This window comes from Cornus florida, unplaced genomic scaffold (genome assembly GCF_030987335.1).
Source record: "Cornus florida cultivar Cherokee Brave unplaced genomic scaffold, ASM3098733v1 CherokeeBrave_3.0.0_Hap2_Chr09, whole genome shotgun sequence".
Classification (NCBI taxonomy): Eukaryota; Viridiplantae; Streptophyta; class Magnoliopsida; order Cornales; family Cornaceae; genus Cornus; species Cornus florida.
In genome coordinates this window covers 70640727-70702169 of record NW_026775579.1, presented here as the reverse complement: position 1 = coordinate 70702169, position 61443 = coordinate 70640727, and the positions used below count along the sequence as shown (strand labels likewise).

The window sequence follows — 61443 nt, the reverse complement described above, 5'->3', positions numbered from 1 at the left end:
CCCGCTTCACTTTCATTTTTCAGTATCGACTTTTCATATGACGAAACTGCCCTTTGTTTCTATCAAGAAATATATTTTAGTACGAGCGTCGTGCAAGTTAAAAAGTATCAAATGCTCAAATCGAACCCGCCGCCGCCGCCATTACCCTCACATATTTGTGTGTGTCTGTGTGTGTAGGTATGATAAGGTGTACGAGTACTTTTCTCCTTCATTGCATGTAGTCATCATGAACTATTCTTCATTGAAAAATAGCCTTCAAATGTGCTGAATTGGAAAGTGTGTAGCTCAAGCCCACCAATGGTATTAAATTCCCTAAATTGGAATTGAAAAGTCTCTCTAGCCAGACATGGGCAAAGTCTTGCATGTGCCCACACTCATAAATGGAAATAACGTAGTCCCAGGCTTATCTAAAGGAAAATTCTAAGCAAACTCAAATTTTGTTAAGTTTTTTTTTTTTTTTTTTTTTTTTTTTTTTTTTTTTTTTTTTTTTTTGTAGATTATCAAGTTTGGATAATCCTACCGATTATTCAACTTCATCTATTGAATGAGAAGAAACCCACTTCAGCTAATAGATTTTTTTTTTTTTTTGGATAATCCTACAAATTAGTCAAACGTAGATTATCAAGTTTGGATAATCCTACCGATTATTTAACTTCATTTATTGAATGAGATATAACCCACTTCAATTAACGGATCAACAATTACAACAACTGTCCAAGCACTCCAAAGTTGAATACAACAACGTATCAAAGCCCTTCACCCGTTCAAGACCATATATTGTCTGATTCTAAATCCAAGACCATATGTATTCATTTAATTCAAAATCTAAAACGCTGATTTGATGCTCCTAATGATAACATTATCAAACATATCTCCATTCAAGATAAGGTGACCTCAACAATTCATGAAGTGACAAACATCTTGTCATTTCATCATCACTAGTGCAACTGCATAGCAAGATTCAAGATGCCAATGTACCAAAAGTTTTCTCAAGGGGCACACATTTACAGTATGGAAGAATAGTAAAAAATTCAAATCCCAAGGAGGTATTTGTTTACACAGAATCATCACTACAAATTCAATCCACATCAACAAGCAAGATCAAGAGAGTGAAAAAGAAAAATAGAAATAAAAACACTAATCCCTATTCTTCTCAAACAATTACACACATTCCTATTGACTGCTTTCTAAAAGAAGACGAGCTAGCATTCCAGAGAAGGAAAAGAGGAAGTAAAAAAAAAAAAAAAAAAAAAAAAAGGAATTACAGAAATTTTTTCCCCTTAAAAGGGAGTTAATTTGACTCCCTGCAGCATAAAGTAGCGTTCTAATCGACAGCAACATCGCCCAGAGCAGAAATGGAGCATTCGCCACAATAATATCAACCACGCAGACACCTCATGCGCATTTAAATCAGATGTAATTGCTACACTCTCAATGGTGTACTTCATTTGGAGCAGCATAGTTTCTGCTCTCAGTGACCACGGAGTTGCTAGGAAGGACCTCCGGTGCAATTTCCCAGCTCCCACTTCTCCTTCCCAAACTTGAGTGCCGTGTTTCTGATTGGATGGTGGGAGCTCGCCGATCTGATCCCAAAACAGAATAAGCCTCTGAGGAATTATGGTGAGTCACATCGCTCCCCCTGCTGCGTATGTCTGATTCAATATCTTCAATATTATGACGCTGTGAAATCTTTAGTAGATCTCCACCAATCTCTAGATCATCCTCTACCTTCATGCGTCGATTCTCGGCCAAACCCTCAATTACGTTTTCCCGGGTGGTGGACGGCATAGGAGACCTTTGTACCTCCTCTTGTACATAGGCTCGAAAGTTGTTCCTCGAAGGCTTTATCTTCGTGCAAAATACTTCTAGGAAATTATTCAAACAACCTCTGTCGTACACATTGATCCTGTTGTCAGCTCTGTACCGGAAATTCTCGTACGTAGTCTGAGAAAATATGTTTAAATATTAAACTAGCTGATAAAGAGGAATAAATCATAGGTCCAACAAAGCCCACAAACACATGAAAGACAAAAGCAAGTATTTCCCATACAGTAGATTTAGTGTCCGGAAAATTAACATTGTCTACAAGCTCCAAGGATGTGGGAGTCAAAAGCAAGTATTTCCCATACAGTAAATGGTACCAAGGACTTGCTAATCAGAATAATTAAAATGGAGCATAAATCAGCTAGTCCTTTTCCTAATAACCACTGGAATTGCCAAATTATCATCAACCATAGAATAACTCACTAACAAAAGGACTAAAGGAGGCAATAGTGTCAATTCAATTAACATAGAAACAAATAATCATTAAACAGCCTTACTCGTCAGTAAATTGAAAACCATTTCACTCCATTTAATAATTGCATTGGTTTGAGTAGGTTGCCGTTCACCAAGGGTTCAACCACAATTTGAGGGGAGAGTATGCATGTTTTAAGAATGTAATACCAATTATAAAAAAAGATGAAGTTCTTGTCTTCGCCATCGAGTAAGGTATAGTACCAAACCAAGTAAATTCTATTGTGCTTACATATAATGAAAAACTAATCATATTTATAAAATAAAAAAATTAAATTAAATTTCTTTTTTTATCCCCTGCACGTCCAATTTGCCAAACCACGCAAACAATGGTTTTGCTCAATAGCGTTAGTGCACTTTGTTGCGTCCTTTTATTGCTTGAGTAGTTAGCCAATTTATTGCCACAACCATCACCGACTTTAGAAGCCTAAAACTAAGACAAAGGAACCCAAAAAATTCAAGAAGACTTCAACGACCCCCCTCCCATTGACTTACCGTCAGAACTGTAAATGATTTTTTCAAAAAGTTCTCTTGTTTAACAAGAAAATAATTGGCTTAAACTTTAGTGTGAGATGACCAAAAATACCAATTATAATGAATTTCTTGAAAACAAGAAACAAATGCATCTATTTGTTTTCGGGACTTGAAATTTTATTTTGAAAAACAAAAATAGCTAAAAAATAGAGTTGCACCTCAAGCGAGGAAAACAAAAAAGAAGAAGCAGAGAGAAACCGATCACTACATCCTATTCTTTCAACGTGGTAGTGGTCGGCACCGGAATCATTGGGCTGACGATCGACTGCCAGAGACTCTTGAAGCATTCATGAAATAGATAATTTACACGAGTACAAATCATGTGTCCATGTCTTCCTCTGTACACAGGTTCAAATCATGTTGAAGCGTACAAAATTAGCAATATTCCATTATGGGTCCATGTCTTCCTCCATAAGCATATGACTTGTATATCTCAAAACTACATCCTAGAAATCACAATCCTCACGAGGATCTTCATCCATCCTCAAAGTTGAACTTGGGACTGAACTACTCGATGAGGGAATCATTTGGAAGAAACTAAAACCCTCCAAAGGTATGATCTAGAAAGGTGTTCACAAATCTAGGTCCACCAACTAGGTTCCGAAATGATAAAGTTTGGCTTTGGTAATATCGAATTTAAACAGAATTTGTTGTGTACTTGCTACGAATGGAATCCAATTGGAAGCACAAGAACGGTCTGGGAAGAGATGACCCGACACCATTTACCTTAGGGTTATGGTTTTGAGAAACAGAGAGATAAATCAAAGCCATAAAATTTTCCTCTTTTTCTTTTTTCTTTTTGGGTATCTATCCTATTTTATTGTAATATATTAAGCTATATAAATCAACAAGGGCTTCGATATATTGCTCCACAGACCAATAGCAATTACTCGGCTTATTCTTCATGGTTTCACTTTAAAGAACTAATTCTTTTTCTCCTTCACAACCACCTCCTCCGTCAATCAATGGATAGGTGGGTGCCTTTGTTCACTAGCGTACTGATATGAATCTACTTTTGTTTGTGATTTATATATCTTAGCTATCCGACACACACACACATACACACACATATATATATATAGAGAGAGAGAGAGAGGAAAGAGAGAGCTTCTGATTCTAACACACAATATGGAGAGGCGGAGAGAGCTTTTTGACGAGGAGAGAGGTCCCAACAGGTGGTTTCTGCAAATCCCCGTCACCACCATTGAACGCAGAAAGAGGAAGGAGAGAGGGCAGAGAAGAGGGGAATCGTAAGTAGGGTAATACAGTCTTTCCACATGACAGTATATTTATTAAAATATTATTAACTCTATAAGGGTATAAATGATATTTTACCATATTATTTTAGCATCCATAAGTTGGCCAACAGCAATTAGGGAGGTCAGTAGAATAAACATGGCTGCCGAGTGTAATTAGGCCAAACCTTAGGGGAGGTCAATGTAATTTACCCTAATAAATATTTGCTATAATGTCCTGTGTAGTGATCCATTAGGTTTATGCTCCGTTCGGTAAGAAAGAAAAAAATTGGATGGAAGAGACATCCCTAAGAAAGAGATGGTGTCATTCTTTCTTTTTGTTCGGTTGGATGGAGGAGAAGAAAATAAACTCACAATTTAATTTGTTCGTCATGAGAGAAGGAAAAGATAAAGTTTTAAATTGTTTTTACTATTATGTTCAGTAATATCTATAATATTGCAAGTATTGTAATTTAAAATTTGTGTAATTTAGGATAATATTTAATTTAAATCTTCTATAATAGTCCACTTTTCTTCTCCCATCTCTTCCACCCATTTTTTGACGGATGAAAATTTGTAAAGAATGGATGACACATCCCTCTTATTATCCTTTCTTTCCTTGTATCATCATCTACCGAACAAAGGAAGTTTGTTCTTTCCTTCCTATTTTCTTTCCACAGGTCTTCCTTCCTTCCTACCGAATAAAACATTAAAGTTGTTTTACTCAGCATTCTTATGTGGCCTTTGATATGCCTAGAATAATTTAAAGGCCAAAGTTTCAATTTTTTTTTGTTTTAGGACTCAAAATCCAATTACAGTTAGGAAAAACAACAGCATATAAATGTCTATGCAATCTTTCCAATCAATAGACTTCTATGTAATTATTCTAAGAGGAAGATGAAGAACTAAGGAACCTGACTTGGAATTCTTCAATTTTCTTTTAAACCATATAAATCCTAATTTGACAAGCCCAGCTGAACCCGAGCAATCCAAAACCACAAGAAAATGTTCTTGGTTACTGTTCACAGCCTATTCATTGCAACAGAACTCTACCCATACCAACCCAAATCAAACCTCCCCTTCAACCCACCCCATCTTTGACTTGTATTCATAACCCAAACACCATTAGTTGGTTTCTGGCATTTCTAGCAATATCAGTTATTAAAATCCAGCAACCTATCACTTATAAAACCAACCAGATTCTGACCCTTCCAGTCGTAAATCCCACAACCTCTATTCCTCTTTTTACAGGAAGCATATTTTAGGTTTTATAATGCTATCCTATATCATGATATTTTGACCTTGCACCTTCCACATCAGGATGTGCCGACCCCAAGTAGTTGGGAAAAAGGCTTGATTGTTATTGTGGTTCTACCTTCCACATCATGATGTAGTGCAGAGCCCATTAATTGGATGAGGATGACCATTGACTAACGCAATATATTGTAATAGTAAAAACTGCTATACCCGGCCTTGAGGTAGCAGCATATGATCCAAAACCTGGACATTTGATGAAAAATCAACTGACCAACAGGAAATCAACGGTTCATATAAAATTTAGATCTGATTCTTTTTTGGTACACATTAAGATCTCATTAAACCAAACATTTTTCTTTCACCAGACTCTATATAACAACAAGAATCATCACCACTACATTTTTTAGCCAGAGATATACAAACAATAGAAATTAACTGACCTGGTTTGTGCTTACAAGGTACAAATGGAAGCCAGTGAGTCCGCCAACAAACCACAAAGAAATGAATGAATATGCCATTAATATCACTGAGGCAGGAGATTCTTTCATTGCCTTCCAAACTGTGCTTTGATGATCATCCATCAGGAACTTTATGTACAAAGCTGACATGGCAAACACATAAATGCAAAGAAGCGTTGAAGATGAAACAAAGAGAAAGAAGTAACGGTAGTTGCGCTGCACACAAATACAGGCAGTTAGATTCATGTAATGGCAATACCAGCAGTGTATGTAAGACCACAAAAACAAGATAAGTTGCAACTGGCATGTTAAACACAATACCATTCCAATGCATTGGCCCACCCAAGGACAATGGTGATCAAATCGCTCCACACAGTTGTTGCAAATAGAGCAGTGCGAGCAACGTGGAGGCCGATATAGCATGCAGGTGTCACAATATTTAACCCTGACAGGAAGACCATTGACCATAACTTCTTTTGTTCGAGGAAACTGTAGGCTTGGTGTTTGTCTTCCCCCAACCTCCACTGAATTCGAAGTGTCATAACGTAATTCTTCCTCTGGCGGATGTGAATTAGGGGGAACAATTCCCGGATCCCGGGCTGAAGTAAGAAAAAGAATCACCAACACCTACCAAAAAATAACCAAGGGATGACAATAAGCCACATATAGATAAATAATAAAAATAAAAATACGTGAAAGGAAGTGTCCAAATAATATATTATATAATTTTATCATTTAGCACTCGCCATACCATTTTATAATGTGATATTTTTCATTTTATTTTGTGGGGGTGGGGAGGAATAGATGTGAGAGTGCCCAAATAATTATAGGTAAACAACATAATGAACATATATAATAACATAATAATAAAAAAATAAAAGATGTGAAACAAATCAATTTTGCAGAAAAAGGTTATGATAGAGATCACAAATATGCTTGCTTAGACTTCCATTATTGCCATGTTTCAGGAACATGCATTCTTTTAATACAATGGAAGCTAGTAAAAGATGCCCCCAGAAAATGAATATGTAGATTCAAGAATTAAGATAATATGCTACATAATATTTTGATCCATTAGCACTCCCTATGCCATTTTATAAGATATTTTTTATATATTTAATTTTTTTAGGGGCTTGGGGGGTGGAGTCTCGGAAATACTCCAATTCAGATCATTCAAAATGGCTTAATCAGATGATTTCACCATTACATACATCATCCTAAGACTAAAGACATCCACTAATGGTGCTTGAAAACCTGTACGGCCAAGTAAAGACCATATGATTTCACCATTACACCATCCTGATTCCTAAGTGGCCACGGAACAACTAAACACATGCCCACTAATTGTGCTTGAAAACCTGTAATTGGACAACTAAACCATATAATTTCACCATTACAACTAAGAATTCCTATGATAATTGTTAAAGGATTTAAATATTAAAGTTACACCCTCTCTAATAGCTTAAACTTTAGGGTAGATGGTTGCTGACATGGTATCAGAGCCAAGGGTCTCTAGTTCAAACCTCACCCGATAATTAAAGTTGAACACATGTTGGACCAAAAGAAGGCCACACGTGAGGGGGTGTGTTAGAAGATTTAAATACTAAAGTTACACCCTCTCTAATAGCTTAAGCTTTTAGGGTAGATGGTAGTTGACAAAAATTATAAGAATTCAAGTGAAGGTAAGGATTAAGAGGACTAACATAGATAGTAAAGGCAATTGCCAGCACCAGAATTGCATATCCTGCATTATGTGGAGAAAATTCATGGCGGAGATGCCTTGCAACAAATACACAAAAGATAACAACAGGAACGATGACCAACAATAAGGTGACAAGCAATGATCTGGCATCTGGCCCAAATATCACCCTCCCACCAAGGAAGAACTTCTGCAAAAATAAACTAGAAGTTAAAGAAGAACAAATCTCATGGCAACATAAAATTTGGTAGGTCAAACATAAACAACGAACAAAATACATGATAATTTAAGTATTAACTTAGCAACATTTGTTTGTGACTTCATGTAAATTCAAGGTATAAGGTAACAACAAATTGTTTGCGACTTGTGTCATGTCAAAAATTGTGCACCTAAAATCTATAAACTCTCTCTCTCTCTCTCTGTTTATATATATAGCTCTCTCTCTCTCTCTCTCACACACACACACACACACACTCAGAGCAGAGATCACCTAAATGTTCTTCTGATCTCCAGTATTGTGTGTGACTGTGACCTTCATGCTTCCTATACCAAATCCATACAGCATTAAGGACTTGTGTCATGTCCAAAATTGTGCACCTAGAATCTATAAACTCTCTCTCTCTTACACACACAGCAGAGATCACCTAAACGTTTTTCTGATCTTCAGCATTGTGTGTGACTGTAACCTCCATGCTTCCTATACCAAATCCATACAGCATTAAGGACTTGTACAACCTCAATTTCTGAAATCCTTGTAGCGGTGTTCCTTTTATGACTTGTGTCATGTCCAAAATTGTGCACCTAAAAACTATAATCCCCCCCCCCCCCCCCCCTTTCTCTCTCTCTCTCTCTCTCTCACTCACACACACACAGAGAGCAGAGATCACCTAAACATTCTTCTGATCTTCAGCATTGCGTGTGACTTTGACCTCCATGCTTCCGATACCAAATCCATACAGCGTTAAGGACTTGTACAAACTCAATTTCGGATATCCTTGTAGCAGTGTTCCTTAACCAAGAGCCTCTTGCCATCATAACGTACCCGCAGAACCCAAGTGTTAAATTTTCCATGCTCCCATTGTCATTTAAACGTCTTCCCACCTTCTCTTGTATCTGAACTTATTAAGGAACAACAATCTATAATATAAACAAACTTATTGAGCATCCACATACAAAGAAACACATGTATATATTTTATAGGCAAATAAATCCATTAAAAACACCAATGAGGTTCAACCCATGCATACTGAGACGTGTACATAAAGAACAAGAAGAAAAACAAACTGAAAACTGAAATGCCCATACACATCTCCCATTTAATCAAAATAAGAATCAAAGAGAAGGAATCTCACAGGAGACCAAAAACAGATAAAAAAAATTAAATACATATATAAAGGACTTATTCAGCTCCATAACTGGCTATTCCTTTCTTTCAAATAAATTGTCCATCGAACTCCTTCCAAAAACACTACCACAAGGAAAATGGTGCCACCGTGCCACTACCCACACCTATCACTCACCTACTAGCACATGCACAACCAGTCTCCCAAAATAGCACCGCAGCAACAATGGCGTCACTTACCCACACTTCTCACTCTCCTATTAGCACAACCAGTCTCCTATTTCCCAATTCCAAAACCTCAACCACAAAGCTAAGAATGATTCTTGAATATATATATATATATATATGTATGTATGTATTAATGCTCCAGTACATATACAGCACAGTATGAGAAAATTTTACTTCTTAGCACGAAATTGCCAACAGTTACAATCTCCCCCAGAATTGTTGTCAACCTAAAAAATGCCACCTTGGGGGCACCTTTGATCTTAGTGATAAATTAGCCTCCAATGCAGTGACTCCCAGTCCCCCACTCCTCACCACTCTCTAGGAAGAGCTAATTTCATATCCCCCCAAACCCTGGTGCTCTTCGGCTTCCAAGCATCCTCTCATTTTGCAAACACGCACTTAAGCAACAGGTCCCAGAAAAAGAATCCACCAACTCCAACTACCAATCTTGCAGTGCCCTACAAAAGAAAAGGTGCCACACAAAACCAGTCTCCATCAACCTATTGTAGTCAAATTCCTCACTGTACATGAAAATTTTGTGCAGGTCTGGAAACCTAAACTTCCAAGGGCTTCCTTTCGGAAAACCTAAGATTGCGGCCATTATTTCTACCTGCTCCCTTTCACATTTACAATCAACTCGCTTATTGAACATATTAATTTGTGTTGTGTGTAAGATGTGTATATGTACTTATCAAAAAAATAAAAGTGTATATGAGAAAGCCACCAAAGAAATGTAACACATTTACAGGTGAGATATGCAGAAGCAACAAACTAAGGTCCTTCCAGAAAAAAAGTCAAATTAAAGAAGAAATTGAAGCAGTTAACTTCCCAGAGACCCAAAACTGGAACAAGCAAAGCATGGTCTATTCCAATCTGTACATCGGAATCGCTACATCCTCAAAAAAAAACCCATCAGACTCCCTTCAAATACACATTACAAGACAAAAGAATCTGTCATCCAAGCCCCACTCATCCTGCATATAGAACAGCCTCTTTGCCAAGAAGTCATCACCTAAGTTTCAAAGTGGAAGAAATTTCAGATTTTGGGAAGACATATGGTGTGGGGATTTGGCTTTGGCCAGTAGGTTCCCGCTTATTTACCAAATTGCTCTGAATAGAGATGCTTTAGTTGCTGATTATTATCGTCTTGATAATGGAAGGGTGACGTGGGATTTATGGTTCCGAGACAGTTACATGATTGGGAACTATTGGAGGTTACAGATCTTTTTGGCTTTCATTTATAGCCAGATGGTGGTCGGCGTGGGCATGGATGAGATGGTGTGAGTGGGGTCCTCGAGAGGGGTGTTCGAGGTCAAGTCTTTCTATTTTAGTATGGTGGAGTTTCTTGGCCCTGTTTTTCCTAGGAAAGCTATTTGGAGGACAAAAGCACCACTGAAGGTAGCTTTTTTCTCATGAACAGCTGCTTTGGGAAGCATCCTCACTATTGATAATCTTAGAAGAAGAAGTCAAGCTGTGGTAAACAGGTGCTACATGTGTAAGAAGACGGGGGAATCCATCAACCATCTTCTTATTCATTGCCAGGTGGCAAGGGATGTTTGGACCATGTTTTTGGTTGCTTTTGGTATTCCATGGTGTTCTCAGATACTACGGTCAACTTGCTTGAGACTTGGAGAGGGTGTACAGTGGAGAGCCGAGTTACAGATGCTTGGAGGGCTACTCACTTGTGTATATGGTGGGATTTGTGGCAAGAGAGAAATAGGAGATACTTTGAGGGAGTGGAGTCTCCTATATGGGCTATTAAGTATAATATACTTTATTCTTTATTCTTTGGGGTAAATGGGCGGGATTGTATGCTAGTAGATTGTCTTTTGGATTTTGTTGATAGCTTGAAGCTTTAGTGTTGTCTTGGATGGCAGTTGTTTGTTTTGGGAGCGCTGCCCTTTTGAGCGTGTTTATAATATATTTTCTTTACCTATCAAAAAAAAATAAAAAAGAAGTCATCACCTACGTAACCAACATAGGAGTCAGCCACAGAACCCAAAAACAGAAAAGACCATACTCCATATATTTGGAGCAAAATAAATTAAAAGATGGTTTACTGTCTCCTCTGCTTTATGCACATATAACACAAGCGGAAAATCATTCAACCCTGTCCTGGAATATGTAAGTTGAAATATACAGTGCAGTCGACCACAAAGAAAGATGCGTTATTTCAAGGGAAACCTTCACATCTTTTATCACAAAAGCACTATGAAAGAAAGCCTCATGCAACATTTGCCATTATTCATGGCCTTTGAGATCCACCTCAAGGAGTCATCATCATCCCCTATACAAAGATGCACTATACAACAGCTCGGAAAGTCATCCACTGCTTCCGGCTCCTAATTTCACAAATCCATGATTCAAAGATCTTAGTGCATCCATGACAGGATTCCTTGTTGAAAGCAAAAGATTTCAAAACTACAAATGCCTATCACATGGGGACTTTCCCACACCAGATATCAGACAACTAATTCACAGTATTGCTTGAAAGAACCTCCTGCAGTAGGGGCTTTCCCTCACTATAATTAATTTCTCCCATTGCTCTTATTTATACGCTGTAAGAATGCCCCACAGCCTTTGAGATCCACATCAAGGAGTCATCATCATCCCCCCTATACAAAGATTCACCATGCATCAGCTCGGAAAGTCATCCACTGCTTCCAGCTCCTAATTTTGCAAATCCCTGATTCAAATATCTTAGTGTGTCCATGGCCAGGGTTCCTTGTTGAAAGCAATAGAGTTCAAATCTACAAATGCTTATCAAGTGTGATTCTTTCCCACACCAGGTATCCAGACAAAAATAATTCATAATATTGCTCAATAGAACCTCCTGCATGAGGGGCTTTTCCACACCAGATATAAAGCCATAATTAATTCCTCCAGTGGCTTTTCATTTACCATTTGACAATATTCATTCATAACACCAACACACACCACCACCACCAACGCCAAAAAAAAAAGAGAGAGAGAGAGAGGAAGAAGAATGGGATTTACGCAGTTGAAATGGGGCTTTATTAAGTTAAGTGTGCATATAGGGATTCCTTTAGTTGGAATTCGGCTTTTAATAAAGTTAAGTTCTTCATATACTTCTAATCAATTTGAAGTCTTGCAGCAGAACTCATTTATGTGCTTGAGCGTAGTTAGACATTAACCTTTGAACAACGAAATATTAATCTCATTTTTTTTTTTTTTTTGATAAGTAAAAAGTATATTAGAAAAGCGTTCAAAAGGGGAACGCATCCCTAATACAAAAACGAAAAAAGGACCTAAGAACCAATAGCCTCCAAAAGATCAAAAAAGTCATCAATCGAGGAGCGGGCGCTGCCTCTTACATAATAGAAAAGAGAACGAAGAATATGAATTTTTAAATTTGCTAAAGACGATTCATTTCCTTCAAAATTTTTGTTATTCCTCTCTCGCCATAGGCACCACCAAACGCAATGTGGAACAATCCTCCAATAACATTTTTTTAGTTTAATTAGAAATATTATCACAAGAAACATTCAATAACAAAGTGAAGATACATATTATTTTTTTAATAACAAAGTGAAGATACATATATTTTGAAACCAGATTAAATTTAATGCATCTTAGGTTTTAAAGTTAAAAGTTTCAGGTGGTATTACGAAATCTATGATCCCCCCAACTGTAACGTTTATTTCAAAATTGGATTCCACAATGACAAAATTTTGATGTCTAACACTTTAGTTACCAAATCCAATTGCAAAAAGGTTCACCATAGGTGAAATAATATATTTAAGAATTTTTTTTTTTTTTGATAAGTAATAATAAATTAAAAAAGGCGTTCAATAGGGGAACGCGTCCCATAAACAATAGAGAGATTGGGGTCTAAGGCCCCAAAGAATCCTAAAAAGAAATTAAATCATCAGAAGAGGAACAAGAACTTCTGTTCACATAACTAAAAAAAGAACGAATAATAAAAAGTTTCAGTGTCGCTGTAGACGACTCCTTCCCTTCAAACATTCTACTATTTCTCTCCTTCCAGATGCACCACCAGATACAATGTGGAACAAATCTCCAATAATCACGAACACTCCTACTCACACAACAACCTCTCCAAGCATGAATCAACTCCTTAGTAAAACGTGGCATTACCCAGCACATGCCAAATAGGCCAAGAATAAGATTCCAGCAATTGTGCGCTACGGAGCAATGCATTAGGAGATGATCGATCGACTCCCCATCCTGCTTACATATGCAACACCGATTAACAAGAATATTTCCCCTTTTCCTCAAATTATTGATCGTCAGAATCTTACCCCAAACGGCGGTCCATACAAAGAATGCCACCCGAGTAGGAGCCATAGAGCGCCATATAGTCTTCCATGGGAAATCATAGGAAGCAAAATTAGACAAACATAAGAACAAAGACCTTACTTCAAAATGACCGTGAGAAGAGGGAATCCAAATCAAATTGTCATAACCCCTGCCAATTCCTTCCTGCCAATACAATTGATCCAAGAAAATGCTCACCTCTTCCAACTCCCAATCCTGAAATGAACGCCAAAAATGAACATTCCACGTAATCCCACTATTATCAAGCTAATAACAGTTAACTACGAGAGCATGTTTATCAACTGCAATACTATATAATCTGGGAAATGTACGACATAAAGGCTGGTTCCTACACCAAAGATCTTCCCAAAAACGAACGCAACTACCATCACGAACTCTGAATCTAGTATGAGAGGAAAAGGCATCCCATCCTTTCCGAATTGATTTCCAAGCCCCAACTCCTCCCACAATAGAAACCGGACGTGTAGTCCATCTGCCAACGTCTTCCCCATACCTGCAAGATACTAATCTACGCCAAGGGCGGTGTCTTTCCTTCCCGTATCTCCACAACCATTTGCCCAGAAGAGCTTGATTAAAAGGAATCAATCGTCCAATACCGAGACCCCCTACTTTTATAGGCTTGCTTACTTTCTCCCATCTAACAAGGTGATACTTGAACTCCTCTCCCCTTCCTCCCCACAGGAAATTCCTTTAAATTTGTTCAATTCTATCAGCAATGGAGTATGGAATTTGGAACATAGAAAAAAAATAAGTGGGAAGGCTTGAAAAAGTGCTCTTGATAAGAGTTACTTTACCCCCCTTGGACAAGTATTGCTTCTTCCAACCTGCCAACCTCTGTGCATAACTATAAAGCACAAAATACCAACTCCCCACTAACCTGGAAGAAGCCCTTAGAGGCAATCCTAAATAAGGGATAGGAAAGGAGCTCACCCTACACCCAAGAACTGCAGCTAAAGAAGAGATGTCTTGTACATTTTCGACCAGGACAAGCACAATCTTGGCCACATTTACCTTTAGCCCAGAAATTACCTAAAAGCAAGCCAGAATGCACCTCAAATTTCTAAGTTGAGACACATCTGTATCACAGAAAACTAGAGTGTCATTTGCAAATAGCAGATGTGAAATCTCCACCTGATTGTCAATATCTCTTCCCACCCAGAATCCCTTAATGAGACCAAGATTCTCTGCCCGGCGCATAAGTCTGCTTAAGCCCTCCATAACTATAAAAAAAAAGAAAAGATGACAATAGATCACCTTGTCTTGTACCCTAAGAGCACCCGAAGAAACCAGCTGGAGAACCATTCACAAGAATTGAGAACTTGGCAGACGAAAGACATGTCTCAATCCATGTCCTCCATCTACTTCCAAACCCCCATTCTTTGAAGCAAGTAGAGAAGGAAATTCCAATTTACATGATCATAAGCTTTCAAATAATATATTTAAGAAATTGAATACTACAATCCAACTCCAAGGCTTGATTTTAGCACCTGTGTTGACCATTCCTATCCAAACTACCACCCTCCGGATATCATCACAGTCAGCACAATTACTATTAACATCACCACCATTACCACACAAAAACCACAACTGCCACCACCAACACATCACAGTGAACAGCATGCCTGACTTCTTTTTTTTTTTTGATAAGTTACAGCATGCCTGACTTCTTAACCATGTGACACACTGTTTTGTCGATTTTTCCTAATATAATTTGTTTCTAATTATTTCATGTTTCCTATCTGCTCGTGTCAATTTCTTCACTTAAGCCATACTAAAATATATTGTAACTGACCTGCCTAACATTATATCGTGGAAAGGAGGAATAATCTTATATCTGTTATATAATTTGTCTTATAACTATTTTATACATTGACTTATAAGTTTATAACTATTTTACACGACTTCTCATTCTAATTCAACAAGTCTATCAGTCTATGCAATTGCATAAAATTCCATAAGCACTTGATCATTTATTCTCCCCAACACACTTCAATCTATACCTCTATATAAATGATCAAGCCTAGAAGACAAAAATGATCACCCTACTACCCTAGATTTATTTCCAGAAAACTTTGCCACAAATTTAACATCTGCTGACTCATACTTTCTCATCATACCCAAGCCTAGGGACAAATCCACAAAGTTTGCCCATGATTATGGAGGGAAATCGTAGTTTAATGTTGATTATTGATGTACACCTATTGAAATTAGATCATGCTCGTAAAGATTTAATCAAGGTACACAAATCTCCTACCATCTAACCAAATTTTTTTCTTTTTTTTTAAATACTATAATCTCCAAGGCCCTAAGAAAAACCATTCATTGAGTAACCAAAAGAAAAGAAAACACATTGAATTTCTAAGTCCACCACTCTTTCCCCTTCAACTTTACCTACTATGGTACCTGAGTGAATATGGTCTACTAAAGCAAAAGAAAGGAAGTAATCATCCTTAGTACTGGAAACAACCGACTGGTCTTAAGCTCTATTGGGTAGGTGTTGGAACAATAAATTTCAACTCCTTCACGTGTGACTTCTCATGAATGGACCATCCACGCGAACAAGATACATATTAGCAAGAAAGTGAGAACGACCTTCCTGTTCTAAAACCAAATCTGTTTTATGGTTTATTATGAAGTAAAGAAGCACAAAAGGAGTAGAGCGGAAAAGAAAGAGAATAAGAGAGCCAGTAATCTCTCTGGAGAACCTATTATTAACAAAATTTTGTGCATAATAACTGAAATAATCCTCATAACTTACTAATCCACCTAACTAGTAGCACTTGCATAAATAAGAAAATCGTCTTATTGTGATCTAGACTACCTTAACATATGAAAACAAATGGGAAGTACACGGTCATGCAAAAACGTCCATTTATTTATCATACTCGACCAAGACAGAGAATATTTTTTTTCCCCCTTTTATCATATTAACACCATGCAAAATTGGCATTAGAAATACAGCTTAAGCAGCAAGCAATAAAAGTATCATTCTCAAACAAGGACATAGTGTCATGAGAAGGAATGTCAACTATTTAATGAAGTGTCTTCTAAGATATGCCCAAAACAATGATGTCTGAATCCTTTGATAATAACAGCAATTGACACATTACTGTGCATCCTTCAGAAAAATTCAACCTCCCAATAAGGCAATAACTTGAGGCATTTAACGAATCAATTAATCAATAACCCCAGAAATCAAACTCCACTCTCTCTCTGCTACTTCACCCCCCATTAATCACTACTCCGCTAACTTGTACCTCATTTCATCTAACTCAACCAAAATTCTACTACGGAGATTATCATTTCATGTACAAGCACTACAAATCTGAACTAAACATAAAAGAAATTACTCTATTTCACGAATACAACATCAAGTTTTTAACGCCAAAAATTACACAACCAATTTCGCCATTGATAATTTTTTTTAAAAAAAAAAAGTGCAAAGACAACATAAATCACCATATTAACTGATTTTTGTTGTAAAACGTTGCCAACCCTATTCATTAAATTGGCCATAAACCCTAATCAAAGCCGAATTCGAAGTGTGAATCCACCAAAACCAGTTAAATTAAGGGAAACCCAGCAAATCTAAAGCATACCCAGATGAAAAAAAAGTGAAGGAAACAGCATCTACAAGAGATTCAAAATTGATACGAGCGAATCTTACATTGCTTCCTTTCCAGAGTTCGTACACGCGCTTCGCCATGTGAAAAGGGTTCGGCGCTATTTACTACGCCGGAAGAGAGTCGAAGATTTGGAACTTGTGGCTGTTCATCTCCTCCCCTCCTTCAGACCACCCCACAGAACACAGTGGCTTTTTGGGGATTTCGCGAATGGAATGCGTTGAAGATGTGATGTAGAGAGAGAGTAGAGGAGGGCTAAGTTTTGGTCATCGGTGTGGTTTGTGATCTGATGCTGATGGCGGTTTTAGAAGAGTATTTCTTTTTATGGAATGTTTTGGGAAAAGCTCACACGGATACACAGCAATACTTCGATTAATTAATTACTCCCCTATATCAATCAAATCTCTCTCTCTCTCTATAAATTTACTACTGCTAATCAAGTGTTCAAATGACTAACTTACCCCCAATCCAATATCCCAAAATGGACTTTCATTTTGAATAACAAAATTTATTAATATCTTATAAGACTGATACAGATTGTGATAGAAATTTAGAAGTATTAGAATAATCAATCTCCTTTGCATTTTGAGTCGTACCAATACGTTAAAAGACCATTAACAAAATTTGAAACTATCCTCGTAACAATTTTTTGGTTGTTGGGTCATAATTGACTTATGAAAATTTGTTGAACTAGTTAATCTTAACACGAGTTGTTTAATAATTATGTTAGAAAACGGTAAATAATCGTAACTTAAATGGGTTATGTAACCCATTTATTAAGTTAAAGTAAAAAATGAAAAATGATGATCATAAAAATGAGAATAATTGAGATAATACCATTCCCAAAAAATAATAATAATAAATAAAATATTCATATTGTATTTATATTGAAATAATAAAAATATTAATAATAATTGGTTTAAAATATTGATTGAGTTGACTAATTAAATGAATTTATCAAGGCCCTGTGGTCCAATAGTATCTCCTTTACTTTTTAAAGTAGATAATGAGAGTTCGAGTCTTCAAAGGAGCAAATGTATGTGACTTTCTTGTCAATGACCAAAATAAATAAATAAATAATAAAAAATAAAAAATAAATGAAGAAAAAGAAGACCGAATTTAATAAGGTAAAACGGGTTAAACTCCAAATCACAAAGGTAAGAAGACAAATTAAATGAATTGATACGATTATAAAACAAATATGATTAATTAAAAGTAAGTTAAATCCGCAAACTTTGTGTCGCGATGGAATTATAATAACAGGCTAGATTTCAAACTTTTCAAAAGAATGAGTCTTGGTACTTTTTTTTATTGCATGGTTGTAAGTGAAGTGGATCCAAGAACAATCAAAAATAAAAAGAGGGACATTAAATGCAATTCTTTGAAAAAATTACTGCATAGGTTTGGAAGAGACCACCAAATATTTGAAAATTTTCAATTGAATTGCATGTATGTATGTCAAGTCATCATTATTTCACTTGAATTAACTTTAATTTGAGTGCCCATTTATAGAAAAAAAATATTTTGTGCCACCATAGATGCACAGAATAAACTTCAGCTCACATAAATGTATCATTACTAGTCTTTCAAAGAGGGTGTTTGTACATCTACTAGGACCATATTATTTCTATCATTTAACTATATAAATACTACAACTCTGTTCCACAGTTATAATTTTAAGTTCAAATATTCATCTATTACCATGCATAATGTTCTATGAAGTTTGGTTTCTCTCACGCTCAGTATCTCATTATTGTAACATACCATCAACAATATTCATGCCCTGTTTGGTAGGAAGAGGGTGGAGGGAAGATAAGAAAGAAGTAAACTTTCTTGGTTTAGTAGAGAGGAGATAATAAGATAACAAAAAAAATGATTAACGAGTCATCATTCCTCCTTCACAAATTTTCATCCCTCCAAATATGGACGAAAGTTACCAAGAAAAAAAGACAAGACTATTATAAATAAAAAAAAAATTACAAAATTTTCCTTATAATTAATATCATCTTCTTTTTTTTTTTGTTAACAAACAAAAGTAAGGTATTATCTCATTCTCTTCTCTTTTCTTTTATCCAACCAAATAAAAAGAGGGAATGATATAATTTCTTCCCTAGGGATGTATCATTCATCTCTTCTATCTTCCCTTCCATCCAATTTTCTTCCTTTCTACCAAACCAAAATTGAAAACAAAATAAATAAATAAAAAATTGTAAAATTCTTTAAATATTCCAAAAAGTCAGAATCTCTAGATACCTAAATAAAATAAAACCAACAAATACTAAAATATTTAAAAATTAGTTATGATTATCATTTTAGAAAGAAAATAAAAAATACATGTACAACTTAAGTCACCAATTCTGAAGTATAAAATGTAGGACCCAAACTAGGATCCACATAGTAAATGCAATTGTATATGTAGAAAGATCATTCACCTTTAATAAGAGGCAAGCCCCTTTTTGGGTAGATCCTCCTTTTGCTCCTCAGATTAATTAGATGGAAATCTCATCATCAACACACGAACGTGCATTGTCTAGATTAATTATTTAACATGCTTGCAGTTAAAACTTTTGAAACATGAGTGATATCAGTACTCATGAAGCATACTTAGTAAAATCACTCATAGTTATAATTGAAGTTTCGGAGAAAAACTTACTGTACCATGCAATGGATCGTAAAAAAAAATTTCTCGTCGTTCTGATAACCATTGTGTATTTTCACTTTCACGTTTCACGCATGCTCTCGCTCTCACCCCACTTTGTATAACTTAGATTTTGTCGTTTTCGTACTCCCATTCTTGCACTTGCTGTGACTGCAATTCCTACTCTCACTTTATTTGACTTTGGTCATGATTCTTAACCTAATTGTATATGTTCAAATTCATACTAATACTCCCTTTAACAAGTGAATATTGAGTACCACCTTCAAACATTTGCTTAGGGACAATGGTATTGGCTCGTCTGATTTATAAATTACTCCGTAATATAACAACAATCACTATCCAAAGTTTGGTTTATTCAGACAAAGTATAATCACGTTGAACACACACACACACACACACACACATATATATATATATATACTGCGCTATACTTGTCGAGAGTCAACAATCGACTTAGAGACATGAGTGTGGAGTCCATCACAACAGTCCACACCCCACGTCTATAAGTCAGTTGTCGACTCTCCACAAGTTTAGAGTTTTTCAGTCCTTTATGAATGATACTGTTAAAGATTAGATTTGTTATCTAGCTTCCCCTCCAACCTCCTCATACATGAGAGCTATGAATATTATGGGTGGGATTTGATTCTGATACACATTTTTACCATGAATTGGTCTAAACAACTTCAACAGAGAATGATTCTAACTTATTGCATTCCTTTTGGGAGCAAGTGGACTTTAATACAGGTGAATGGAACAAAGGTTTGCTTTTCTGTAGCCCAATATATGGGATATAAAAACAAAACTATTATAGAATATACCATGAACATTGTTTGGATGTGTGTGTTTTTAAATTTTCGTATTGTTCTGTTGTGTGGGAGTGTTTCTTACATTAAGTTGTCTGTTGCAAGTATCTGTTGCTAGTTGGGATATAGTTATACTATTTTAATTTCTTTGTTCGGTAAGTAACACACTCACAAACTAGGCTGTTTTGTTAGAGGTTCAAGCTACTCACCTCTTCTTTAAGAAAGAAAGATTGTATCATTTGAGCTAATACATGGTTCCGACATGGTTATTGACTTCTACTTCTACTATTACCATTTGCAGTTTTGCACTTGAACTGGAGCCAATGTGTTTATGAACTGGAGTGAATGTGTTTAGGGTATAAATGTCATTTTAGACTACCTTAAATATGATATTGGACTCTGTAGAGATCTTGACTTTAAATTGGATGTATTCCCAAACGTTGAATATGTGTGTGTACACTGACCTAAATAATCCATACCCCAAATCCTGCTTTCACAAGTTACCTCTATCAATTGGCTTCATAAGTCATTTGATAACCAATTAAATAAATAAATTGTTTATTCAATTAAGTAAGTTTGATTATACGGTAGGAATATTAAATATAGCAAAATTTTATGCTCTCTGGTGAGGAAGAGCAATATATTCACTTTTACTAATAGTTTTAGGATCTAATCCAACCGCTACGGGAGAAAATAATTATTTTAGAAAATTAACATTTTTTTAATTAGTCATTAATTATGAAATGACTATATTAAATACATTTTTAAAGAAAAAAAATATTTAACCATGAATTGTCATCACCCTACCACCACTGTCACCTCTACCCCGCCACTACCTCCACCACTATCACATCGCCACCACCACTGCTACAAAACCACCACACCTACACCACACCACCTCCACCCAAACAGATTTGATTGCTACTTTTGACAAAGAATTACCAAATTTACAACTTTAAGGGCTTGCATCTAGATCCCATCATTAATCATAATTATCATGAGAAAGTCACAAGAACCTTATAAAAAAAACTTATCATGATCAAGAATACATCTTTAAATTCACATCCTTATAATTATTGGTGTATGTGGTGGTGGTAGGTGGCAGCATGGTGGTGATGGAGGTGGCAGTGTTGTGGTGTGGTTGGGGGGGTAGTTGGGTGGTGGTGACGGACCGACAGTGGTGGAAAGAGACATAATTAAAGTTTAATCAAATTAAAAAAATTATTATTATTTTTTTTAAAAAAATATCCAATATAGTCATTTCATAATTAATGGCTAATTAAAAGAAAGACAATTACCTAAAATAATTATTGTTTCAATTAGCCGTTGGATTAGATTCTTAGACTATGGGTAAAAGTGAATATATTGTTCCCTACTCACCAGAGAGTAATTGAACACTACTTATATACATATATATATCAAATAAATTTTCATTTATAAGTAAAATTTTGCCTTTCATGATCTCAATTGATTAAGATCATTATAAACGCGAACACTTAAAAAAAATATTTTCTTCTTTAGCAAAAATTAAACCTCGAATCTAAATGGAGTTTCATTTCCAAAATCAAAATCAAGTAAACCACCTCTCCGGTGGCCGGTATATCCTTGCACATCTCACTATTGCACAAAATAGCAATTAGGAACTTTCTCAAAAGAACAATGATATTACAGGCAAACTTGTCTGCTAGAAATCGTCTTGACCTAAGTCATACAACCCTTTTTGACGGGTGTCACTCTTACGCTCCAAACTCGCTCCCGTTTTGTGCACGCTCTTGTTCTTGTATTTACTATTTGTAACTTAATTTAGTTCTTTTGCGTTCCCACTCTCGCTTTATATGACTCAAGTCTGGACATTTCGATGGAATAAATTTGCCATACCATCACTTTCTTTATAAAAAAATTCACAACTCTGCCTTCTCTTGGTCTAAAGACAAATAAATCTCAAAACGATGAAATTGGTGTCTTGGAATTAAAATTAAGAAAAAAAAATAATTTAAACTTTAAACTAATCTTTAAAATTTTCAACTTTAAATTCAAGACACTAATTTTATGCTACCATGAAAAAAAAAAAAATACTTAGACACAAAAGTTTTGGATTGATTTATAATTGAGGCAAAAGTTTTGTGTCTGAGTATTTCAACAAACAGAAATTGACTTAGTAAACACACGCTCTTCAGAAATTGAATTAAGTTGATTTTCACCTAATTATTTTGGCACTTACCATTATTTCATTACTTTAATCTCTCTCCAGTCTTACCAACCCAATACCATTCAAGTGAACTATATTCATTATATTCAAATATATATATATTCTTGGCAGAACATTATATTCACTTAAACACTTTGTCTCTCCCTTTTACTACCCTTTAGCAAACTACATTCATTAGATTCACCTAATGCTTAACAGTTCTTGTTGAAATATTTCTTTTTCACCATAATTAATACTATTTTTTAAAAAAAAAATTATACAGACGAGTAGTCCTTTATTAAGTTTTAAAAGTCAATCTGACTATTTCAATGCTAATAAAAAAAAAAAATTAAAAAATTATAGAAAAATTCCATTCAAAGATTCTGCAGAATAAGTACATTTTGTCAAAGTCTCACACAATTAACTACATGCTTTGTTTAATTATTAAATTTGACTAATTCATAGCTTTCACATTTTAGTAACAAGGGTGAATTGTGTTATATATATTTATGGGCCCACAATATTGTATGTCATCAATGATTGACATCATTTGGCGTGAATAGGAAGCTCACTTCTTGGTGTACACAGAAAGCCTTACCATGACTTATAATGGAAGCCAAAATACTAAACCTATATAAGGAATGTACATATATTGCTTTTGGGAGATACACAAGACTTGAATATAGTTTCTCTCTCTTTCGTTCTCTCTCTGGGTGTGAAAAATTCTCTTTATAAATATTACTTTATATATATATATATATATATATATATATATATATATATATATTCACAACACGTTATCAGCACGAGACTTGTCAACTGAGAAGAAAATTTTATTTTTCTTTCTCACTTCAAAGGGTAAGAAAAATAATTATTTATATTCAACTGTTGTTCAAATTTTACATATAATTAAAATTGTTGAGCCTGCAGTCTTGCAACTATTTATTTATTTATATTAAAGTATTTTTGTCTATTCCTTATAGAAAATTAAATTACTGAGCCCGAAGTCTCGCAAATACTAAATTATTTAATTTGCAATCTCGAAATTTTGCATATATTAATCTACTGTTTGTGAGCATGAAGTTTCACAAATACTCTTTGCGAACCCGAAGTTCCGCAAAATTCGTTGGCCTGAAGTTTCACAAATATTTGATACTCTTTGCAAACCCGAAGTTTTGCAAAAGTTGTTGGCCTGAAGTCCAAATGATACTGAAATTCTTTGACCTGAAGTCATTTACACGGAGTACCCTTACAAACCTGAAATTTTGTAAAACGTAGAAATATAAATTATATGTGCCTTTTAGTGTAAACATATTTTGTCTTTTTGTTATTGTTTTGTTTACTGAAAGTACATGACTAACTTTTGACATTATATATTTACTGACAAATCACATTATAGTGACTGCAGTATTTTTATAATCTCAAATTGATTATTATTTTTGTGAAATAATTCTAACTATGTTATTTTATCATTTATAGTTCATAATGTCAAATCTTACCAAACTTGAATTTGTGGCACTTGATATCTCGGGCAAAAACTACTTGTCATGGATCCTTGACGCCGAGATCCACTTGGATGCCATGAATCTCGGTGAAAGAATTGAGGAAAAAAATAATGCGTCCCTGCAGGATCGCGCAAAAACTATGATCTTTCTTCGCCATCACCTCCATGAGGAATTAAAAATAGAGTACCTCACGGTTAAGGATCCACTTACACTGTGGAAAAATCTGAAAGAACGATATGAGCATCAAAAAACTGTGATCCTTCCAAAAGCTCGCTATGACTGGATCCACCTGCAATTGCAAGATTTTAAAAATAATAATGAGCTTTTGATGCAAAACCACCAGTCCCGTTCCACTGGATCTGTACCATTCCCAGAAGCGAATGTGTCATCATTTCACGGCCATGGACGTAGACGTGGACGCAGACGTCGTGGTGGTCGCAATAGAAATAATTATAATAATCGTGGTGGTCATAATTCCTCATTGGTTCCTAAAAGGAACTCCACACCGTCCCACCTGAAGTGGAATTCAAATGCAACCAAGCAGGCAAAAGAAAAAGCTTTGCAGAACAAAGCTCCTGAGATATATGATGACAAGCCTTGGTATAGGTGTGGAATGAAAGGTCATTGGTCGCGTACCTGTCGTACGCCCAAACATCTAGTTGATCTTTACCGTGCCTCAATGAATGATAAAGGAAAAAGGAAAGGAAATTGAAATGAATTTTATGGATGATGACTTGCCTATTGATATTATTCACCTTAATGTTTCTGACTTCTTTACTGATCCTAGTGGTAGTATGGATCATTTAATTAGTGATGGAAATGTCCATACCAATTAATGTGTCCTTCTCTAGCATGTTATCCCTCGTGTGTTTTATCTTATCTGTACCAATATATCTCTATCTAGGTTGTACTAGTATGTTTTTATTTTGGCTATATTGCATGTAAATCTAGTTTATATTTCAAGTTTGAAGTAGTGAAATATATATTTTGTGTATATGAAGAAGCATGGGTCTGACTAAGGCATTGACTGTACCCAAGAAAAATGGTGAAGATATATGTCTGGCAGACAGTGCAGCAACGCACACCATACTCCGAAATAGAAAATATTTTTCGAGTATAACATTAGTTGAAGCTCGTGTCAATACAATATGAGGTCCAGCAGACCTAATTGAAGGCTCTGGAAGAGCTATCATTGTGTTACCATATGGAACACAATTGAATATTGATGATGCTCTATACTCTACCAAATCCAAAAGAAATTTATTAAGTTTTAAAGATATACGTCTCAACGGATATCATATTGAGACTATAAATGAAGGGGGCATTGAATATCTCTGTATTACATGCCAGAAGCATATATTAGAAAAACTCTCTGCTTTATCTTCTGGGTTATATTATACAAATATAAGAGTAATTGAGTCACATGCAGTGACGCACCAGAAGTGTTCCGACCCAAATATTTTTATACTTTGACATGATCGCCTTGGTCATCCTGGGTCAACAATGATGCGCCGAATCATTGAACATGCACATGGTCATCCACTAAAGAACCAGAAGATTCTTTTAACAAATGATTATCCTTGTACCGCTTGTTCACAGGGTAAATTAATAGTCAGACCATCACCTTCCAAGGTCGTTGTTGATTGTCCACCATTTTTACAACGAATTCAAGGGTATATATGTGGACCAATTCATCCAGCGTGTGGACCATTTCAGTATTTTATGGTCTTAATTAATGCATCAACACGGTGGTCACACGTAAATTTACTTTCTACTCGTAATGTTACATTTGCTCAACTCCTTGCTCAAATAATCCGATTACGAGCATAATTTCCGGATTATCCAATCAAGACTATTCGTCTTGATAATGCCGGAGAATTCACATCTCAATCATTTGATGACTATTGCATGTCAATTGGCATCCTTATTGAATATCCTGTTGCATACACTCACACCCAAAATGGTCTTGCAGAATCTTTTATCAAACGTCTTCAGTTAATAGCTAGACTATTACTCATGAGAACTAAACTACCTGTTTCTGCTTGGGGACATGCGATATTACATGCAGCATCATTTGTTCACATTAGGCCAATTGCATATCATAGTTTTTCACCACTACAACTTGTGATGGGTCAACAACCAAGTATTTCTCACTTACGAGTTTTTGGTTGCGCTGTATATGTTCCCATTGCACCCCCACAACGCAACAAAATGGGTCCTCAATGACGACTTGGTATTTATGTAGGTTTTGATTCTCCATCTATTATTAGATATCTTGAACCTATAACAGGTGATGTGTTTAAGGCGCGGTTTGCTGACTGTTATTTCGATGAGTCTGTTTTCCCTTCATTAGGGGGAGAAAAGAAAAAGCCAGAAGAGCAATGAGTTATTAATTGGAATGTCTCGACTTTATCTCATTTCGATTCTCGCACAAACCAATGTGAACTAGAAGTTCAAATGTGCATTCATTTGCAAAGTATTGCAAATCAATTACCCGATGCATTCACTGACACAAAGAAAGTGATGAAATCACATATACCAGCTGCAAACATTCCAGCAAGAATTGATGTCCCTGTAGGACAGTCTGTCAATGTTGTTGCAAATGCATCTAAGACACGCCAGAAGCGTGGTAGACCAGTCGGTGTAAAAGATACTGTTCCCCGGAAGAGGAAAGTACAAGAGAAATCAAATAAAGAAATTGGCGCTCCTGGAGAGGTCACACTTGCAAAAGAAATTGGTCCTCCTGAAGAGGTCACACTTGTAAAAGGAACAACGAAAATGATTGATCAATCTAAATTTTATAAGCAAGTAGCCCTAGAAGATATGCATGTCCCAGAAGTGGCACATGCCACGGAAGTAGCACATGCCCCGGAAGTGGCACAAGCCCCTGAAGAGGCACTGGTACCTAAAAATAATGAGATCTTAATAAACTATAGAGATTTGTGGGATAGGAATACAGTTATTATTAACGATATATTCTCCTTTGCAGTTGCTCTTGATATTGCAGGTGATAATGAGGATCCTGAACCTCAAAACATCAAAGAATGTCGATGTAGAAATGATTGGCCAAAATGGAAAGAAGCAATACAGGCAGAGCTAAACTTACTAACAAAACGTGAAGTATTTGGACCTGTAGTCCAGACACCTGAAGATGTCATGCCTGTAGGGTACAAATGGGTCTTTGTAAGGAAATATAATGAGAAAAATGAAATTGTAAGATACAAAGCACGACTTGTAGCCCAAGGTTTCTCACAGAGACCTGGTATTGATTATGAGGAGACATACTCTCCTGTGATGGATGCAATCACATTTTACTTCTTGATCAGTTTGAAAGTCTCAGAAGGACTGGATATGCGTCTGATGGACGTGGTTACAGCTTATTTATATGGATCACTAGATAGTGACATATATATGAAAATCCCTGAAGGATTTAAAATGCCTGAAACAAATAGCTTGAAACCACGTACCATGTATTCGATCAAGCTACAACGATCCTTGTACGGATTAAAACAATCCAGAAGCATGTGGTACAATCGACTCAGCGAGTATTTACTAAAAGAAGGATATGTGAATAATCAAGTTTGTCCATGCATTTTCATCAAGAAATCAAAATCTGAATTTGCCATTATAGCTGTATATGTTGACGATCTAAATCTTGTGGGAACTCCTGAAGAGCTCACCACGACTGCTAATTATTTAAAGAAATAATTCAAAATGAAAGATCTTGGTAGAACAAAATTTTGTCTCGGCTTGCAGATCGAACATTTAACAAGTGGAATTCTTATCTATTAGTCAACATATACTGAAAAAGTCCTGAAGCGCTTTTATATGGATAAAGCTCACCCCTTGAGTTCTCCAATGATTGTCCGATCACTTGATGTTAAGAAATATCCTTTTCGTCCTCTAGAAGAAGGGGAAGAAGTTCTTAGTCCTGAAGTAGCATACTTAGTGCAATCGGTGCTCTAATGTACCTTGCAAATTGTACCAAACCTGATATAGCATTTGCAGTCAACTTACTAGTACGGTATAGTTCTGCACCAACTCGAAGACATTAGAATGGGGTCAAGTGATACCCCTCGGATCCGAGACACGGGTTGATCAGGCCCAGGCCCAAACCCGAGGGAATATCAAACAATTAATATTTTATAACGAACACGGAATACAAAATGAATTAAGAAATGAAAGTTTAAAGCTGAAAAGAAAACTAAAAGATAATCGTTAAATAATTAAATACTTAAAATTGATAAACCAAATATCCATAATTTGAACAACTCGGGATCCATCTCTAGTGGACCCCTAATAAAAATCTCACACTGAATGAAAGTAAAATGAAAGATAAAATCCAAATCCAAGATCTGGAAAGAAATCCTACATCGTCGGTAGAATGGAAGATCGTCTCTGCTCAGCACGAACAAGCTCAAGCCTGGAACTGACGTACACCTGAAAAATAGGAGTGGGTCAGGCCCACGAACAAGTTCTATCCTACTACAATCCAAGCAGAGACTCGATACGCATGTACATACTAAATAGTTCAACAATAACTAATAATCCGTACATAAATATATCCACACTACTGGACTCTCGCTAGGCCATGAAGGGGGTCTCAACCTGGATAGAAGGTATCACACAATACGCACCTGAGTGGGCATGAGTACCTAAACCTAAACAAGGTATACCTCAACCTTCACAGTCAGCTACACATCCAACTGCATATACGCACCCTAACCGTCGACACTGAGACTCAAGCTCATGACACGGTAACATAAAAATATATCTAAACTCCGTTTCTAACCATCCACAAGAAATCCAGTAAGTCACTCGGCGTATTCAACCGTCCCGACTTATATATATACGGAGGATTGTACTTTATAACCCGTGCCCTTACTCCAAAATAGGTAGGATTTAGCAATTTGAGCTAATCCAAACCTAGTATGTCACCGTCCCATACCGGTACATACCATCCAATCCGTCCAATAGTTGATAAAGCATATACAAGTACATAACAATATCAACAAGTCCATATCAAGCATATCAGAATGTATTAACAACCGTTCTTGAATAGTCCCAACAAATTGATTAACATTGGAAACATAAATATCAATATTAATTACTCTATTCCACACATTTAAATAATTTATAAATGCCAAAACCAACAATTCCAACCTAACCATGTTACAATGCCAAAACCATGCTTTAATAAATCCAACCATTGATTAAGTACTAACACTATCAGTGTCAAAACCCACAGTTCCAAACTAAGCACATTGAAGTATACTAGAAAAACATGCTTAATTAATCCAACAATAAGCCATTACCTGATCACCCACAGGACTGTGTCTGTAAATATAAGTTTATTCCCGGTATCCATAATTAACAGAGCTTAAACAAATGTTATAATATTTATTTCCATGGCATGCATAATAAATCTGGACAATTTATCATACTGTTAAGCTCCTATTCAACAAAATTGACGAATTAAATGTTAAGTTTAATCATCAATTAATCTTTAGCAAAAATACAGATTCCTTGTATGTATGTATACTCTAAGAATTTGAAATTAGCAGTGCACAAACTCTCACAAGAAATTTTACATTATAATCTAGAAGTTAGAAACTCCAAATCCACACAAGTCTATAAGACATTCGTAATTTACTCCATGTAATCTAATGATTAATGCTTTGTGTCCAATTCTATGTTAATCTGATCTTTGAATATTTATGTTTACTCTAGACCACTCCTAAACCATCCATTACAGTATTCATTCTCCACTAAAACATATTAAAACAATCACTATGAAGCCTAATCACTGAAAAGTGGAAAAACAGACAACAGAACCAAAAACCCACGTAGAAAACAACCTGGAGCCGGCTCCAAAATATTGGAGCCGCCTCCAATGGCCTTGGAGCCGGCTCCTAGACCATTGGAGCCGCCTCCAATCCAAGGAGAGCCGGCTCCAACCCAATAGGAGCCGGCTCTCTCCCTCCTCTTCTTCGTGTTCTCCTCTCCAATCGTCGTTTACGCCTCCGACACTTCACAGTATAGGTTTTCAGAGAGTTTAACTTAATCCCAGAAGATTCCAACCCTTAATTCAGTCCTTATTATGCTACTAATATGGATTAAACCAAGAATTAAACAAGAAAGTTCAAAGTTAACCAGTTTAACAATTTTAAAACAAATTTAGTTTCAGTTAACCTCTAAACATGAAACAGATAACGTTTTTATTTTTTAAACATGTAATTCATCCTGGAACTATTGAGTATGCAAAGAACACGAGTATAAGGGAGAGAGTAAGGTTAGAACTTGCCTTTGAGATCTTTGTCCAAAAATCTCTACGCCGTCTCTAAAGTTCCGACGAAAACCAACGTGAACACTCTCTGTTCTTCCTTTGTCTCCACAGTCGTATACTTGGTTTTGTTATGTTTCTCAAACCCTAACCAACCATCTAACATATATTTGTAGGATTTTACTAAACCCTAAATTAATTCAAGCCCCAACTGAAATCCTAACCGGCCCATCCAACATACTGAGAAACCACGACGGCTTACAAACTGATTAAAAGTAAAACCCTACTTATTAAATCAAGACAATTACCAATTTAACTCTAATTATTAAATCAAGACAATTACCAATTTAAATTTACAATAAAGAATTAAATATAACACCATTACAATTAAACACATAACTAAACAATTAACTTAAATAATCACAATTATCACAATTAATGTAAATAATTCAAATAATTAATTAAACCAAAGAAAACAAATAAACCAACTAATTAATTCAAATAACACAAATAAGTCAAGTAAATCAAATAATTAAAAAGTCAATTAAAACATAATTCAAAACAATTAATGAACCAAAAACAATTAATGAACAGAAAACAATTAAACAAAATACCGAGACTATCCTTTTGAAAATTAGGGATATTACATTCTTTCCCCCTAACAAAAGGAATTCTGTCCTCGGAATTCGCTCTTACCTTCTTCCAAAATTCCAGGAAATTGTGAGCGAATGACATCTTTCCGTTCCCAAGTAGACTCAGACTCATTGTGATGACTCCACTGAACCCGAACCAAAGGAATAACCTTATTACCAAGAATCTGATCTCGTCGGTCGACAATACGACACGGTGGCTCTAAATAAGTTGCATCCGGTTGCAACTCAATCTCCCCAACATTGATATGCTGATACCGATCCTCATCTCGCAGAAATTTCCGTAACATGGAAACATGAAACACGTTGTGAACGCGATCCAAAGTATCCGGAAGTGCCAACCGATAAGCGACAGCTCTAACTCGATCTGTAATCATGAATGGACCGACAAACCGCGGAGACAACTTCCCTTTCTTCCCAAAGCGCATAACACCCTTCATAGGAGATACTTTAAGAAGAACCTGATCCCCAACCTGAAACTCCAAAGCACGAGTGCGACGATCAGCATAGCTCTTCTGCCTACTTTGGGCAGTACGCATGCGATCTCGAATAAGAGCAATCTTTTCAGAGGTATCCTTGATGAACTCAGGACCTAAGAATCGATTCTCTCCAACCTCCATCCAACAAACAGGTGATCGACACGGTCGACCGTATAACGCCTCAAAAGGTGCCATCCCAATAGTCTTCTAGAAACTATTGTTATAAGCAAACTCCACAAGTGGCAAATATTCCTCCCAGTGGCCCTTGAAATCCAGAACACACGACCGAAGCATATCTTCCATAATCTGATTCACCCTCTCAGTCTGTCCGTCAGTCTGAGGATGATAAGCAGTACTAAGGTGTAACTCCGTACCTAAAGCCTGCTGAAAACTCTTCCAAAATCCAGATACAAAGCTCGAATCCCTGTCTGATATAATAGACAATGGAATGCCATTTAGCTTCACAATCTCTGAAATGTAAAGCCTCGCCAACTGCTCCATAGTGTAGTCAGTGCAAATAGGCAAGAAATGAGCTGACTTGGTCAACCTATCCACAATGACCCATATAGAATTATGCCCCTTGAAAGAATTTGGCAACCCTTCCACAAAATCCATAGATATGCTCTCCCATTTCCACTCCGGAACTGGTAGTGACTGTAGAGCTCCTGGCGGCCTCTGATGATCAATCTTAACCATCTGACAAGTACTACACTGAGAAACAAAAAGAGCAATGTCCCTCTTCATACCTGCCCACCAAAACTGCCGTTTCATATCCTGATACATCTTATCGCCTCCTGGATGAACAGAGAACTTAAAGTGGTGAGTCTCAGTCATCACATCCTTCCTCAAATTATCAGCAGAAGGTACCACTAACCGTCCCTTGTACCTTAAACCTTCATCAGCCCCAACATAGTAGAATGGAACCTCTCCGGAAGCTATCTCTGTGACCTTGTCGACACATTGCTGATCAGTGAGTTGTGCTTGTAAAACCTTGCGAATGATGGAAGGTGTAACCACTATGCAAGCCATAAAAGCATCTGACAACTCATCTACATTCTTCAAAGCATTCCACTCAATAGCGAATAGAGCAGAAAGACTACCCACAGGTCGGCGACTGAGTGCATCCGCCACCACATTCGCTTTCCCTGGATGGTACTGTATAGAAAAATGATAGTCATTTACAAACTCCAACCATCTGCGCTGTCTCATATTCAGCTCCCGCTGAGTGAACAAGTACTGCAGACTCTTGTGATCACTGAATAATCTGAAGGACTCACCTAACAGATAATGCCTCCAAATACGCAAGGCAAAGACCACTGCTGCCAATTCCAAATCATGTGTTGGATAATTAAGCTCATGAGGCTTAAGTTTCCGAGATTCATAAGAAATCGGTCGCTCCTCCTGCATCAGTACACATCCAAGAACCTGCAACGATGCATCCGTGTAAACAAGATACTCTATCCTGCTCTGCGGAGTAGCCAGAACTGGTGCAGAAGTCAGCTTCCTTTTCAGCTCACCAAAAGCTCGCTGACAGTGTTCATCCCACACGAACTGTACACCCTTCTTGGTCAGATGAGTGAGTGGTCCTGCTATTTTGGAGAACTCCTGGATGAATCTCCTGTAATATCCTGCCAGACCGAGAAAACTCCGAATCTCAGTAGGTGATGCAGGCTGTCCCCACTCAACCATCGCTGAAACCTTGGCCGGATCCACTGCTATCCCTTTTTCTGACACCACGTAACCCAGAAATTTCACCTCCCGCTGCCAAAATTCACACTTCTCGAACTTAGCATATAACTGGTGCTCACGAAGCGTTTGCAAGACTATACGAAGATGTCTAGTATGATCATCCTCCGACCGAGAATAGATCAAGATGTCATCAATAAAGACAATAACAAACTGATCCAAATAAGCCCGGAAGACTCTATTCATTAAGTCCATGAACACTGCAGGTGCATTAGTCGTCCCAAACAGCATAACACAAAACTCATAAGAACCATATCTCGTGAGAAATGCTGTCTTAGGAACATCCTGCTCCCTAACCCTCAGCTGATGATACCCAGAACGCAGATCAATCTTGGAGAAGTATGTGGCTCCCCTTAACTGATCAAACAAGTCATCAATCCTGGGCAAAGGATACTTGTTACGAATCGTAACCTTGTTCAACTCCCTGTAATCTATACACAGACGAAGCGAACCATCCTTCTTCTTCACAAACAGAACTGGTGCTCCCCAAGGTGATGCACTCCTACGAATAAAACCCTGGCTTAGTAACTGCTGAATCTGATCCCTCAGCTCTCTCATCTCCACCGGTGCCATCCTATAGGGTGCCCTAGCAATAGGCGCAGTGTCTGGAGCTAAGTCTATCACAAAATCGATCTCGCGACTAGGTGGCAACCCTGGAATCTCCTGAAATACATCCGGGAAATCCTGTACAATCGGTATGTTAACCAATGACACAGTAATCCCCTCCTTATTTTCCTCCTCCACATGGAACAAATAGGTGCTACCGCCCCCTTTAGAACGTGGCATAGCTACTACATACATATCATGAACAGGTATAGTAAAAATAATAGATCTATCAAAACAATCAACTTGGGCATGGTAGTGAGACAACCAATCCATCCCAAGTATCACGTCATAAGTGTGCATGTCCAGGACCAATAGATTGGCTAGAAATCTGAGTCTGCCAATATCTAGTGTCACAGGCCCATCACTCTCATGTATAATAGCTGTATCATCCAATGGTGTAGAAATACCTTGAGGTCTAGTGCATGCCCTCGTCCTCATCCCAGATAAAGTAACAAAAGTCCTAGCTACAAATGAGTGTGTATCACCTGTATCAAATAAAACACGTCCATGTAAACCATGAATAGGAAACTTACCCTCAATAGTCTGAGGTGCCTGAACATCATGTGGCATGGGGTTATACACCCTGCCATAGTGCAACTGCTGTGGTGCCTGTCCCTGAGTCTGCGGCGGTGCCGGTAAAGCCAGATGTGTCTGTCCCTGAATTCGTGGAACCTGTGGAGCTGGTAAAGGCACTGGCTCCCTCTGTCCCTGCTGCACATACTGTCTCTGTCCCTGTCCCTGTCCTGCTTTAGGACACTGCCTGGTGGTATGACCATACTCTCCACAAGTGTAACAACTACCCTGGAAAGTACCAAATGGCCTCCTCTGTCGGTTAGCCTGTGGCTGACCCTGTCCTGCCTGTGGTCCCCCATTCTGTTGCCTCTGAATGGGTGCCCCATTCCGGTGAGCATCTGAACCACCCTTGTGCTTCTTCCAAGGCTGTTGCCCTTGGAACTTGCCTTTGTCATTTTGCCGGTGACCATTGCCATTCCCCTTTTCAGCTGACTGATTAGTAGAGTCTATATCTCCCCACTTCTCACCACGAGCTTGTCTGATGTCCACAGTCAACTGATACTGTTGTAGAGCAGCGTCTACCACCTGAGCATAGGTAGTATAGGCTGGACTACCTGTAATAGCTCTCTTGATAGACCACATCAGTCCCTTGACAAAACTGTTACGCTTCTTCTCCTCTGTATCCACCTCCTCCGGTGCAAAGAGAGACAAGCGTGTGAACTGCTGTTCATACTCCGCCACTGTCATGTTTCCCTGCTGCAGACTTAGAAACTCGGTCTTCATAGCTGCCCTGACTGCATAGGGAAAATATTTCTCATCAAAGCGAGCACTGAACTCCTCATAAGACAATGTCATCCTCTCCTCTGAGGTGGTAACTGATTCCCACCACTGTAGTGCATCCCCAACTAACTTGAAAGTAGCAAGCATCTGCTTCTGAACCTCCGTGCACTGAACCAAACGAAGATGACGCTCAATGTCCTGTTTCCACTGGTGAGCTGCTCTCGCATCGGTTGAGCCTGAGAACACGGGTGGACTCCCCTTTGTGAAAGAGCTCCTAGCCTTTCCCCAAGAATCCGTCTGAACCACTGGTGCTGGTACAGGTGCCGGCTGAACCTGTGGTTGGTTTCGGAGTGCAGCTGTTACCCCAGCCTCTATAGCCCGTGCAACGAGGTCATTGAGGTGAGGAGGAATCTCTGGATCTCTGATCTGGTCCAGAGTCTGTTGAACATTCTCCTGTTCCTCCTGAAACTGATCCATGTCATCTTGAAACCCAAGCCTTTGTTGCTCTTCCTCCATTTGCTGACGCTGTAGGAGATATTGTTGCCTACGTGCCGCTCTCCTTTCCTTCCTAGTTCCTTGCATGTTCTGTCCATTTCTAGCGTTAACCATCTGTTAACACGAAAAGACAGACATCAATACCATTTCTATACGAACCATAAGGAATACAATGAATCCTAACTTAAGCTCTATTCAAGAGAACGCTACGCGGAAGACTTAATACGAAAAACATCCTAGAGACACTTGAACCTGGAGTGCTCTGATACCAACTGTGATACCCCTCGGATCCGAGACACGGGTTGATCAGGCCCAGGCCCAAACCCGAGGGAATATCAAACAATTAATATTTTATAACGAACACTGAATACAAAATGAATTAAGAAATGAAAGTTTAAAGCTGAAAAGAAAACTAAAAGATAATCCTTAAATAATTAAATACTTAAAATTGATAAACCAAATATCCATAATTTGAACAACTCGGGAATCCATCTCTAGTGGACCCCTAATAAAAATCTCACACTGAATGAAAGTAAAATGAAAGATAAAATCCAAATCCAAGATCTGGAAAGAAATCCTACATCGTCGGTAGAATGGAAGATCGTCTCTGCTCAGCACGAACAAGCTCAAGCCTGGAACTGACGTACACCTGAAAAATAGGAGTGGGTCAGGCCCACGAACAAGTTCTATCCCACTACAATCCAAGCAGAGACTCGATACGCATGTACATACTAAATAGTTCAACAATAACTAATAATCCGTACATAAATATATCCACACTACTGGACTCTCGCTAGACTATGAAGGGGGTCTCAACCTGGATAGAAGGTATCACACAATACGCACCTGAGTGGGCATGAGTACCTAAACCTAAACAGGGTATACCTCAACCTTCACAGTCAGCTACACATCCAACTGCATATACGCACCCTAACCGTCGACACTGAGACTCAAGCTCATGACACGGTAACATAAAAATATATCTAAACTCCGTTTCTAACCATCCACAAGAAATCCAGTAAGTCACTCGGCGTATTCAACCGCCTCGACTTATATATATACGGAGGATTGTACTTTATAACCCGTGCCCTTACTCCAAAATAGGTAGGACTTAGCAATTTGAGCTAATCTAAACCTAGTATGTCACCGTCCCATACCGGTACATACCATCCAATCCGTCCAATAGTTGATAAAGCATATACAAGTACATAACAATATCAACGAGTCCATATCAAGTATATCAGAATGTATTAACAACTGTTCTTGAATAGTCCCAACAAATTGATTAACATTGGAAACATAAATATCAATATTAATTACTCTATTCCACACATTTAAATAATTTATAAATGCCAAAACCAACAATTCCAACCTAACCATGTTAGAATAGATTAACCATCATGCTTTAATAAATCCAACCATTGATTAAGTACTAACAGTATCAGTGTCAAAACCCACAGTTCCAAACTAAGCACATTGAAGTATACTAGAAAAACATACTTAATTAATCCAACAATAAGCCATTACCTGATCACCCACAGGACTGTGTCTGTAAATATAAGTTTATTCCCGGTATCCATAATTAACAGAGCTTAAACAAATGTTATAATATTTATTTCCATGGCATGCATAATAAATTTAGACAATTTATCATACTGTTAAGCTCCTATTCAACAAAATTGACGAATTAAATGTTAAGTTTAATCATCAATTAATCTTTAGCAAAAATACAGATTCCTTGTATGTATGTATACTCTAAGAATTTGAAATTAGCAGTGCACAAACTCTCACAAGAAATTTTACATTATAATCTAGAAGTTAGAAACTCCAAATCCACACAAGTCTACAAGACATTCGTAATTAACTCCATGTAATCTAATGATTAATGCTTTGTGTCCAATTCTATGTTAATCTGATCTTTGAATATTTATGTTTACTCTAGACCACTCCTAAACCATCCACTACAGTATTCATTCTCCACTAAAAAATATTAAAACAATCACTATGAAGCCTAATCACTGAAAAGTGGAAAAACAGACAACAGAACCAAAAACCCACGTAGAAAACAACCTGGAGTCGGCTCCAGAATATTGGAGCCGCCTCCAATGGCCTTGGAGCCGCCTCCAATGGCCTTGGAGCCGGCTCCTAAACCATTGGAGCCGCCTCCAATCCAAGGAGAGCCGGCTCCAACCCAATTGGAGCCGGCTCTCTCCCTCATTTTCTTCGTATTCTCCTCTCCAGTCGTCGTTTACGCCTCCGACACTTCACAGTATAGGTTTTCAGAGAGTTTAACTTAATCCCAGAAGATTCCAACCCTTAATTCAGTCCTTATTATGCTACTAATATGGATTAAACCAAGAATTAAACAAGAAAGTTCAAAGTTAACCAATTTAACAATTTTAAAACAAATTCAGTTTCAGTTAACCTCTAAACATGAAACAAATAACGTTTTTATTTTTTAAACATGTAATTCATCCTGGAACTATTGAGTATGCAAAGAACACGAGTATAAGGGAGAGAGTAAGGTTAGAACTTGCCTTTGAGATCTTTGTCCAAAAATCTCTACGCCGTCTCTAAAGTTCCGACGAAAACCAACGTGAACACTCTCTGTTCTTCCTTTGTCTCCACAGTCGTATACTTGGTTTTGTTATGTTTCTCAAACCCTAACCAACCATCTAACATATATTTATAGGATTTTACTAAACCCTAAATTAATTCAAGCCCCAACTGAAATCCTAACCGGCCCATCCAACATACTGAGAAACCACGACGGCTTACAAACTGATTAAAAGTAAAACCCTACTTATTAAATCAAGACAATTACCAATTTAACTCTAATTATTAAATCAAGACAATTACCAATTTAAATTTACAATAAAGAATTAAATATAACACCATTACAATTAAACACATAACTAAACAATTAACTTAAATAATCACAATTATCACAATTAATGTAAATAATTCAAATAATTAATTAAACCAAAGAAAACAAATAAACCAACTAATTAATTCAAATAACACAAATAAGTCAAGTAAATCAAATAATTAAAAAGTCAATTAAAACATAATTCAAAACAATTAATAAACCAAAAACAATTAATGAACAGAAAACAATTAAACAAAATACCGAGACTATCCTTTTGAAAATTAGGGGTATTACAGGTCAAGCACATTATGTGTTACCTTCGGGGAACGACTGATATGGGGTTGTTTTATTCAAGAAAATCAAAGCCCCAGTTGATCGGATATGCAGATGGAGGTTATCTTTCTGACCCTCACACAGCCCGATCACAAACAGAGTACTTGTTTACTTGTGGTGGTACTGCTATATCATGGCGATCTATGAAACAGACCATGACTGCAACTTCCTCAAATCACTCTGAGATACTCGCAATTCATGAAGCAGGTAAAGAGTGTATTTGGTTAAGATCTGTTATACAACGTATTCGAGAATCATGTGGACTCTCCTCAATCAAAGATAGTCCAACAATATTATATGAAGATAATACAACATGTATTGCACAGGTAAGAGGAGGATACATAAAAAGTGACAGAACCAAGCACATTTCACCTAAATTCTTTTCCACACATAAGCTCCAGAAGAGCCGTGATATCGATGTTCGGCAGATACGCTCTAGTGATAATTTAGCAGATTTATTCACTAAAGCACTTCCAACTACAACATTCAAGAAGTTAGTGGACAACATTGGAATGCGTCAACTAAAGGATCTTCAGGGTTGAACTAATGAGGGGGAACAATTGATCAAAGAGGTATTAGCATATTGTACTCTTTTTCCTTCGTCCAGGTTATATCCCACTGGGTTTTCCTGGCAGGGTTTTAATGAGGCAGTTTTAACCTATGCAATACCATTTTTCAAATACACAAGGATACTGTACTCTTTTTCCTTCGTTAGGGTTTTTTCCCACTGGATTTTCCTTAGCAAGGTTTTAATGAGGCATATTCTTAGTGTAGTATTATGGACCCCAAGGGGGAGTGTTATATATATTTATGGGGCCCACAATATTATATGTCATCAATGATTGACATCCTTTGGCGTGAATAGGAAGCTCACTTCTTGGTGTACACAGAAAGCCTTACTATGGCTTATAAGGGAAGCCAAAATACTAAGCCTATATAAAGAATGTACATATACTGCTTTTGGGAGATACACAAGACTTGAATATAGTTTCTCTCTCTTTCGTTCTCTTTCTGGGTGTGAAAAATTCTCTTTATAAATATTACTTTATATATATATATATATATATATATATATATATAATTTTATTTTTTTGCTAAGAATCTCCCTCCAACTAATTGAGAGTGTTACTTTTACAAAAATATCCCTAATATATAAATATTATTATATTATTTATATTACGCTTATATATAATTGAATGAATTGCATCATACCTCCCTTGAATTGGTAAGTATACCCTAAATGAAAAAGTAACCTCTCGGTTAATTGAAGGTGGTTTTTGGTAAATAAATAAATAAAAAGAGAGTTTATTGACAATAATAGAGATTATTCACTATTCACAATATACCAGGAATATTCCGGATCCGCAATTTCATTTTCCTATTTATTTTGGACGGGGACAATATAGTTTTGGAAAATATATGATGGTCTGATATTTGATCTTTTTCTTCGGTAAATAATTTTTTAATGAGGGATGTGCCAACTTTTCTGTGATATTTGATAGTAACTTCTCCATTTAAATAAAAAAATCAATACAAATACCATTATTGACAAATTTCAAAATTTTCAGTACCAATTTTGTAACAACAATAAATTATTATTAAATTACCAACTGATCAGTGACTTAGAATTGTAGACTTGACTAACACTCAAAAGTCGGGTGTCTCTGAAGCTAAGTGTGGTACACCCTAAGTCACATAAAGAGGGAGTGGGAGTAAGAGTGAATTGCAAACCGGGGCGCGAAATTGATAAAATTAAATCACAAACAGTGAAAATAAGAACAAAAACATGCTCAAAAAGTAAGAGTAGCACATGTTGAAAAAGATTATGTACCTTAAGACACACACCACAACACCTGAGTAATCGTATATATTAAATATTGCATAAAATTTCTTCTATTCATTCAATTCTCTTGACATAATACCTTTTACACAAAAATAAATAAATATATATATATATATATATATATATATATATATATATATATATAAAACCAAAAATCCCCAATAAATCGCATTTACTACATTGGCTTGACTTCTCCTATTTTATTTTTTTTAGTACAAATTTTGTAGAAACTTTGTAAGATTTTTTTTTTTTTTAATTGACGAATTGCATGGGAGTTAAATATGGTTTTTTTTTTTTTGGTAATAAAATAAAAAATAAAAAATTATATGGGTGGTTTTGTCCTTGGATTTAAAATTTTACTCTTGATATTATTATAATTTTTTTCTTTTTCTGCACATTCTCTTGATGGGTGAAGTGCAAAAAACACCCCTAATGTATACTTTTCGTAGCACTTTTACCCTCTATTTGAAAAAGTGTGCAAAAAACACTTATATTTTTTTCAAATTGTGCGAAAACACCCCTCAATCAAAAATCAGTATTATAATAGCCATTTTATCCTTTTACTCTTCCAAAAATGCCCATACCACTCTTCCAAAAATGCTCATACCAAACCTTACTCTCCACCCCCAAAACCGGGTTGACCCTGAACTTGTTTACTCTAAAGCTGGTTTGGGATAAGGAAAGATCTGTAACAAAACACCATTTTTCTCCTCCACTTATCTTGGTTCGTCGACTTCATCTTTCAAGCATATGCTACGACGAAATCCTATTACGAGCCTATCTTCACTGCCGCTTCGCTGCCGTTCAAATCACTGCCATTCCAGTAAAACAAGACCCACTGCTATTCACCGCCGTTCTCGCCGTGGGTCCATGTGACACCCCTCGGATCCGAGACACGGGTTAATCAGGCCCAGGCCCAAACCCGAGGGAAATATCAAACAATTAATACTTTAATGAACACATAATACAAAATGAAATAATAAGAAGTAAATAAAAATAGATGAAAAGAACTCTAATTGAAAATCCTCAAAAATAATGTTAAATCCAAACTCCAAAACCTCCAATTAATAAACAACTCGAGAATCCATATCTAGTGGACCCCTAATAATAATCTAAACTGAAATAACGATAACTGAAAGAAACATCCAAAACAAAACTACGGAAAGAGTCCTACGTCGTCGGAAGAGTGAGCAGTAGTTTCTGCTTAACACGATCAGGTCTAAGTCTGGAACTGACGAGTACCTGAAAAATATAAGTGGGTCAGGCCCACGAACAAGTTCTAGCCTACTACAATCCAAACAAAAACTTGATACGCATATACATCCTAAGCAATTCAACAATAGCTAATAGTCCGATACATAATTATATCCACACTACAGGACTCTCACTGGACTACGGAGGGGGTCTCAACCTGAATAGAAGGTAACATGCGAAAAAGCACCCAAAGGTGGGTATGAGTACCTAGACCTAACAGGGTATACCTCAACCTCTCATATCTAGCTACGCATCCTATTACATATACGCTCCCTAACCGACGACTCTGAGACTCAAGCTCAAATCGCAGTACCATAATATATATTTAAAATCCGTCCTAACCATAAAGAGTCCAGTTAGTCATTCAGCTTGTGCAGCTTCTTTTATTTAACATAACTCACGAGTAATCCGAGTAGTCATTCAGCTTATGCAACTTCTTTGACTCAATTATAAGTATGATTTATTTTAATATCCATTCCCTTATTCCGTGTAGGTAGGATTTAGTATTTTGAAACTAATCCAAACCTAGGCATGCCACCGTCCCATACCGGTGCATGTAATCCAACATCCACAGTTGACAACACAAGTAATAAATGTAATTATCAACTATATAGTATATCCAACAATAATCCAACATCCACAGTTGACAATGCGAGTAACAAAAGTAATTATCAACTATACAGAATATCCAACAATCAACAGTAAATCACTCAATTGTAAACATCAACTGCTTCACATTAAACATGTTAAAACATTGTTATTTAACAAGTCTATTCATCACTACTCCACCCAGTTCCATGATTGTTAATACAGATCATATACATATAACCTTTAAATAAATCCAAGTAAGCATGACAGATTTGTTTTACAAACTTACATACTTATCCTATACTACTCCACAGTTGTTCAGGAGTAAATAACACAGTTGATGTAAGTGTACACCTTTCATCCATTATAGGTATGTAATTCACTCTATAGTCCTACATACTTATAGTCCATCACAGAAACATGAACAGAACCAAACTCCATTCCCAAATAAACGGCTACACCTACAGTTGTGTAGTTTAGATCCTAAGTCTCCAAAACAGTTTACTAGTTTGCTTAGAATTTTTATACTGTTCCAAATAACAATACTGATTGGTTGATTATGCATTAACAAGCCCTCTGAAGACCTAAATTAATTTCACTCATCAACCACAATTCCCATTCACAGCTCCTAAACACCTCTGCCATGTCAAAACTCAGTCCAGAACTCGCAAAAAACTCAAAACTGGAATAACACACAATGAGAGCAGGCTCCCAAAAGGTGGAGCCGTCTCCACCCATGCTAGAGCCGGCTCCAACCATGGAAGAGCCGACTCCTAACCATGTAGAGCCGGCTCCATGGTTCCATGGAGCCGTCTCCTCTTCCCCCTCTCCTTTGTATGCTTGTTTCGTCTCCGTTTGACTGCACTACATTCGTCCCTTTCTGTTACAGCTTCTAACACTTTTATTTGTGTTCAGACCTACCCAGAGAGAACCCATCTACCTCCTTCATGCATTGATTAACAGTAATTTAAAAGAACAATTACACAATTGGACACAAAATAAACAGTTTACAACAAGTTTCAGCATATACTGATATAATGAATTCTAAACATGCATAGTCAATTAATTCCGTTTAATAATTTCCTGGAACTACTTAAGCATGCAAAGAACACGAGTAAAAGGGAAAGAGATGAGGTTAGAACTTGCCTTTAGCCTTTCCCCGTTGCCTTCCTAACTTCTCCCCTTGACAGACCTTTCAATACTCTGCTCTCAACCCTCTGTTTTTGTGTTTACAGAACTTAGGTTACGTCTGTAAACTAAGTACTTTGATCGTAACCCTAGACCTATATTATTATAATGTATTTATAAGCTTTAATCCCTAAAACTCTAATCCTTATAAGATTAGAGACAGAGCCCAACTCGGCCCATAAACCATCCTGTGATATAAACAACGCCCCTATAACATTTAAACCTAATGTAACTATATATATGCAACAATAAACAGACACGTTAAGGCAAAACAATAATGAAATTTAATTAAATAAAGTCAAATAAAACAATTAACTAATTAACTTAAACAATGAATGCAATTAAAATCAATTAAACAAATAATCAAGTAAATCGACACATCATTCAAATAATAATAAGTAATTCAAATAAATCAAATAATCACAATTAGGTCAAATAATTCAAGCAAATTAAGCAATTAGACAATTCACCATTAAAAATTGCATTTAAATAATTAATGAAATTCCAGGACTATCCTTTGTAAAATTAGGAGTATTACATTCTTCCCCCTTAACAAAAAGAATTCCGTCATCGGAATTCGCTCTTACCTTCTTCCAAAATATCAGGAAACTGCAAGCGAATGACATCCTCCCGTTCCCAAGTGGACTCAGCCTCATTGTGGTAACTACACGGAACACAGACCAACGAGATAACCTTATTACGAAAGATTTGATCTCGACGGTCGACAATCCGACACGGTGGCTCCAAATAAGTTGCATCCGGCTGCAACTCAATCTCCCCAACATCGATATGCTGATACCGATCCTCATTTCGCAAAAATTTTTGTAACATGGAAACATGGAATACGTTGTGTACGCGATCCAAATTGTTCGGAAGTGCCAACCGATAAGTGACAGCTCCAACTTGATCTATAATCCTGAATGGACCGACAAACCGCGGTGACAACTTCCCTTTCTTCCCAAAGTGCATTACACCTTTCATAGGCGACACTTTGAGTAGAACCTGATCCCCAACCTGAAACTCTAAAGCACGAGTGCGACGATCAGCATAGTTCTTCTGCCTACTCTGGGCAGTGCGCATACGATCTCTAATAAGAGCGATCTTCTCAGAAGTATCCTTGATGAACTCAGGACCCAAGAATCTGCTCTCACCAACCTCCATCCAACAAACAGGCGATCGACACGGTCGGCCATATAATGCCTCAAATGGTGCCATGCCAATAGTCTTCTGAAAATTATTATTATAAGCAAACTCCACAAGCGGTTAATAATCCTCTCAATGGCCCTTGAAATCAAGAACACACGACCGAAGCATAGCTTCCATGATCTGATTCACCCTCTCAGTCTGTCCATCAGTCTGAGGATGATAAGCAGTGCTAAGGTGTAATTCTGTACCCAAAGCCTACTGAAAACTCTTCTAAAATCCTGATACAAAGCTCGAATCCCTGTTCGATATAATAGACAATGGAATGCCATGCAACTTTACAAACTCTGAGATGTAAAGTCTTGCCAACTGCTCCGAAGTGAAGTCAGTGCGAATAGGCACGCGATGACCCAAATGGAATTGTGATCCTTGAAGGAATTAGGCAATCCTTCCACAAAATCCATAGAAATGCTCTCCCATTTCCACTCCGGTATCGGTAGTGGCTGTAGAGCTCCTGGCGGCCTCTGATGATCAATTTTAACCATCTAACAGGTACTACACTGCGAAACAAATAGAGCAATGTCCTTCTTCATCCTTGCCCACCAAAACTGCCGCTTCATATCCTGATACATCTTGTCCCTTCCTGGATGAACAGAAAACTCAGAGTGGTGAGTCTCAGTCATCACATCCTTCCTCAAATCATCAGCAGAAGGTACCACCAAATGACCCTTGTACCTCAAACCTCAATCAGTCCCAACATAGTAGAATGGAACATCTCCGGAAGCTATCTCTGCAACTTTGTCAATGCACTGCTGATCGGTTAGTTGTGCCTTCAAAACTTTGTGAATGATAGAAGGTGTAACTACCATGCAAGCTATGAAAGCATCTGACAATTCATCCATCTTCTTCAACGCATTCCACTCTGTAGTGAATAGAGCGGAAAGACTACCAACAGGTCGGCGACTGAGTGCATCCACCACCACATTCGCTTTCCCTGGATGGTACTGTATAAAAAAGTGATAGTCTTTCACTAACTCCAACCATCTGCGCTGTTTCATATTCAGCTCCCGCTGAGTGAATAAATATTGCAGACTCTTGTGATCACTGAATAATCTGAATGACTCACCCAACAGATAATGCCTCCAAATACATAAGGCAAAGACCACAGCTGCCAACTCTAAATCATGTGTTGGATAATTAAGCTCATGAGGCTTAAGCTTCCGAGATCCATACGAAATTGGTCGCTCCTCCTGCATCAAATCACATCCAAGACCCTGCAAAGAAGCATCCGTGTAAACCAAATACTCTATTCCGCTCTGTGGGGTAGACAAAACCGGTGCAGAAGTCAACTTAGTCTTCAGCTCATCAAAAACTTTCTGACAATGTTCATCCCACACGAACCGTACACCCTTCTTAGTCAGATGAGTGAGTGGTCCCGCTATCTTTGAGAACCCCTGGATGAACCTCTCGTAATATCCTGCCAAACCGAGGAAACTCCATATCTTAGTAGGTGAAGTAGGTTGTCCCCACTCAACCACAGCTGAAACCTTGGCCAGATCCACCGTTATTCCCCTTTCTGACACCACGTGACCCAGAAACTTCACCTCCCGTTGCCAAAATTCACACTTCTCGAACTTGGCATACAACTAGTGCTCGCGAAGTGTCTACAACACAATCCGTAGATGTCTAGCATGGTCGTCCTCTGACCTCGAGTAAATCAAAATGTCATCTATGAAGACAATGACAAATTGATCCAAGTAAGCCCCGAAGACTCTGTTTATTAAATCCATGAAAACCGCTGGTGCATTAGTCAACCCGAACGGCATAACATGAAACTCATAAGATCCATATCTAGTGAGAAACGTTGTCCTTTAAACATCCTGCTCCCTAACCTAAAGTTGATGATATCTATACCGCAGATCAATTTTAGAGAAATAGGTAGCTCCCTTTAACTGATCAAATAAATCATTAATCCTGGGCAAAGGATACTTGTTACGAATAGTAACTTTGTTCAACTCCCTATAATCTATACATAGGCGAAACGAACCATCCTTCTTCTTCACAAATAACACCGGTGCTCCCCAAGGTGAAGTACTCTGGTGAATAAAACCCTGGCTGAGTAACTGCTGAATCTGATCCCTCAACTCTCGCATCTCCACCAGTGCCATCTTATATGGTGCCCTAGCAATAGGCATAGTGCCTGGAGCTAAGTCAATCTCTCGACCAGGTGGCAACCCTAGAATCTCTTGAAATACATTCGGAAAATCATGTACAATTGGTATGTTATCCAATGATACAGTAGCCTCCTCCTCCGTTTCCTCCTCCATACGAAACAAATAGGTGCTAGTGACCCCGCTAGAATGCGGCATAGCGACGACGAACATATCCTGAGCAAGTATGGTGAAAACCATTAACCTATCATAACAATCAACTTGGGCATGGTAATGCGATAACCAATCCATCCCAAGTATCACATTATAGATGTGCATGTCCATGACCAAAAGATTGGCTAGAAATCTGAGTCTACCAATATCTAGTGTCAGAGGCCCATCATTCTCATGAAGAATGGCTGTATTGCCTAACGGTGTAGAAATTCCATGAGGTCTACTACATACCCGAGTCGTCATCCCAGACAAAGCAACAAAAGTCCTAGCTACAAATGAGTGGGTAGCACCCGTATCAAACAAAACACGTCCAAGTAAACTATAAATAGGAAACTTACCCTCAACAGCCTGAGGTGCCTGCATATCCTGTGGCATAGGATTGTACACCATGCCATAATGTAACTACTGTGGTGCCTGTCCCTGAGGCTGCTGCGGCGCTTGTAAAGCTGGATATGTCTGTCCCTGAATCCGTGGAGCTGTAGAGGCACCAGCGCCCTCTGCCCCTGTTGTACATGCTATCCCTGTCCCTGTCTGACTGTAGGACACTGTCTGGAAGTGTGACCATACTTTCCACAAGTACAGCAACTACCCTGGAATGTACCAAATAGCCTCTTCTGTCGGTTAGCTTGTGGCTGACCCTATCCTGTCTATGGTTCCCCATTCTGCTGTTGCTGAACAGGTGCCACATCTCTGGGAGCATTTGAACTACCCTTATGTTTCTTCCAAGGCTGTTGTCCCTGGAATTTGCCCTTGTCGTGCTGTCAGTGCCCGTTCCCATTCCCTTTCTCAGCTGACTGATTAGCAAAGTCTCTGTCACCCCGCTTCTCACCCTTGGCCTGTCTGAAGTCCACGATCAACTGATACTATTGTAGAGCGGCGTCTACCATTTGAGCGTAGGTAGTATAAGCTGGACTACCTATGATAGCTCTCCTGATAGACCACATCAGTCCCTTAACGAAACTGTTGGGCTTCTTCTCCTCCGTATCCACCTCCTCAGGTGCAAAGAGAGACAAACGTGTGAACTGCTGCTCATACTCGGCTACTGTCATGTCTCCCTGCTGCAGATTTAGAAACTCAATCTTCATAGTTTCTCTGACTGCATAAGGGAAGTACTTCTCTTCAAAGCGTGCACTGAATTCATCATAAGTCAATGCCATCCTCTCCTCTATGGTGGTAACTGACTCCCACCACTGCAGTGCATCCCCAACTAGCTTGAAAGTAGCAAGCATCTGCTTCTAAACCTCCGTGCACTGAACCAAGCAAAGATGTCGCTCGATGTCCTGTTTCCACTAATGAGCTGCCCTCGCATCGGTGGAACCTGTGAACTCAGGTGGACTTTCCTTCGTGAAAGAACTCCTGGCTTTCTCCCAAGTATCAGTCTGAACAACCGGTGCTGGTAGTGGTGCCGACTGTACCTGAGGCTGATTCCGAAATGCAGCTGTTACCCCAACTTCTATAGCCCGAGCAATGAGATCATTGATGTGAGGAGGATACTCTGGATCTTCTCCCCAATCCCGAGCCTGCTGAACCTCCTCCTGCTCCTCCTGAGACTGATCATCACCATCCTGAAACCCAAGCCTTTGCTCATCCTCCTCTATTTGCTGACGCTGTAGGTATTCTGCTGCCTACGTGCAGCTCTCCTCTGTTGTCTGTTCCCTTACAAGTTCCGTCCCCTCCTAGCGTTAACCATCTGTTAACACGGAATGAACGGACATCAGTACCATTTCTAAACGAACCGTAAGGAATACAATGAATCCTAAACTTAAGCTCTAATCAAGAGAAAATGCTACACGGAACACTTAATACGAAACATCCTAGAGACACTTGAACCTAGAGTGCTCTGATACCAACTTTGATACCTCTCAGATCCAAGACACGGGTTGATCAGGCCCATGCCCAAACCCGAGGTAAATATCAAACAATTAATACTTTAATGAACACATCATACAAAATGAAATAATAAGAAGTAAATAAAAATGGCTGAAAAGAACTCTAATTGAAAATCCTCAAAAATAATGTTATAAAAATCCAAACTCCAAAACCTCCAATTAATAAACAACTCGGGAATCCATCTCTAATGGACCCCTAATAATAATCCAAACTGAAATAACGATAACTGAAAGAAACATCCAAAACAAAACTGCGGAGAGAGTCCTACATCGTCGGAAGAGTGAGTAGTAGTCTCTGCTCAGCACGATTAGGTCTAAGTCTAGAACTGACGAGTACCTGAATAATAGAAGTGGGTCAGGCCCACGAACAAGTTCTAACTTACTACAATCCAAGCAGAAATTCGATACACATATACATCCTAAGCAATTCAACAATAGCTAATAGTCCGATACATAATTATATCCACACTACAGGACTCTTACTGGACTACGGAGGGGGTCTTAACCTGAATAGAAGGTAACATGCGAAAACGCACCCAAATGTGGGCAAGAGTACCTAGACCTAACAGGGTATACCTCAACCTCTCATATCCAGCTACGCATCCTATTGCATATACGCTCCCTAACCGATGACTCTGAGACTCAAGCTCAAATCGCAGTACCATAATATATATTTAAAATCCGTCCTAACTATAAAAAGTCCAGTTAGTCATTCAGCTTGTGTAGCTTCTTTGACTTAACATAACTCACGAGTAATCCGAGTAGTCATTCAGCGTATGCAGCTTCTTTGACTCAATTATAAGTAGGATTTATTTTAATATCCATTCCCTTATTCCGTGTAGGTAGGATTTAGTATTTTGAAACTAATCCAAACCTAGGCATGCCACCGTCCCATACCGGTGCATGTAATCCAACATCCACAGTTGACAACACAGGTAATAAATGTAATTATCAACTATATAGTATATCCAACAATAATCCAACATCCACAGTTGACAATGCGAGTAACAAAAGTAATTATCAACTATACAGAATATCCAATAATCGACAGTAAATCACTCAATTGTAAACATCAACTGCTTCACATTAAACATGTTAAAACATTGTTATTTAACAAGTCTATTCATCACTACTTCACCCAGTTCCATGATTGTTAATACAGATCATATATATATAACCTTTAAATAAATCCAAGTAAGCATGGCAGATTTGTTTTACAAACTTACATACTTATCCTATACTACTCCACAGTTGTTCAGGAGTAAATAACACAGTTAATGTAAGTGTACACCTTTCATCCATTATAGGTATGTAATTCACTCTATAGTCCTACATGCTTATAGTCCATCACAGAAACATGAACAGAACCAAACTCCATTCCCAAATAAACTGCTACACCTACAGTTGTGTAGTTTAGATCCTAAGTCTCCAAAACAGTTTACTAGTTTGCTTAGAATTTTTATACTGTTCCAAACAACAATACTGATTGGTTGATTATGCATTAACAAGCCCTCTGAAGACCTAAATTAATTTCACTCATTAACCACAATTCCCATTCACAGCTCCTAAACACCTCTGCCATGTCAAAACTCAGTCCAGAACTCGCAAAAAACTCAAAACTGGAATAACACACAATGAGAGCAGGCTCCCAAAAGGTGGAGCCGTCTCCACCCATGCTAGAGCCGGCTCCAACCATGGAAGAGCCGGCTCCTAACCATGTAGAGCCGGCTCCATGGTTCCTTGGAGCCGTCTCCTCTTCCCCCTCTCCTCTGTATGCTTATTTCGTTTCCGTTTGACTACACTACATTCGTCCCTTTCTGTTACAGCTTCTAACACTTTTATTTGTGTTCAGACCTACCCAGAGAAAACCCATCTAACTCCTTTATGCATTGATTAACAGTAATTTAAAAGAACAATTACACAGTTGGACACAAAACAAACAGTTTACAACAAGTTTCAGCACATACTGATATAATGAGTTTTAAACATGCATAGTCAATTAATTCCGTTTAATGATTTCCTGGAACTACTTAGGCATGCAAAGAACACGAGTAAAAGGTAAAGAGATGAGGTTAGAACTTGCCTTTAGCCTTTCCCCGTTGCCCTCCTAACTTCTCCCCTTAGCAGACCTTTCAATACTCTGCTCTCAACCCTCTGTTTTTGTGTTTACAGAACTTAGGTTACGTCTGTAAACTAAGTGCTTTGATCGTAACCCTAGACCTATATTATTATGATGTATTTATAAGCTTTAATCCCTAAAACCTTAATCCTTATAAGATTAGAGACAGAGCCCAACTCGGCCCATAAACCATCCTGTGATATAAACTACGCCCCTATAACGTTTAAACCTAATGTAACTATATATATCAACAATAAACAGACACGTTAAGGCAAAACAATAATGAAATTTAATTAAATAAAGTCAAATAAAACAATTAACTAATTAACTTAAACAATGAATGCAATTAAAATCAATTAAACAAATAATCAAGTAAACCGACACATCATTCAAATAATAATAAGTAATTCAAATAAATCAAATAATCACAATTAGGTCAAATAATTCAAGCAAATTAAGCAATTAGACAATTAACCATTAAAAATTGCATTTAAATAATTAATGAAATTCAAGCAAATTAAGCGATTAGATAATTAACCATTAAAAATTACATTTAAATAATTAATGAAATTCCAGGACTATCCTTTGAGAAATTAGGGGTATTACAGTCCAGGTATAGTCGGATGAATCAGAGAGTCTCATAGTTGGGTTTTGAATAAAAACGGCTTGAACAACTGAGCATAAACCAGCAAAAATGAACTAAGTCAAGATAAGACGGCAGAATGCAAGGAGTAGCGAGGCTGAATTTACAGGTAGCCGCGGGACTGTTCTTATCGGCAAGCATGGAGGACTTGTTCTTATCGGCGAGCATGGACTGTTGACTGCGATAAAGCACTGAGCTTACCAGAACGGCGATAATGAGCAACAATTGTAATAATCGCGACTCCAACGACGGTAGTGAGTTCAACAGCAACCAAAGATTAATCAACGGCGACAAGGATGAACGAAGGCCGGACTGAACTGGTAGTGCATTGTCGACGAAGCATAGGTGGTGATGATTTGTAATTTGGTTCGGGGAATTTTTTTTTTTCTCGCTGTATCACGGTCTGTTATGCTCTGATCTCTATGGAGGTTTATAAGATATACTATCTTAAGGAGTTGAAGAAGATGGTCTCATATTTTTATTTTTAGGGAAAAGTGCAAACAACTCCCCTGAACTATCACAAATCAACATTTTACCCCATGGACTACAAAAATGAACAAATCAATACCACAACTATCCAAATTTGTGCAAGTTAACCCCTGAAGGTCAATTTCGGCCACTTTCCGGTTGACTTCATTGTAAATTTACAAAACTACCCATTGTAATTAAGAAGAAAAAAAATGCGAAAATAAATAATCAGCGTGAATCCGACGAAGAACGATGATGGCGACTGCGAGACTGAATTGGCGGCAAGGACTGAATCGGTGATGTGTAATTTCAAGTAAGGATTCCTGGTACGGCCGGCTGGTGCAGCGATGACGATGGCGGCATAGGCCGGCGATGGGTCGTGGACAGGTCCGTTGTGACCTTGCGGCGCGACACCGGTGGGCAAGGAGAACTCGGTTGTGAGCTTCTCGGTGGTGAGTTCGACTGTAATAAACTCGCGGCGTGGCACCGACGGACAAGAATTGGCCGGCTGGTTCACCAGCACCCATAGCCGTGATTAAATTTGGCAGAAACACGGCAGCGAGGTAGAGCAGCGGAATCGGTCTCAATCGGATTGGTATTAACAGTCAAGATGGTGCGAAACTCGTCTACGAGTCGAGCCATGGCGATCTGGATCGCCGTGTTGGCTTTGTTTTGGTCGTTAGCGATCGTTGTCGACTCCATAAAGCGCTGAATCTCGTCGATGGCCTGCAAGTAGCGATCAATCTCGTGGCGGTCATCGTTGAAGATCATGCATTCTCTGGCGTCCTCCGACGCTGTAGAGTCCCACCGGAGGATGATCTTCTCGGCCGATTCAAACGCAACAGCGAGGTTATCTGGCGATTCCATAACCGAAAAATATAGGGATTCAATTAATGACAGCTTTGAAAATTCAGAATCTAGAAAGGGAAAAGTGATTTTTATTTTCCTGTTTTTTTCTTTATCTAGTATCTCTCTCTCTCTCTCTGAGATAATAAGTAGTAATTGTTGTGCTTTGTGACGGTGGGCCTTTGACTTGTTAGAATTATGGTTTTTCTGAATTGAGAGACGTATGAAAATTAAACAAACCAAATTTGACCACAGGACCACTGTATCATCAAAGTCTACTCCTATCTTTTACTATGAGCATAGTGATCATCTTCCGGGTTCGCCGGCGACCATGGCTGTGATTAAATTTGGTAGAAACACGGCGGCAAGGTGGAGCAACGGAATCGATAATGGAATGAACTGATAAGTGAGGAACATGATGATGAAATTTCCATTGAAATATGGGTTTGTAATTGTTTGAGTCTGTAGTGATAATTCATGAACAACCCACAACATCTCTATCACTCTAAATCTATATCTCCCTCTATAACCATCCATTTTTCTTTGCCTTTTCTTTCATTTTTCTTTTTGATTGCTATTTGTTATTACCTTATGTAAGTCTCCCTTTTGATTTGTTCTATTATATGGAGTAATTGGGTTCTTCATTTGCTTTTTCTTTCTTGCATTCCTTGATTGAACCAACACTTGTCATCAAAGGCTTAAGGCGACAAAGGTAATAACAAATAAATAATAGTATTAACGAGTATTTTAGGGCAATTTTGGAATTAAAAGAAAAGGACCGCACTTACGGGCCGGAAAGTGGCCGGAATTGAGCTTCAATTAACTTGCACGGATTTGGATAGTTATGATACTGATTTGTTCATTTTTGTAATCCAAGGAGGTAAAATGCCGATTTGTGATAATTTGATGGGATTGTTTGCACTTTTACCTTATTTTTATTTTTATTTTTATTATTTTTAATTCTGGTGAGTTGATTTGGTACTTTTTTTAGTCATTTCATAATTTTTTATTTTATTTTATTTTTTTATTATAAAATGTGACAATAAAGGCATTTTAGTTCAATTTTATATTAAATGTTTAAAGAGAATCTATTTGTACAAATGCCATAGTTTATGATTGTTTTTTTAATTCGTGAGGGATACAATATGCAATATAAACATATTGTTAGTGTGATTTTTGCACTTCACATATTACTCGAATAATACTGAAGAATCAAAATTCGTTACATTTCATGTGATGGAATAATAGTCGTCGATTTGTTTTTAAGATTGATCGTCAATCATTGTACAAATGCCAGAAAACGTTGACTCAACCCCGTCAACTTGGAACAATTTTCTCTCCTCTTCAATGAAACCCCACCGTTAATGGCGGCTCATTTTCTACTTCCATCAAATTCTTCAACCCAGAAGAATTCTTCAACCCAGAAGACCACCCAATTCATCACTACCAACACTCCACAACCATCCTCCTACTCCTCTCTCTCTCTCTAGACTATACCCACTTTCTCTCTCTAGATTATACCCACTTTCTCTCTCTAAATCTAATTCCTCATGGACGGAACTCTCCAGGCCGTTCTGGCAGCTGCAGCTAGCTTCTTCCTCATCATGTCAATCTTCGCCGTCCTCTTCCTCCTCTGCAAAGGAGGCAAACGCCGAGACCCAGAGGCCGGACACGGAGTCCGGACCCGAGCCGTGTCGGATCCTGATTCGATCGGAGAGAGCGCGTCGTTCGACCCAGCCTTGAACCGGATCTCCATGGCGGAGCTCCGCCGTGCCACCCGAGACTTCTCCCCGGACCTCATCGTCGGCGACGGCAGCTTCGGCCTCGTTTACAAGGCTTGTCTCTCCAGTGGCGTCACCGTCGCCGTCAAGAAACTGGCCGCCGATGCCTTCCAAGGGTTCCGAGAGTTTCGGGCCGAGATGGAAACCCTAGGGAAAGTCCGACACCAGAATGTTGTGAAGATTCTCGGGTACTACGCGAGAGGTCCGGATCGGATCTTAATTTACGAGTTCATCCAGGAGGGAAGTCTCGACCAATGGCTACATGACATGTCAGCGCCAGTACCAGGATCAGAAGGTGACGTGTCAATGTCAAACCCAAGATTACCGTTATCTTGGGATGTGAGAGTTAAGATTATTAGAGGTGTAGCAAATGGTCTGTCACATATGCATAATTTGGTGACACCAATTATTCATAGAGATATCAAGTCTAGTAACGTGCTATTAGACTCGGAATTCGAGGCACATATAGCGGATTTTGGGTTAGCTCGATTAATCGAGGGATCACATTCACATGTGTCGACTCAGGTGGCCGGAACAATGGGGTACATGCCTCCCGAGTACATAAACGGGTTCACGATGGCGACAATGATAGGAGACATATATAGTTTTGGAGTACTAATGTTAGAAATCGGGACGGGAAGACGTCCCAATTGGCCGATCATGGAGGCCGGAAAGGAAATTAGGTTAGTGGAATGGGCCAGGAAAATGGTGGTGCTAAAGCGGCAAATGGAAATATTGGACGCTAACATTCCAAGGGATGGGCTAATCGAAGGCAATGTGGTGGAATTTTTTAGGGTTGCTTGTTTGTGCACTAGTGACAGCGGCAAGTTTAGGCCTGCCATGAAAGAGGTGGTCGAGTTGTTGAATCGAATTTCGACATGAAATCAAAATGTGTCACATTTGGTGTGACAAGAGGGAAATTATTGCCGCATTCACTTTGTTCATGGTCTTAATCAAGTGAGATCATGATTGTAATTGACAGAAGTGAATTGTGTAATTAGATTTTGGTTGAACATGGTCGTTGATCATACCACTTCTATCATATAATATAAGGTATGCCATGTAGTTGTTTCTTTTGCGTATAGTGCTATATATATATAGCTCCCACAAATCCTTCTTGTTTTAGGCCAAAAGTTGATTTAATTTTCAATACAATATGAAGTATGTGATGGACCTGTCCTGGTGGCTTTTGTCTTTGTCTTTTATTTGCTCACCACTTGTGAAATGACAAAGAAATGATTGATTAACAAATTGATTAATTATTAGTAGTAAAACTTAGAAGTGCTTAGTATTTTACATTAACTAATAATTCATATATTGGTTTTATGTGGTAGGTGATACATACATGAAACAATGTTTTAATTAGTATGGAATTTAAAATTTTTAATGAATGTTTCCAGGTTTGATCTTTGCTAAACTTGTTGAATGTTTCTTGGAATGGTTCTAGGAAAGGAAATTCTATTTTTTTTTGGTGGTCTTAATCAAATATGATCAAGAGCTTGTGAAATAGTGTTAAAACACATGTTTATTAAACATTCAAACACTATATTAACATTCTAACATAATACATTGACACATCATTTATGGTTTTGGGAAGTTCCGAGTGCATGGTTTGAAAAGTTAGAGGTGTTTTTAAACCATCATTTTGAATTGGAATAAAGAGAGTATTTGAGTGATGGATTGTACACTCTCATTTTATTTGTATGGTTTCTTTTAAGAGGTTACATACCTAACAAGTGACAGAGTTGTGTTGTCTCCATCAAATATGCGCATAAAGACTTGTATAGGCATGAACGTCTCGAGATTTTCCTAATTTGGTCTTAGCGAATTGATTTCTTGAGTATGATATTTCTTACAAATAGTTCATGTAGTTAATTTACAAAGGTAAATTGCAATACTATGATTATTTAGTTTTAAAGTCGTGATACAGTCTTAAAGTTAAATGTGTCGGACTACATTTATTTGAGTCGAAGTTGTTGTCATTGTCATGATGACCTCGGTTTAGTCCGATTGTCGTACTACATATCATTTTATTTAGTTCATTATGGATTATCATTATGGATTAAATTGTCTTTAGCTTCAATATTTTTTAGGTGTTCAACTATTGATTAGCTGTTGATTAGGCAAACTTAGATTCAAATGTTACTACAAGACAATGACTTGGTCTTGAACTCAAATTACTTGAAGAGTTATATATGTATATTAATGACTAATCATATATGTATATTAATGACTAATCTACACATCAGCTCCAATTGATAGAAGCTTTCAAGCTATTTCCTTCAATTCTCTCTTTCTTTTGAGTTAATTCATTTGTCTTAAAAGAAAATTGGAATATAACAAATTGAAGCCCCAAAACTTTTCATTTCAGATTTTTTTTTTTTTTAATTAAACTTCAATTAATTCATGTTCTTAAATTTTTGTCCTTCAATATTGAATTATTTCACTCCATGTTGTCTGTAGTAATTGTTAACCAACAATTAGGGCTCGTTTGGCATATGTTTTGTTTTAGGCGTTTTGTTTTTAGCTAAAACAGAAACAGTATTTTTGCTGTAGGAGTGTTTTGGAAAAAAATCGGAAATACGCTTGAGAATGATGTTTTGCTGTAGAAATGTCAGAAACAGAAACATGCACAGTTATGATTTTGGGTCATGAACAGTTGTCAAAATAAGAAAAAAACATCTTTTTGGTATTTTGGTTTTGGGCCACTGTTCACGAAGTGTTTTAGCACTGGGTAAAATAAAACAAAGTCACACCAAACATGTTTTTGTTGTCAAAATCAATACTGTAGCAGTCCAAAAATAAAAACAAGGCTTACGAATTAGGCAGTGTTATAACCAAAAGTAAGTACTAGTTCTCTTTGATAGTTTCTCTTTTGGCAACAAAGACGCTCAATCTCTTTGTTAGGCAGCGTTATAACCAAAAGTAAGTACTAGTTCTTTTTGATAGTTTCTCTTTTGGCAACAAAGGCGCTCAATCTCTTTATTGCCAAAAGAGAAAATTGTAATACTTCGGCGTTAATGTGTGTAGTGTTTGTAATGTAACTTATGATTTCATCATGCACTGGTAGGCTGGGCCTGCCAAATTCCTCTTGGGCTTTTATACAATGGAGAGTACATTTTCATATAGATAGATACAGGCTGAAGCCCAACATAAACTAGAAGTCTTGCCCGAATCAAAATCCTATCCAGTATATTTTCTATGTGGTTTTTAACTTAGCAACCTTAATTTAATAACAAGAAAATAATAATAATAATAATTTAGGGCATGTTTGGTTTAGTTTTTTAGAATAATTTTTTGTTTTTTAAAAATTTAAAAATTATAAAAAAAATTTGTTTGGTCGACATTTTTTTAGAATTGTTCTAAAAAAACCTAATTAAAGAATTTTGTTTTTAAAGAACTATTATTATTATTATTATTATTTTAGTTTTCTGAAGACAGTTTTATATTTTTTGAGTTCTTGAGATGACAAACCAAATAACTCCTTAATATTTTTTATATAAAAGGAATGAATTATATTCTAAACAATTTTTCAAAGGATGGATGTTGATTAAGAGATGTTTTTGCAACATTTCAATAATATATATATATATATATATATACACAGACACACACATAGATAGAGAGGAGAAAGATGTGGCTTTTCATCTTTATGTAGATAATTTTAAATCCTTCTTTTTCGGTAAGTAGTTAAATGGACTTGCTAAATTCTAAGTAATTACAAATTTTCTTGAATTATAATGTCACGTTTCAAAGTAGGGAGATGGTGAGAGTTTAAGTTTTAAAATGAGCAAAGTGAGTATGTGAGTGACATGTGTATGAATTTCTAGCTAATGTCAAAAAAAAAAATAAAATAAAAAATAAAATAAAAAAATAAATTGTTGTTACATGTTGCCCACCACAATCGGACTACTACAGTAGTAATGTGTCACGTGCTTGGATCAAAAGCCTTTTTTGTTTTTTTGCCTTTCTTTGAAGTACACTTAAGTCTCACCATCATGGCATCATGTACCTATTTCAATATATATATATATAATTTTTTTTTGTCCGGTACTTTCAAATGGAGTCTCTCCATCCTAAAATTTCTGTTTATCTTCTCATTTTAGGAAGTTTCAAAATACATCTCTCATTTTTAAAATGATTGAACTGTTTTTTATAACATTTCTAAATTATCATATTGTATTGATATTGACTTGATTAAATAATTGCAATTACTCATTTACCTTTATACAAGAATAGATTTAAAAATTTATTTTTATCAATACAATAAAAAAATATTAGAAACTCAATTTTGGGGTCGAGGGAGTACAATTTATAGGTTTCGAGTCCTTTGGCTCCGTTTGTTTGAGCGTAAAATATTTTTTAAAAATAGTTTCTGTAATTTTTGGTGTTTGGTTATCATAAAATATTTACGAAAAAAAAAATATTTTAAAATCTTATAAAAATAACTTATTTATTAATTTTTGACAAGTTATTTTATACGTTCCACCCAATGGACTTGATTTAGACCTAGACCTTTGTCAATTATCAAAAAAAAAAAAAAAAATTTACCTAAAAAAATATATATATTTTTTAAAGAAATTAGTTTACATCGAAACAAAAGAGTGTCAAAAAGAATAGAATAGTGGGACAGATTACATGCCTGTCAACATTGCTCTATTTTATATTTATTTATTATTATTATAAAAAAAACATCAAGTCACTAAGGTCAGCTAGATATCAATATAAATTTCACTAGTTATTTTACTTTTTGTTTTTAAAGTGTTTTTATTTATTTTGTTCTCACCAAAAAATTCACCTACATATTAACTCCAATGACTTGAACCTTTATCATTATTGACCTTTGGGAATAAAAGAGTTCAACAAGTTAGATTACATTCCAAGGTGGTTCAAAGTTTTCTTTCATTTGAGGTGTTTATTTTTTCAAGAGTGGGATGATGAAAAATAACACAAACTAATAGATTTAAATCAAGGGATAGAATGCCAAAAAACATGCGACATATCGAATACAAAGATTTACATGATTCAGTGCATAGTGTATGCCTATTAGGGGTGGTAATTTGTGTTCGTGAGTCATAATAGTATCGTATCGATGTAAAAATATTTTATGAAATAGGTAAATCTAAACTTGACTTATTTAATAATCGTGTCTAAAACATTTAACACTAACCTGACTTATTTATTAAATGGGTTAACGTTGACGTGTTAACCCATTTAATGACCCATTTATCAAAACGAGAAATTTAATATTCAATCAAATAATAAATAATAAAAAAATTTGTCACAATTAACCCAAATAATCAAAATAAGAAGAAAAATTATAAGGCGTAATCAATGTTTATGTTAAAATGACTTAACTGTTCATAGTAATTGAGTTTAAAAAGGTAACATATTATATAGGTTATATTTATGATTATGACATGTTAAGTTAAACGGATTACACTGGTTGAACCACCTCAACCCTAATCCGATATTGTTAAGTAAACGGGTTAGACACTGTTAAATAAACGGGTTAACACGATCAATCCGTTTATTATTCGAACCCGTTTAAAGTCAACCCAAGTCTACTTATCTCGAGACATGTTGATGAATCGTAATTTGCTACCTCTAATGCCTTACTAAAAATTTCGTGAAAGACTTCACTATGAAAAAAAAAAAAAAAAAAAGAGACTACGTGTTTAAGGTGTAAAAGTTTACTTTATTTTATTTTTTTCTTTTACCAGTATTTTAAAAAACACAGATTTCAGAGTACATTTAAGTCCATAACTAGATACAATTTGTTTGCGAAATACAGATTCAATTTTGTAAATATCAGCCGAATAGGTCATACCAAAAGACACTTTGGGGCGGCTTGAAAATTGATTGCCCACGCGATGAATCATAAGAGTGAAGGTGTAGAGTCCGTAGACCGTAAAAAAAAGAGTCATTATTTTTCAACGAAAAAGAAAAAAAGTCATTCTATAATTATTATTAGTCTCGTGTCAGAAATTAATTACTCTAAAAAAAAAAAAATCTCCAATGTCACGTCAATCACGTGACATAGATCTGTTTCAAAAAAATAAAATAATTTTAAAATTATAGAATTAATTATGCAATTACAAAAGATCTCACAAGAATAAAATATTTTTAAGAGTGGATATATATATATATATATATATAGGAAAAAACAAAGAGGAAAAAGAAAAAAAAAGGGTAGAATATTTTTCAGAAGAGAAAAATTAGGATTTCTGGTAAAGAAAAAGAAGAGAGAGAGAGGGGTAAAGAAAAAGAAGAGAGAGAGATTGAGTACATGAAAGAAAAGGAAAGTAAAGTAATGCAAAGTCACGTGATTATTGATAAACGCCATGACTTGTTAATTATGATTCACATGACATTAAGAAAGTAATCCAGTATTTTT

General features: G+C 37.0%; 3 protein-coding genes across 4 annotated transcripts; 2 read left to right on the top strand and 1 right to left on the bottom strand.

Annotated features, from left to right (window-relative positions):
* Positions 1-975: 975 nt before the first annotated feature.
* LOC132274305 (protein S-acyltransferase 8) lies at positions 976-17345 on the bottom strand. 2 transcript variants are annotated; one of them, XM_059775559.1, is made up of 6 exons: positions 17036-17345; positions 13450-13563; positions 7483-7668; positions 6101-6406; positions 5762-5995; positions 976-1944 (listed from the first exon to the last, which is right to left on the bottom strand). In XM_059775559.1, exons 1-6 carry the CDS (start codon positions 17072-17074, stop codon positions 1432-1434), a joined length of 1392 nt encoding a protein of 463 aa, XP_059631542.1. In that variant the 5' UTR covers positions 17075-17345; the 3' UTR covers positions 976-1431. The 2 variants fall into 2 exon arrangements, with proteins under 2 accessions (XP_059631542.1, XP_059631544.1); XM_059775561.1 differs by lacking the exon at positions 13450-13563 and having other exon boundaries at positions 17036-17342.
* Positions 17346-24126: 6781 nt separating this feature from the next.
* LOC132272807 (uncharacterized) lies at positions 24127-24858 on the top strand. Its single transcript, XM_059773895.1, has one exon. It carries the CDS (start codon positions 24127-24129, stop codon positions 24856-24858), a length of 732 nt encoding a protein of 243 aa, XP_059629878.1.
* A 29619-nt stretch (positions 24859-54477) lies between these two features.
* Positions 54478-56225, top strand: LOC132274304 (phytosulfokine receptor 2-like). Its single transcript, XM_059775558.1, has one exon. It carries the CDS (start codon positions 54816-54818, stop codon positions 55926-55928), a length of 1113 nt encoding a protein of 370 aa, XP_059631541.1. The 5' UTR covers positions 54478-54815; the 3' UTR covers positions 55929-56225.
* The last annotated feature ends 5218 nt before the right edge of the window (positions 56226-61443 follow it).

What these genes read in the sequence shown, in the direction of transcription:
- LOC132272807 (XM_059773895.1), top strand. Translation starts at nt 24,127, where the DNA reads ATGTCAAATCTTACCAAACTTGAATTTGTGGCACTTGATATCTCGGGC.
- LOC132274305 (XM_059775559.1), bottom strand. Translation starts at nt 17,074, where the DNA reads ATGGCGAAGCGCGTGTACGAACTCTGGAAAGGAAGCAAT. An exon ending in AACTCTGGAAAGGAAGCAAT is followed by an intron (nt 13,564 to 17,035) that starts GTAAGATTCGCT and finishes CGTTCATTTCAG; the next exon opens with GATTGGGAGTTGGAAGAGGT. An exon ending in ACCTTGTAAGCACAAACCAG is followed by an intron (nt 1,945 to 5,761) that starts GTCAGTTAATTT and finishes ATATTTTCTCAG; the next exon opens with ACTACGTACGAGAATTTCCG.
- LOC132274304 (XM_059775558.1), top strand. Translation starts at nt 54,816, where the DNA reads ATGGACGGAACTCTCCAGGCCGTTCTGGCAGCTGCAGCTAGCTTCTTC.